The sequence below is a fragment of the Epinephelus moara genome, chromosome 21 (assembly GCF_006386435.1).
Source record: "Epinephelus moara isolate mb chromosome 21, YSFRI_EMoa_1.0, whole genome shotgun sequence".
Taxonomy (NCBI): Eukaryota; Metazoa; Chordata; class Actinopteri; order Perciformes; family Serranidae; genus Epinephelus; species Epinephelus moara.
Window position 1 is genome coordinate 18,338,521 of NC_065526.1, and position 71,633 is coordinate 18,410,153.

General features: G+C 42.0%; 4 protein-coding genes across 5 annotated transcripts; 2 read left to right on the plus strand and 2 right to left on the minus strand.

The window, feature by feature from the left end:
- Positions 1-10,452: 10,452 nt before the first annotated feature.
- On the minus strand, positions 10,453-27,312 carry LOC126383243 (protein zyg-11 homolog). Its single transcript, XM_050033744.1, has 14 exons — positions 27,159-27,312; positions 25,733-25,898; positions 23,709-24,508; positions 23,365-23,505; positions 21,684-21,860; positions 20,635-20,699; positions 20,253-20,352; positions 19,942-19,992; positions 17,818-17,979; positions 17,653-17,700; positions 15,981-16,181; positions 15,836-15,888; positions 15,341-15,438; positions 10,453-13,117 (listed from the first exon to the last, which is right to left on the minus strand). Exons 1-14 carry the CDS (start codon positions 27,159-27,161, stop codon positions 12,936-12,938), a joined length of 2,247 nt encoding a protein of 748 aa, XP_049889701.1. The 5' UTR covers positions 27,162-27,312; the 3' UTR covers positions 10,453-12,935.
- A 5,672-nt stretch (positions 27,313-32,984) lies between these two features.
- Positions 32,985-48,649, plus strand: LOC126382680 (angiopoietin-related protein 1-like). 2 transcript variants are annotated; one of them, XM_050032697.1, is made up of 6 exons: positions 32,985-33,173; positions 37,945-38,030; positions 39,669-40,498; positions 43,271-43,464; positions 44,564-44,834; positions 46,646-48,649. In XM_050032697.1, exons 3-6 carry the CDS (start codon positions 39,706-39,708, stop codon positions 46,831-46,833), a joined length of 1,446 nt encoding a protein of 481 aa, XP_049888654.1. In that variant the 5' UTR covers positions 32,985-33,173; positions 37,945-38,030; positions 39,669-39,705; the 3' UTR covers positions 46,834-48,649. The 2 variants fall into 2 exon arrangements, with proteins under 2 accessions (XP_049888654.1, XP_049888653.1); XM_050032696.1 differs by lacking the exon at positions 37,945-38,030.
- Positions 48,650-59,894: 11,245 nt separating this feature from the next.
- tada1 (transcriptional adaptor 1) lies at positions 59,895-65,672 on the plus strand. The gene is made up of 8 exons (XM_050032356.1): positions 59,895-60,012; positions 60,526-60,617; positions 60,713-60,778; positions 62,186-62,280; positions 62,491-62,703; positions 63,038-63,189; positions 63,315-63,471; positions 64,135-65,672. Exons 1-8 carry the CDS (start codon positions 59,930-59,932, stop codon positions 64,285-64,287), a joined length of 1,011 nt encoding a protein of 336 aa, XP_049888313.1. The 5' UTR covers positions 59,895-59,929; the 3' UTR covers positions 64,288-65,672.
- Positions 65,673-67,783: 2,111 nt separating this feature from the next.
- LOC126382473 (transcription factor Jun-like) lies at positions 67,784-69,837 on the minus strand. The gene has a single exon (XM_050032357.1). The coding sequence runs from the start codon at positions 69,552-69,554 to the stop codon at positions 68,595-68,597; it is 960 nt and encodes a 319-aa protein (XP_049888314.1). The 5' UTR covers positions 69,555-69,837; the 3' UTR covers positions 67,784-68,594.
- Between the last annotated feature and the right edge of the window lie 1,796 nt (positions 69,838-71,633).

Sequence of the window (71,633 nt, forward strand, 5' to 3'; positions counted from 1 at the left end):
ACAACCATTCACACTCACATTCACACCTATGGGCAATTTTTGAGTCCCCAATTGACCTAACGTGCCTGTCTTTGGACTTTGTGAGGAAGCTGGAGGACCCGGAGAAAACCCACACTGTCCCCCTCTTGCAGTAATTAAAATTACTTGACTCATTTGGATGGATTTTGTTTGTTATTAGAATACGTAAACCTGACAACAGACCAAATAATTTCTTTGATTACACAAGGAATTTCCTCCAAACCTGGTGTTTAACGAATCTATATTTTTACAGCAATAAGACAGCTGATGCCGTCAGGTAAAACAGGAAACAGAATCATTTCTGCCCTCAGTGGTAAATATGAACACCTGCTTTGTTTCAGCTTTTGTCTCCAGTTTCAAAAACTTAGCACAGAATGACCACTTCCATATTTTTGCTTATCTGGCTGTACCACTTCATGGACCCTGACAATGACTGTTATGAATTTAGGATGGAGCTTGCTGGACTCGGGAAATAGCTGCTGTGATATGGCGTGCTCGGTATGTGTGCTGTAAATGTAAAATCTGTTGTGTCTCAGAATTATTTTCCTGATCTAAGAACAAAATTGATCTTTTGAGGGACCTGGGAGGAGGGGCATCCTTTCATGATGTTTGGACCAGCTGTTTTTCCCCCCTCATTTTATGCTGTGCAGATTTTACTTTATAAAAGTTTTATTATGAAAGTGTTTGGGTTCAAATCTTTGGATGTATGAAAGTTACTGAATAATGGTGATATATTACAGCTGCGCCATTAAGGCAAGAGGGTATTCTGACATCACAGTGAGAAAAGCACAAACAATTTATCATCATTAATAAAATGAATGATGGCTGAGTTCCATTTAGCTGCTTCAGTTTCAGGGTTTGGGTATCTTGCATGCAGCTACACTATCATGGCTTACTGGGACACATGAATAAAACTGAGCTAATATTGTTACTACAAATTGTGCTTTTTCCACAATGACAAGTTATCTTGGCATTATTCAACTTTTACTTGTTATAAAATGTGGTGAAGACAGAGCGGTTAATCTGCGCTCTGACTCCACACAATCTGTCATCTTTCTGTAATGTGACCTGAAGTACGACTGAGAAACATTTCTTCACACATCTACTGGCACTCCCATGTGCATATTGTTGGGAGCTGGCCAAAATGAACTACAAATACAAAGTTACTGGTTTAGCTAACAGTATAATAGAAGTGCACTCTACAGTATAAACATGCTGGTTATGGATGGCAGTCAAATGCTAAGTATTTTTTTTATCATAGCATGATAAGCACAGATGTAATTAAAAGGGAAACTTCATGTTTTTCAATATGGACCCCATTTTGCCATGTTTTATCTGTCTAACTGACAAAAGTGAACAACAGTTTATGAAAATGCAATGTAATCCCTATGGGCAATTGTGCATCAGCAGTATATTGTTATTAGAAGTGTCTGACAAGATTATGGACCTGTCTGAGAAATGGAATGATTTTCCATACCTCTGTTTGTTATTGCAACCAAGTCGCACTCAATGAGACGTCTCTAGACTTGTTGCATGAAAAACAACAGTGGAAGCGTTCGTGAGAGTTGGAGAGAGTTAATTGTGTTGGGGTACAGAAAGCTTAGCTTAGTGTTAGAAGATTTTCAGCATCATGACTGAATATGTAAATATTCAATATTTAACTAACAATGTGGAAAAGTCTGGGACATGGCTGGACAACAACATAAGTTGAGGGGGTGAAAAGCCCTAGTAGGGCGGGCAGGACTTTCACCCGGGAGGCAGGTGTTCGCTATGAATGTAAAGCCAAACCCTGTTATATTTATCTAAACCTAATCATGTGCGTGTGTTGGCTAAACGTAACCACGTTTGTTGTTGAGGGAAAACAACGTCATTTCACAGTGTTGTATTGACGTTGTGTGTTTATTTTGAAAGACACTGTATTCAAGCTTTACATTTCCTGTGAACATGGAAGTGCATTTTAAAAGAGACACAATGCATGTAACAGGCTGAAGTTTACACAGCATCCCAGAACGTCAACAACAGATGCACCCAGGCTACACGTCAAATGTAGACGTGGAAAGTCCACAAACAAGCTGCAATTTGTTACAAGGTCGGAGTCAAAATGTGTTGAAATTCACAGTGCACAATTGCTAAACCTTTTTTCCATACCTTACGCTAATCCGATCTACTGTTAGTGTGAGTAACAAAGCCTTGCTCAAGGAGAAGTCTCGTTCTGAAACCTTGCAGACTTTTCCACATTGCCGAAATCAGCCAAATGTACAGCCATGACACTGAAAATCTGTTCGTGCTTTCTATACTCCAACACAACAAACTCTTCCTGGCACTTCTTTCCACAACTCTCCCTAACGCTTCCATTGTTGTAATTCCTGCAACAAGTTACCTCTCGCGACATTTCAGAACAAGACTTGGTCACAGTAACAAATAGTCCAGCAAAGGGTAAGGAAAGTACTTTATTTTTCAGTAGGGTCCTTTCCGTAATGTTGTCAAGTCACTTATAATAACAATCTGAGCCTGTCTGTGACAAAAACAAACAGTTTTAGTGAACATAACTTGAGGATGCACAATTGCCCAGTGGGATTACATTGCAGTCTGTTTCGTCACTGTGGCTGTAGCCCTCTCTCTCATTACTGGACCAATTTCAAATACTGTTGTCTCCAATAGTCACTTAGACCCAAAAATCGGGGAAAATTGGGTCCAGGTTGAAAAATAAACAAGTTTCCCTTAAATAATCAAAATGTTGACTGCATTCCATTATGGTGTTCAGGTTTCAGGGCCCTGGTCTCATGCATTATTGATGTTATAAATTTCTGCTTTTCCTGCATTGAAAAGTCAAAATGTTTTGCAGTTAGTGAAAATGTGGTGTTAGAAAAAGGAAGTCTTGGTCCAAGTTTTCCCAATTCCATTTCCACCACTGATAAAAGACAGTCAGGAGTGAATCTTGTGGGTTTGCTTGCACTCCCTCATCATATAAGGGAGTGAGGTTGACTCATGGCAGTATGCATAACTATGCATGTATGAACCTAAACTTACTGGCATGGCATTCGTTACTGGATGCCAACCCAAGATGGTGACCCATGTACTGTACCTGTAAGATGCCCACATTTGGTTGCTCTCACATGGCTTTGGGTGTAATATTTGCATGGGTTCCTTCAGTATATACAAAATGCATTGCATAATGTGCATGTTTATTGAGGTCTGTGTGGTAAACTCATCTATATCTACATACAAAACATGCATATATAGGCTAGTCTCAGCTGTGAGTGTGTATTACATTCTGCCGAGCACGCTGATTAGGCCATGTTATGCCACAGGCAAGGATGAGGCTGGAGCCTGGAAATAGGATAGCTGGTTGCCCTAATACATGTCAGCACAGTGACACAGATGGAATGACAAGTAATAAACATGTACATAGTTGCTGTTCCTGTGTGCGGCACACATGGCAAACACCTGGCTCTGAAAACTCTCAGAATTGACAGTTTCTGCTCTATACTGGCACTCTGAGTTGATGTAAAGCAGCTGAATATGCTGGGCTTCAATAATGTACTAAATGGATGACCTGAATTTCAATATTCTGCACTTTTTACACGCCCACACTGCAAACTCAGACCGTAGCCTATTTAGGCACATGTATGTATGTGCTCAAACACACAGAGACAAAGGCATCAGCTCTGCCTCCATAATCGACTCACGAATCAGCTCTGAGTACTGGGTAGAAGCTTCAAAGAAGTGCTCTGCTCTCACTAACGCTACATTACTGACACTAACTAAAAATCTGAAATTTAAAAGAGACGCTTTGGGAATTTGATACCACTTCCATGTCTGTAGACTGAGGCTACAGCCAGTAGCTTGTTAGCTTAGCTTAGCATAAAGCCTGGAAACATAAATGGTCACCCAACTGTGAGCACATAGATATATTTTGCATCAATTCAATCCCACAATGCAATGTGGGATTGTTAGCACAAAGTAGTGTACATGCCAGAACAGATTTTGTTTGTTTGTTTTTTCCATCTAGTCCTGCCCCACTGTGCTGTGACTGGCTAGTGCTAACCCCAACCATGACCTCTTTGCCAGACAGATGATGAATGGAAATGGATGACAGATCCATTTCACAGTCCCCCAATCCCAAATGGATCCCTTACAGACTCGTTGACTCAAGTCCTAAGCCCTTACAGACCTAGGACCAATTCCATTTCTTCACCTTAGCCCTTGTCTTGGCCCTTCCCCTTGGTTTTGCGCGTTCACGTGAGGGGAAGTGGTGTCCCAATTCTCCATCAGGTTAGCTCTTAACCGGATTACAGTTAAAGCGTAAAACATAGCCTATTCGCCACCTTTTAACACACCTACACTTTGCATAACCTGGTGGATCACAGCCATGCGTAAAATGTAGCCTATACCGGCAACTTCTGATAAAACTAGGCTTAAAGGAGCTATATGTAAGAAATATAAAGCAAATAGTTGTAAAATCATCCTAATGTGTCACAGAGACTAAGGAATAATGTTAATATAACATACTGATCTCACCGACAACAATAGTACAGCCAGAATATTCGCATTTTAAATTTTTTTTTACGGTCGGCAAATCATGTTTATGTTTTGAATTTGTGTTGTGGCCTGTTGCGCCACCCACCGCCGTCTACCAGTCACACAGTCAGTAGAATCTCAGCATCAGTTACAGTTACGACTGAGCTACAGCTGCACAGCAAGCAGCATTAGCAGTGTCCCAGTACATAGCATTAGCAGCCGGCTCCTCCTCAGCTGTATCCCGGCAGCAGCATTAGCAGTGTCCCGGTACATAACATTAGCAGTCTCCTCAGCTGTATCCCGGCAGCAGGCGACGCGGCCCTGCCACGGCAGCCGCCCGTGGGCAAACAAATCAGTCTCCAGCGTGCCGTTGTCCAGCAACCTCGAATCTGTAGGGGAGGGGGGGCAGACACGACTCGCGGCAGTATTTTGAATTTGAGTGCAGTAACCGTTTTGGCCACATTCTTACATACAGCGCCTTTAACCGAGCCTAGTGTATTTGCTCCAAACCGATGGTCACACCGATGGAAATGCATCTAATTCACATTTCTGTTTTTGCAAGATTTCAAAAGTTTGTTTAATATTCCCTTGACTAGAAACATAGCTGATGACAGCAGAACTGTCATGTCTGTGTCCGAAGTCACTCACTTTTACCATATAGTAACTAAATATAGACCACCCTGCCCCATTTTATTTCAGTTTTTGAATTCTGAATGTGTAATTTATAAAACTTATAATGCATGCCCTGCATTTAGCTGGGCAATTGTTAGACCTAGCTATAATGCTAAGCTAAGCTAACAGGCTACTGGCTGTGGTTTCAACATACAGACCTTAGAGTGGCAATAATCTGCTCATTTCAAAAGTGAAAAAGCATTTTTCCTAAAATGTCAAACTATCTCTTTAAGTTGACATACAGTGGTATTAATGGGGATGTTGTTGAGCTTGAGAATGGATTTTTGTTTTCCTCGCATCATTCACCAGCCAGGCCGAGGTAGTGGTCAGGATGTGCTTCAGGACAGAGATGCACTCAGCTTGTTAGGGTCACATCAATAGCACAGCTGTGACTGCGAGCCAGTGCAGCGAGTAGACGAGGAAATGCACACAGCTATTGGACGCAGAATCTCCTGCAGGCGTGTTTCCTGCCCGCGGTTGTTTGCACCATTGTGTGCATCCACTGAGCTGAGGGCAAAGCAGCCACTGTAAAACGCCCGCAGATGGGAGATGTGACATCAAGTAAGAGCGGCTCTAACCGACCGTAATAGCCCTCTGACACATCTACTTACAAACACGCTCACTCACACACAAACACACACAAAACAGGACCAAAATCCTTTAGTCACGGAGCAGTGCTATTACTTACACCAAAGTTAGAAATGTGGGCTATATTTCCAGAGACTGGTGCTTGGAAAATGGGTGCCTGTGTTTCAGTTATTTCAAGAAAATTTCATCATTACTCACTGCCACATATGGATGACAGCACCAAATTACCGTTGGCTAAATCCAACCTCCCCATACCGCTGTGCTGAGCTGGAACATAAAGGAACTGCTGCAACTTATATTAAGTTCAATATATTTCTTATGCTTACAGTTGTAAACATACAGTGTGTGATGAGCGCTCCTGCTTTGTGCTTTCTTTTGCTGTAATTTGTCACTTCAGATTTGGACCTCACTGAAGCACAGACAGAGGGACACAAATGAGTTATCATCACATTATACCAGAAATTATTCATCAGCTGGATTCAACCTAATGAAATGATTGTGTTCCATCCTATGTTATTTTTTCTAATGGACTCGTTAGCTCTGCTCTGCCCTCCTCTGCGACAGTGGCTATTGATTGATGGTGAAGAGTGAGTCCCTGCCTCCACTTGGCAGAGAGGAGGATGGTCCTACTGCTGTTACATATCTGCACACAGGCTCAGGGGCCTGCCAACTCTGTATCCTTCCCCAGCAATAAAAGGTCATTTGAGAGGAGATTGTGTGTCCTTTTGTGCGTCACAGTTCTGCCTGGAGAAGTGTTTTTTGCTTTGTCTTGTTGTTCGACCTCTCCTCCTGCTCTTTAAATGTACTTTTCCCCTCTTTTGCTCTCTGGGTATTTGGAAGGTTTGCGGGTATCTAATTAGCATCCAAGGCAGAGACCTGGACGGTGGCCTTATGGTCTACACTGGGGCTCTGTATGGAAGCAAATAGGAGACAAAAGTATTTGATTTTTTTTTTTTTTTTTTTTTTAAACAGCAACATTTCATATTAAAATTTAAAGTAGCACCAAAAAGCATTAATATATTTTACATAGAAAACCATGGATCTGAATTTAGTTGTTCCGAGTTCACCTCTATGAAATTAAAATATGCAAGTTCTTGATTTGCAATTTAAAAATATCAATTTTAATTCGGGTTTTTTTTTCAGTGTTACAAGTTTAGATACAAAAAATGAAAGTTTTAGATATTCAATAGTCAAATTCAAATCTAAAAATTAAATAAAATCAAATAGAACATCATTCACGAATACACAGACTGCAAAAAAAAAAAAAAAAAAAAAGGGATGTAGCTACCATGATGTCACCCATTAGTTTGTGGACCAACGTTTTGCAGCCTCTAGTTCGGCATTTCAGCTGTTGCCATTTTGTTTTTTGAGCCAGAACTGACCATATTTGGATGAAGGGTGGAGCTTTGGTGAAGGAAGGGAAGGCCCTCAGTAATGCTTAACTTAAAGTCTTAATAAAATGCAAACCGGTGAGTTATATAAAAATCCACCCCCTGTACAGTTGTCATGAATGTTGAAATTAGCTATAGAGACCTAAACTACTTTTTGTACCAGGCTGTAAACATATTTATTTCTGCTGTTAATTTCAGCATTTTAACATGGAGGTCTATGACTCGCTCTTGGAGCCAGCCTCTAGTGGCCATTTGCGGAACTGCAGCTTTAGCACTTGAGAGATGGCTTTGTTTTTTGGCCCCAGAGGCTGCTGCTTGGTCAAATCTGAATCTAAAAATGAAAACAGAACATTCGTCAAATTTAATTGGTCAAACTCAAAATCAGAAACTCAAGTTGGGAATTTTTAAATAGCAAGAACCAGGCTACCCAGGACAGAATAGACAAATACATTCAGAAACTATATCATTATATTTTCACAGTAAAATATTTCACCGCCTTTCAATGCTGCTTTGAATTTCAAAATTAAATTTCGTAGCTGTTAAAGTCTAAATACTTATGTGTCTTGTTTGCTGTCAGAGCTTTGCTAACTCACAGATACAGCTGCACAAATACACACATGCATTGCAAACTCTTCCCCACAAGTGAACTGACACGGGTATACACACTCACAGCTGGATATGTGTTGCATTGTACGCGAGTGTATTCTGGGGTGCCCAGACTGGTTCACGATTATGTTAATCCAATAGAGCTGGCTGCAGAAGTGAGATAACGAGATGCTTACTCACACTAAGCTCCAACTCAAAAGCAGCACAATTATATTTCAAACTGAGACAGGGAATCTGTAAATTGGTCTGGGGGTATTTTTGCACAAACTCTCGTGGAGCATGAAAGGGTCTTTAATTTCCTTTGACTCATTCTGTTCCTCTTATCTCCAGCATGTCTCTCTTTATCCCTCTCATGCTTTATTTATCTCGTCTGGAGATATTTTTGGCCATAAATCCTATTTTTGCACCTGTCAGTTTCCCTTCAGACATCTCTATTTCAATCTTTTTTATATTTTTGCAGGTGCGTATTTGTCTGCTCTCACAATAGAGGAGTCTGGCATTAAGAAAAGTATGTGTATTTGCTTTTTTACCTTGAGTTAAATGAGGAGATTGATGCCACTCTATCGTGTCTGTACGGTAAATATGGAGATGCAGCCAGCAGATTCTGAGCATTAAGACTGGGAAACAGCAAGTTTGGCTTCATCCAAGGCTAAGAAATCCTTTACCAGTACTTCTACATCTCACTGATTAACACAAAATATCTTGTTTGTGTAATCCATATAAAAACTATATTAAACAACAACACAAAAAGGTGCTATTCACCCTTTCACAAGGGGTTGTGTGAGGATTTCCGGGCCAGTAGCAGTGACTTGATGTGTTTATACTGATTTTTATGTGAAGTGAACATGAGATATTAACATGCTGATGCTTTAGAGGTGCTGGTATATGGATTCTGCTACCTTTGGACAGAGCCAGCTTTTCCCCTATATTTACAGTCTAAATACTTCACCCCCAAATGACCATTTCTATGTCAGTTACTTACCCCATGGTGCTTTGAATTTGTGGAGAACTCTGAGTTTTTCTTGCAGGCCTCCATGGTGAACAAAGAATCCAAAATTGGAGAACATTCTTGATGAACTGGAGTAAAAGAGGTCCACGTTTAAAAACAGCAAAACTATCAAAACATTGACAAACTTCAACTCATGCAATTTAATCCATGTCTCATTCATCTAGTCGAATGCTCAGTACTTACCACATAGACGGCCCTTTCTGGCGGGGAACTGACCTGCAAGTGAAACTGAAAACGTGCAACGTCTGTGGCATTGTGTTGTGTGATCAAACTGCAGACTTTAGAGTGGCCTGTTTTTGGGACCATCACAGGGCACACCTGTGCAGTAATCATGCTGTTTAATCAGCATCCTGATGTGCCACACCTGTCAGGTGAATAGATGATCTTGGAAAAGGAAAACGTCTGAGACATTTTGAGTGTAATATAACTGAATGCATTTAATCTGTTGTTCAGTGTAGTTATGCTGCTGTTCAACATGGACCCTTTATGACTTTAATTTATCAAGAATTTTTAACATTTTTTGATTCTTCATTCACTGTGGAGGCATGCGAGAAAAACAAAGTTCATTCATTCATTTTCCGTAACCGCTTATCCTGTTAGAGGTCGCGGGGAGGGTGCTGGAGCCTATCCCAGCTGACATTGGGCGAGAGGCGAGGTACACCCTGGACAGGTCACCAGACTATCACAGGGCTGACACATAGAGACAGACAACCATTCACACTCACGGACAATTTAGAGTCACCAATTAACCTGCATGTCTTTGGACTGTGGGAGGAAGCTGGAGCACCTGCAGAAAAACTCTGACACATCAGAACCACCAGCAACCCTCTTACTGTGTGAGGTGACAATGCTAATCACTGCACTGCCACCAAAAAAATGTGTGTATAATTCGTGAAGAAACTGTTTTCACATATTTAATATATCACAGGGTGAGTAATTGATATACAAATGGTCATTTGGGGGGAGAAGTATAAAAATGTCAACGTGTGGATTTACAGATGGGTTATCTGCTGGAGTATTTCTAGGTTGGGAGCAGCTGCAAGTGACCAGCAGAGATTCCAGGAAGTTTCTGCTCCTGTTGATAAAATATTGTGGCACATAACCTCACAAATTGTGTTTTTTTTTTTTTTTTTTTTTTTGCGTACAGTTAAACGTGTTGAATAGTGAGCTTTAGAGTGGTAGTTTTCAAACTTTTTGTGCCCGAGGCACATCAAAGGGCAAGCCAAAATCTCAAGGCACACCTATATTTATATCTGTGCACAATACTCTATAACATGTGTTATCACTCTTATCATGACATAAGAAAATAAAAATAAGAAAAAATAAGACAGGTAGCTTTTGTGATATTGTCTACTGACAGTTTTTTTTCTCTTATCTTTCAGTGGTAGGTCATCTTCGCTAGTGCTTTGTTATAATTTGCTCTGTACAATTAAAGCAATCCATTGTCCAACTCACTGCTCTCTCCTTTTAAAGGTTATCATCCCTCACTGGCTGCCAATCAGGGCTTTAGATGTGTCACACACTTAAAATTCCCACACGCCCATTGCAGCAAATAGGTTCTCCGTGAAGGTTTTTTATATTAATTTAAATTAAATTACATTTTTTAGCCAGAGCTTGCCTCTTTATTAGGAAATGGGTGCACACAACATACTGATACAGTCAATTAAAAAATCATTCATAATTTTTTGTATAGGCCCAGTTGAATGTTGCAATAATAATGTGTGGTTATCACAAAATCCCACGACATGGGGAGGCATTGGTAGGCGGATTTTGTTACCGCTTGACAGCCAGGCTAGCTGTTTCTTCTGGGTCATCCCCATGTTCCCAGGGTCCTATGTCTCCTGATATAAACTAATGTTGTCAGCAAGTGGTAGGGGCTAGCTTCGCAGTTCAAAATGAAAAAGAAGGGATATGGACGTTTTATGTGCCGTTTGAGTGGTGAAAATCTGCTAAGTCACTTTGGAGACATCAGTGTTTAAGTCAAGAAATCTCTGATACTCACAAATTTAAGGGTGTAGATCTCAAGGAGTATTACATCAGTTAGCTGTAAGATGCTGTGGGTGGGTGATTTCAACATACTGACCCAGGGAAACATACATAGAACATGTGGCCTGGGGAAAATCATTGCTGAGAACATAAAGCCCTTTGAAAGGTCTCTTTCACGAGTCATATTAATAAGATACTGAGCTTAGGGACACAGGACCCTGGGAACATGTGCTCCTGTTTCCAGTCTTTATGCTAAGCTAAGCTAACTGGCTGCTAGTTGTAACTTCATATTTAGCGTACAAACCTGAGAGTGGTATCAATCTACTATTCTAACCCTCTGCAAGAAAAGGAATAAGGGCACGAGCTCTGACAATTCTTTCCTCCTTTGTTTCCTCCTCTGTCTATCTGATACAGTCTTTCAGCCTGTCTCTGTCTCGTGTGTCACTTGAATATTGATAGGCTCTTTGAACCACAAACTTAAGACCTGATTAACGCATTGCACGCCACTATTACCCTTTGGCTCCTCTGTTCGCCTTCGCCCCTCACGTGCAGTCACCATACACGCTACAGAGTAACCTACAGCCCCTGGAGAGCGGTGGCATTTTCCCACATGACTCTCGACTTGAACTTCTCACAGTAACACTACACCATGTTCACTACGGAGCGCGCGACCTCTGATCCCACAGGACTGCGACATTAATGTTTAGGGGTTGAAGCGGTAGTTAAATGCTGATCCTGGATCAGTTTACGCAGCACACACAGCCTACCACTGGCAAGGAGATGACTAACCTGGATGAATCACGAGCACGAAAAGCCATATTCTATTTAGCAGATCCCTTTGAATTTCTCTGGGGGATTTAAAAATGTGAATTAAGGGGATTTGACACTTAAAAGTTGAACACGGTGGTACAACTAAAATATTCACGAGAGGTTGTTAATCCACTTTTCAAAAGGATTTATTAATAGGCCAACTTAGAATAGACTCTGTGGATGCCTACGAGCGGTTCTGTCTTCCAGCTGTGTGTTACATAAAATATAATGAATTCAGCATCTAAGATACCAGAGGGGAGAGGGAGCAGAAGAGGAAGAGGGGGAGAGAGAACTTATTTTCCAGCATGACTGCTTTATAATGAGGCCCTCAGTACAGACACAGGAACATGATCTTGAATCTAAACATCTGATGACTGAATATTTTACACAAACAGACCTTAAAGGCAGAACAGCCCTGAAGCTGCAGTACCAAAGCACCCTCTAGTGACAGGTTCTGAGTCTAGGCATGATTCACAACACAAGCTTAGTCTCTAACTTCTGCAACACTTTAATGAGGTCAGACATTTTCCAACTTGACAGTAATTTGACCTCAGAATAGTGCAAATATGCTTTCACTGCTGCCTGTAAACAGTTTGTATCTCTAAGTGATTTTAAACTAAATCAGCAGATTTAAAGGGCCAGTGTGTAGATTTAGGGGGAAATACTGTCAGATATGGAATATAATGTTATATTTTCTTTAGTGTATAATCAATTGAGAATCAGAATTGTTGCGTTTTCTTAACCTTAGAATAAACCGTTTATGTCTACATAGGGGGCGGGTCCTTGTCCATGGAGCTCGCCAAGCCAAACACTGGCTCCAGATAGGGCCAGTCACATTGTCGTGTCAGCCACTGTTGTTAGCAGCCCATCCACAGCGAGAATCATCGAAAAAATACTTTTTTTTTTTTTTTTTTAGTGAAACTGTTTTATTCAGTGTTTTTAGTAGTTTAAATCATCAGATCTGTCTGTTTTGGAGAGGAGGAGACCTCTGTGGATAATGTGGCTCCTGATTAAAAACCCGAAAAACCAACACTGAAGGAATTATAGCTAGGAAAGTTGGTTGTAATCTGCAATCCTCGCAACTAATTCCACTTCATAAATCCCCCTAAATCTTACACATTGGACCTTTAAACTAGATCATGACAGGAAAACCTTTCACAACCTGTGATCATACTCTCTATATAAAATTAATTCATTCCATTAAACTTTCATTCCCAGATGACTGACATGAACTGTCTGTGCTCCAACACTGTATCTGCAACCTCATGTTTAGCACATTTTAGGCACAGCTCATTTGAAAATAAACGAATGAAATCAATGTCTTTGCACTTCTGTCAAGAGTTTCCAGGCCCCACTTGGTCGTTGGAGGACCCCGAGTGACTCCGGAGTTGCTCTACCATGTGCAAGATGCTGCCTGACAGTCCTTTAATGTCGTCGTGTGTGTCAGCATGTGCAGCCAGAGCCCTCAGAAGTTCAGTCACGCCCTCGTTCTCCATCATGCTGCTGTAATGTGAAGCTGGGGGAACAGAGAGAAGACGTGATAAGAACATGAGAGAGGGATGGAAGCTTCAACTACTACTTGAATATTAATACTCGGGAGTAGTCTACATGAATCTATTCAACATTACATAATGTGGCAATTAATTGAATTTGATTTTAAATCATGATTTTGGCTTCCAATGATTATTAAAACAAGATGATTATTGTGCTGCATTCTTTTTCACAATGATGCTGTAGATTTGTCTTGTGTTATAAATCCAGAGACCCCTTTCCTTTACAGCAGTGTGCTCAGTGTTGCCAACTTGGTGTCGTTCTCGCTTGATTCATTTCTTTTCAGACCCTCTTAGTGACTTCATTTCTTAAAAGCGACCAGCGACAACTTCAGTGACTTATTCAGGCCATCAGGGAAAAAGTGAGAAATAAATTACAACCCATTATGTTTAATTTTTCCCCATGCATGCTGCTAAGAGTTGATGCAGTCCATCAGCCATCCCTGTCATCAGCCATCTCTGCCATTCCTCTCCTCTTGTACCATGTTTATATTTATTTATCCATTTTTTTTGCATTTATATTTTTTGTTTCTTTTTCAACTGAATTACATTTAAAGTTCAAGAAAACCTGCTAGTCCTTTTTACACAGAGACTGCGCTACAGGACCCCTATGAACGTGACACGTAATACATATATAACATGCGCGTCGGCGGCGCTCTATAAGCAATGACAATGGCATAACATGGCAATAACAATCATTTACTGCCCTGTTATACGGCAGTTGATCTCATCTTCTGCACAGATGGTAAAGAGCTCCCGGTTTCCTCAATTTTTGGCTGCTGTTCTTCGTCTTTGAAGTTAGCTGCTAACTTAGCTTTTTAAATCTCCCGCTGTGGGTCACAGTCCTGCCGACTGCTCCTTGGTCCCGATCACACAGAAAGCGTTTTGCAGGTTGCAAAATGTGAGGCGCTCCACACTGCTTTTTTTTCCTTTAAATTGAATGCCACTAGTAAAACACTTGCTGCACTTTTTATTGTTGCCAGGCAGCCACCCCATCACCTCCTTACCCTAACCTTCCTGTGTAATGAGTCAACAGTTTATTTATTTCTCAGTGTCTTGTTCCTAAAATGTTGAGGCAGAGGGTACTTGCTGTAGCTCTGATTGAGGGTGAGAGGCTGTCAGTAAATAGTTTGTTGGTCACAGGGAAACAGATCTGTGTGGGTACATGAGACCCTAAAAAAGAGGGTGGATCATGGGGAGTACCACCAGTTGGTCCAGGAGCTTCGCCTCCATGATGGACATTTCCAGGCATATTTTAAGATGACTCGGGGACAGTTTAACAACCTGCTGTCTCTCGTCGGGCCTATAAATACTAACTACAGGGAGCCCATTGGTCCTGCTAAGCAACTGAGCAACACCAGTTTCTCCGACATTGTTCACCAACTGTAAACATGTGATCGTGACCACCACAGAAGGCCCGCTGCTTCTCAAATCATTCAATTGGACAATGGGGAAAAAGTGGAGACATTCTGCTCTAAGTTGAAGTTTTTCAACTCGCAAAAACAGCGAGCAAAAAGCTTCATTCTCCCTAAAAACAATTACTAAAGGCCGACTCCAGCTGCTAAAACGCTTTCTGTGTGGTCGGGTCCTTATACAGACGTCGATTCGGTGCTGTTGCTACCTCTGCCGCAAGCTTAAAGGTAAGACAACTCCGCCCCCCCACTCCACATTCGTACCTTTTATAAAGAATGTCGAGGTGGAAAAACACCGCAAAATTCCCACCTTGCATAAGCGGTGTGAAAGGGTGTACTGTTAAAAAGACAGTTTCAATAAATGCATGATGTTTCCAAAGACAGTGAGTAATCGCATTAAATAATTGTGAACTGAGGGAGCAACAATCACGCTAAATGTAAAATAACACAAGATAGCATTCAACTCTATTTTATATCAAAATGGGAACTGTATAGGGCTGCAAATAATGATTATATTGAGTACTCTGCACATTATTTCTTTGATTAATTGTTCCATCATAAAATGTAAAAAGAAAAAAAAGAAAAAGTGAGAAATGTTTTCTCAGTCCAAGTCAGTGCCTTCAAAAGTTCTTTGTCCAACCAACAATCCAAAACTCAATCTGTAAACAGCATTTTCTGACATTTCTGCACGAAAAAATTAGCAGCTCTAAAACTGTAATTTACACAGTCTTGACTCACACCCCAATATCCCCCCTGTAGTCTGTTTGTGTGTCTTACTGTTCTGACTGCAGACCAGATGTATGGCCCAGACTGCCCACAGCTGCACTCCTGAGGGCTGCCAAGTCTGAAGCAGAGGACAAAATGGACGGAACGACCTGGAGTGTGAACACAAGGAGACACTCAGATTAAAAACACTGCACTTCTGAGTAATTCTGGGCATTTCTGTTTGGTACTGTGTTGGAAATAACCAGTGAGTCGATTTTCTTTGGTATCAGTGCCATCCAGTAATTTTCAATAGATTAATGATAGATCAATAAACTTAATAGATAAATGCATTCTTGTGATTGTCTGGCCTTTCTCCAGCAGTCCTGGTGGTATTCTGTGTGACAAATCCCTATATGACACTTCAGCAAGTTGATAAAATGTTAGGAAACGGTGGGAGATGACTTTAAGTGTTATATAACATGTAGCTTGCATTTGATGTTGAATTAACAGACAAAAATGACTCCTGTAAAGCTTTATTTCTGTTTGTCAAGTTTGCATTGCTCTCACCTGTATGAGACCATTTCTCTCTCGAGTTGTGTCCATGTCATTATGCATGCATGCTGCAAAGACAGAAAGACACCTCCTGAATGTTACTCTGTGTTAAATGCCGGACGGCAGACCAGCGTCCAAAACTTTTGCCTCTCACACACACCAGCTCCTCCAGTATGGTGCTGCGGAAATCCTCGTCCAGGGTCCAGGCCTCTGATCTGGAGGCAAGCTGTGCCAGAGTGCCCCCTGCAAAGTAACGGACCCCCACGTCCAGCTGGGTGTCCTGCAGCAGGCTGAGGATGTGCTCCAGCAGGTCCTTCTCCATCAGGTCGGCCTGTAACATCTCCACCTCTGCTATGTTGTTCTGCCAGAGGGGATACAGGAACGGTTTATGTCAGATTACCAACAAAGAGATTTTATTCTTATAGGTCAAATCAATTTAGATATTTGGGGAAAAAGCCAACGCTGCCTGATGTCACAACATTAAAACAGGGGTAGGCAGAAGTCTGGCAAGGGCAATAAAAGGGTAGAATTTTAATATACAGCCTCCTCCTATAGCTCTCCCTTCTCTGTCCTAAGCCCCTCCCACTAAACTCCCACCAGATGACCATGGGTATATGCACATGCTTCATACAGTAACCCAGTGTTTCCCCACATTGTATTCAATCCTATTTCATTGAGCAGTGTCACACAGAGCATTCTCTCAACCCTTCCTCTATCGCTGTCTGTTTATAAGGCAACAAATAAGACAAGAATTAGCTAGCTAGCGTTAGCTACCCGACAGTCCCTCTATCTTCCTCCTTGCTGCTGTGGACTGTTTCCCTTAGAGGAGAGCAGGCAGCAACTTAAATAATGGACCTGCCCAGTGTGCATCACAGCGAGCTGGTGGCCAGTGGCAGCAGTTTAACCTGTGTAACAGCAGCAACAGAAAGTTTGCTGATGCAGCAAGAAGATGGGATTCGCGCTGGCTGGATTCGGGCTGCTGCAGCCGCTGATTTGGGGTCTGTGTCTCGAGCTACTGTCCGCTCTTTTCCCGGTGAGGTGCTCTGTAACAGCTGGAGTAAGGCAGTGGATTTAGGGTGATTCAAGGCTCTAGCTAACATTAGCTACATAAACAATTTGAATTAATTAATGTCCCAGCGATGAGCTTTTAGCTCCAGTTAGCAGAAGGCTAAACTATTAGCAACATTTTCTCTCCATCTCTGAAATGCTTCACAAATACTGACATGTTTTGTTTCGTTTATTGTCAGACTCTTTTATAGATAAGTCCAACTTCCTTTTTTGAGTTACTCTGCAGTGTAGGCAGTTGTTGCCAATACTGGAATAGCAGCTTTGTCCGCCACTGACTCAGGCTTTCACCAAAGGGATGTGCGCTTGTATCTGCATTTATAGAACAGCCAACAGGAACACCCAATCTCTGAAATGACCTGTGATTAGCCACAGGCTAGAATTTCTAAAGCCTGAAAACAGAGCCGAGGAGGTGCAGAAGTCTAGTTTTCTCTCAGTCCACCTGAATTACAATTACAAAGTTTATTATGGAATTTGCCAACTGCCTACCCAGGCTATGAGCTCTGAATGTGGGCATGATTGCAAAAAAATAAAAATAAAAATAAGCATAATCTGCAAACACAGATGGATTGTAAATGGATCCAACTACAACATGTTTGTTCAAGTAAAACTTTTTAAATTCTATTTTGGGAGGACATAATCACACAGCTATGGAATATCACTTTTTAGTTTAAACAAACAAAAAACAAGAACATGCAGTTCTGTGGCACATGCTCAAAAAACTGGTTCTCAACCAAAAATGGCACGTATACACACACTGAACCCACCAGGAGGCCAAGAACTTTCTGCTGAATGGAAGGTTCAGTGTAGTAGGTCTGCAACACAAACAAAAGGACAGAATAAGAAAAAGTTTGTGTGTGTGTGTGTGATCCTCTGTGTGGGTGCCTTTCTGTATTAATGTATCCATCAGTGTATTTCTGGGGCTCTTCTACCTCCAAAACTTCCTCGTACAGCTCCAGGCCCTGGCACTCGATAAAATTGAGAGCAGCAGCAGGCATCTCATCTGTCAGGTTCCACAGAGCGCTCAGGGCAAACCTCAGAGTTGAGTCCACCACTCCATCCATGGCTTTCTGCTGCACAATCGCCAGCAGCTGCTGTGAGATGGAGTGAATGAGTGGAGAAAGCATGAGAGGAGGGGAGTGACAGAGAGGAACCATGCAGGAGCCAAAAATGAAAACAAAAAAAAGATAATCAACTTTTGTAAATAAATTTGTGGATATACAGGAGACATCCTTTGGCAGTATTGAATTCAACCGTTGGACAAATGATTTTCATACTGATAACTGGCACCAGACATACAATAAGTGAAAATAACTGAAGCATGGAGAGAAGCTTGATTACATACACAAAGAATGAAATAGAGAAGTGTAATTGAATAATGGAGTGACAGTAAACCGTGAAGGACGAGTGCATGGAGCAATGAGGTGACAGTGAGTAAATGAGTATATATACACACTTAAAAATAAAGGTGCTAACTAGAACCATATAGGGGTCTTCAGCTTGTCCGCAAAAGACAAACCGATTTGGTGTCTTGGAGCTCGGATTATAACAAAAACCATCTGTGAAAGGTTTCACCTAAAACTTCCTAAGAGATGTTCCACTAAGTACCCTTAGTTTAACTGTGATTGTGGGGAGGATAATTGATGGTAGCAGGACACAAAGTCACAGTGGCTCTCTGTTACATGATTATGTTGGGTTTTTTTTACTTGCTTGTTTTAATGACTGGTCTTTCAAAGAACCCTTGAAAAAACCTTGCATCAAAAAAGGATTCTTGGGATTGAAAAGGGGTCTTAATGGAACTCTTAGTCTTACAAAGACCCTTAAAGAACTCTTTCTTTCAAAAAGGGTTCTTTGAATAAAAAGGGTACTTAATGGTACCTTAAGTCTTACAATGGACCCTGGAAGAAACCCTGCTTCAAAGAACCCTTGAAGGAAGAAGTGTTCCTTAGATGAAAAGGGGTCCTTAATGGAACCTTCAGTCTTACAAATCACCCTTAAAGAAACCTTGCTCCAAAAAGAAAGGTTTTCCTGGATTAAATAAGGGTCCTTAATGGAACCTTTAGTCTTACAAAGAACATTGAAGAACTCTTTCTTGCAAAACGGGTTGTTTGGATTAAAAAAGGGTCTTAAATGGAACCTTTAGTTTTAAGGCCCGTTTATGCTGAACGTTAAATACGGATCCGGACGGAGCCCTGTGTCCGTGCTCCGCATTCATTTCGTCCGTATTTCTACACGTTTCCATAAAGCTTACGGATACGGGCCAAATGGAGCAGTACCACCGGAAACCGTGGGGGCAGTGTTGCTGTCACTACCCGATACGTAGCTCTAGTGAGACACGAAGAAGAGATAAGAATCACTCACAGGCGCGCTGTGCGACTTGTGGGGGGCCACCCAGCGAAGCAAGTTATCGAATGCCCCAGCGGACATCCTAAAGTACTGGAAATGACGCTCATCGTCAATTTCTCTCATCGGCAGTACTAGAGAAAAGAATTCTCCGTCCTCCAGTCGCGATGTATTTAACGGCATCACCGACCACCTACAACGCTGCCTCTGTTTTTGTCTTTTATGCAAGAGGTACATTATCAATATCTCCTCCACAGTCGCCATGTTTGTTTTTGAGTTTGTTGTTGTCATAAACTTTTGACTCTGGGCTGGCCCCTGGTGGATATATTGGTTAACATCCATGCCAACGTAAAGGGCGCATGGAAGTATGTGGGCAGTGACGGTAACATCGTTTGAAACGGATGTATACATTTTCGTACGTAAAGGGAGCATAAATGAGCCTTTACCAAGAACCCTTAAATAAACCTTGATTCAAAAAAGCGTTCTTTGGATTAAAAAGCGTCCTTAACAGTTCTTTAGGAGCAAATGGTTCAGGGTAGATCCTCAGCCCTCCACGGAGAACCCTTATTTCTCAGAGTATACACAGTGGGTAATGGAAAATACAGCAGGTGAGAAAGACAGAGAGAGAACTAGAATACACTGATGCATATCAGGTGCTAAGCCGGGGACGTTGTGTAAGTTTGAAACTAAATACCCTGTAAGTGTTAACGTACCTTCATAATAAAGACGTCCTTGCCGAGCTGAGCCGTCTCCTCTGTGGACAACTGCAAATAAAACACACAGATGAGTGCTTCTTTGAATTCCACACATTTTCCTAAATGTCAAACTAGAACAGATTGTACATTTATTTAAAATTGGCTTCATTTAACTGGACTAAATGAAAGCATGAAGCCAGCAGTTGAAACTAGTGTCACAGAGGAGCAGGAGGTGACTGAGGCATGGGGCTCTTAACAGGTGGGACTAACAGATGCCGTGCTATTTTTCTGCAGCAGACTAATGCACAATAAGTGAGCAGTGTCTTGACCTTGGACACCAGAATGGAGATGACAGCCACGGCCATCCTCTGAAGGGTCGGATCCTCGTGGCTGCGTAGCCAGTTAATCACCAGGGTGGCAGCTAAATACCTGAACCATGATCACATTATGGATATAAGGAACACAGTATTACTAAAATAAACCAGTGATGTACAGAGAAACCTTGGGAAAATCTGAGGTCAGGTCTGCACTCTTACATCTGGAGGAACTATTTCTTTTGGCACTTACATTACAAGACAAAATATATTTTAGCTGGATCCCAATTTTGTTTGAAAAACATTACAGTGCCCCTCCATGAGTGCACTGATTATCTTGGCTACTGCGTAACTCTGGGCTCATACATCATATTTTAAGTGCAAGGAATTAACTAACTTGTCAAAGGGGACATCCTGAAGGATGTAGTCACTGCAGAGCGCCAGCAGGCAGTTCTTTTGCACCTGGAGAGATGGAAACAGTTCATGAATGTAAGAACCACATGGGGGTAAGAAAAATTATGGTGTGTGAGAGTGTGTGAGGTATAATGGCATACAAAACACAGCAGGGAGATTTCACAAGAATGGATTGCTGCCACTGAGAGCACTGTGAATTGCACATTACTCAACCTCTATCTGCCCCACCTCAAAGTCTGATTCACGAAAGACATTGCACTAATGATATCACAGGACAAACACACTAATGAAGTTTTGCAGCTGAGTGCAATTTGCCTTTTTTTTTTGGCGTCTGGCGACTTTGTGCAAAGTCGAACAAAGTTGGCAGAACAACTGCAGAAAGAAAAATACAACTAATTTTCAGACCAAAAAGCTGTAGACGCATTCCTCAAAACTTTAGACAAGGAATTTAAACATGACTGTAGGAACAACATTTGTCATTACCATATATAAACATGTAATATTCTGCTTCTTTCTGTGTGTACGGCTTCATTGTACCTGAAGTGAACTGTGTCCTTGGAGAGTTTCATTTGTGTGTGAGAAACATGCTTTGTAGCTGTTCCCATGACAGTTATCAGTAAACCAGAGGCCTCCGTTTTGCTCTCATTTTGCCTCTCTCGTCTGTGAATACCTCTTCCATCAGCTTCAAATCCAAATTGTTGCCATATTGGTGCAGTTTACTCTGCTGTGTCTCATCTGGTCACCCCAAACAGCGCATGAACTTTCTAGTAAACACTCAACATGCGTCACTCTGCCCCTCCCACCCAGCCACAAGAGCACCTTGTGAATCTGCCCCTGAAAGTCCAGAACTACAAATACACACTGAAAGCGGCGGGATGGGAGCTGCAACCAAAAGCAGCACATATGAGGTCAAAATCCGATGAATGAACCAGCTGGTAGCAGCAGAGCTGCTCTGTGCCCCATTTTGCTGTTGTGTAATGACATGATATCATTATGGATCTGTAATCTGAAACACTGAGTACAACCGCTGACCTGTTGGTTGTTGGGGAAGGTCTTCATGGCGTACAGCAGCTGGGTGACGGTGGAGCTAAGCAGGCTGACAGGCATTTCCTCCGCCAGATCCTGAGTGGTCAGGTTGAACACACACGCTGTGGCCACCAGGTGGACGTGCAGGGAGGTGGGGTGGCTCTGCATCCCACTCAGTACCAGCTACAGGAAACAAGAAGTGTGTCTCACAATTACACGTGACTCTGGGTAAGAAACAGTCTGTGTTTGTGACTGATTGTAAACTGTACAGAAAGGCTGGATGTGGGGGATAGAGGGGTGTGATGTGTGCTATGTCTTCATCTCTTCTTTTTCAGCTGCTTCACTGAAGCTTCATCAGTAGAGGACAGTGAAGGGACAGGACATCTCACAGATGTTATTAGTGTGTAACCCTCCCACCTCCTACAACTACTTATCCAGACAGCCGTGAGGTTGCATTGTACTATTTATCTTTACCTCCTCTTTCCAATCACGACTAAATACAGTGATTTTAATGTCAGATCAGAGGACATTTTAGCTTTAGCTCTACAGTTTGTTCAAAATGAACTCGAAAAAACTGGTTTGAAATGCAAGGACAGCACAAATCTCCCTGTACCAGACTGTGGGTGGGGTGTCTTTGATCCATTTTCAACAGGATGCATTTACGAGCAAGGAGCAAAAGTTTGTCAAGCAATCTATAATGATCATGGGAGACTGCTACTTCTTTTGAGGGCAATAGCCCTGGATCCTTTCTTATTGTGGTCCTAAAAATCCCACACAACTCACAAGCTATGGGACTCCAGTATCTAGCATTTAGATTGCACTCCCGAAAGCAGTGGAAGAGTCCCCAGGTCTGTTTTACACTTCCAGCAAATGGGGGAGATAGTTCGAGATATCCTGTGGAGGGTAACAAGAGCTATACTGAGCCTATGTAACATTTTATACTGAATTTCCGCAAGCCTGTTGCAAGTGTAGTCTGATGGTTCTAAACGTTCTGCCAATCTTATTCATGGTATTCATTGCCTAGGTCTACCTCCCAGTTTGTTTTTTTAGATTTTAAAACATTATACTTGAGCATTTTGAACGCTACTTGAACTTGTGTCCTTTACTCTGGGAATGGTTGTTGTGTTGTTGTTAATTTCTGTGTGTTTTTCTGTGCTTACGCTGTATTATTCTTTTGGAGAGGAAATCTTGGTATCAGTGAGACTTCCTGTTTAAATAAAGGATTAACTCGCTGACTAAGCTTCAGCATCCCATCCTGCAGAGAATAAGTGGAGATGTTGTGGAGTAAAACACTGGAGTAAAACATTTAAGTCATAATAAATTTACCATAAAATGCAATTATAAATCATAATGTAATTCTTGTTCCTTACAATCTGATTCCTTCTGTATTAGGTACCATTAGGTATCTATGGTTTAGTACTGGAGAATCTTTTTTTTTTTGGAGGGAAAACCAAAATATTAATCATAGCAGATTTTTAAAAGTATTTTACAATGTGTCTGACTTTATTTTTTGGCACGCCCATTTCATGTGTAAGGAGGGCTCATTAGCAACATTTTAGCTGTCCTCACCTTTCTCTGAAATAAACTGGCTTAGATAATCTGTTCTTAACTGTTGGCTTGTTCACAACCTTTACTTGTTGGATGATGCATTAAAGATATTTTCCCAGCACAACGCTAACCATTGTACCTTTAGCATGTCCGGTTGTGGTTTGTCAATGTCAGTGGTTAGATTGTAGAGATGGACGAGGGCCTCTCGTATGAAGCACTCGCGGTCTCTGTACCTTCTCAGGGCCTCACACACCTGGTTCCCATTAGCCTCTCCAGTTACCTGAGCATACACAGCACATCAGCATCATCAGAGAGACAGGAAATGCAGCGGGCATTTTCAGTGCATTTACAGACAGAGCCTCAAGTCAAAGACAAATGAGAAACGTATGTGAGAGTCAAGCTGATGTGTCTAACCATCACATTCTCTGTCATCTTACAGACCATAGTATGATATCAATTCTGTGTCCAATGCCAGCTCCTTACTTTTAGGTTTTCATGTGAAGACAGGACGTCACAGGAGCTAGCCCCAGTGGCTAGCAGGCCCAGGAAGATCAGTCCACCTCTGGCCTCTACAAACGCTCTGACTGCTGTTTCAGTGATTCTCTTCCTTCCAGAGATATCTAGAGAAACAAGGGATGGAAGGACCTGGGGACTCTCCTCAAGAATCCGCCGCACTGTCTCATCCCCGTCTCTCCCGTCACTGTCATCCACGGCAAAGTGGTCCTCTGAAAAGTCTAGATGCCTGAGAGCGTGAAGTCGGCTGAGGACAGAGAGCAGCCTGACAGGCGACATATCCAACTGCCGCAGCCGATGGACAGTCAAAGATCTCAGTGTGTTTTTGCAATCGAGGAGCGCAGTAAGCTTTGTGACAGCGCTACAGGAGATGTCCAGGCTCTCCAGCTGAGGGAGAGTACAGATATCCTCGAGGACGGCATCAGTGAGGTCTGTGTTTGCGAGGTTGAGCGTCCTCAAGCCCCGCAAGGAGCTGAAGCCAGCATGGGTCCCTCCATCCACCACCAGAGACTGCCAGTCCACATGCAGCCCAGTGAGGGACAACCTCTGCAGGCTGGCTCTGCACTCAGGGTTGGAGGCCAGGCCTGAGACGATGTTCGCCGCAGTGAGGCCGCCAGAGACCCAGGAGGCATCGAGTTCCTGGAGCCGGTGAGGGCAGAGGGCCAGGCGGAAAGCTTCTGCGGACACTGGACAGCAGCGGATGGAGGCTCGGCGCAGGCGGAGCTCTTTGCTGTTTCGGAAAATCCCAACAGTTGTGTCATTCAGGATCTCTTGTGGGGAGAAAGAAACAGAGGGACATTGTAGGAAAAAGCAGCATCAGCCACATTTATGTTTATGTAACAGACTTTTCCCACCATTTCAGCCTGGCATAGTAAACTGAGAACTAAGAAATCATATAATGATAGGATGACATTGCAATTATCTTTTGTTTATACAAGAAGTTTTGTGCCTGAAGAATTAAAGGTCATAGGTAAGTCATATGTGTGGTGGTGTGAGTTCATTTGTCCCTTTTCTTCAACTTGCTGCAGAACAAGTCATAGGCGCAGATTTTGGGGGGACACAGGGGATACGTCCCCGTCTATATACAGTAGACATGCATTTGTCCCCTACCGATAAGAACATAAAACTAGCTACCTCTTTACACAGCCTGTGTAAGGGGGAATGTTGCATCATTATTTCGCCGTTTTGTACAAAATGTACAGGGGACAGAGTTTTCTCCCCTTTTGCCAGCAGTGGAGGTAGTAACAGCTCCAACTTGACGTCTAAAAGGGACAGCCAGCTGGACAGCATTGGTGTGATGTTTTAATGATGCGTTATGTGTGTGACCCACCGTCAGGACGCTTAAAAAGCAGCTACAGGCAGTTAGCAGCTAACTCACATAGGAAGCAATCAAAAATGTCCACATTTGAGCTCCTTACCCTCAAAGCAGAGGGCAAGATCAGCTGGCAGGGACAGTTAATTATTGTTATTGTCAAGTTTTCCCATTGTTATTGTTTAGAAAAAACTGCAGACACATATGGTACTACAGGAGGCCAACACTTTTGTCTTACACGTCACTCCCATCATGCCTCTTCTGGTTCTGGAATGCCGGCTAGCTATCTTAAGCCCAGTTCAGACCAAAGATTCATGATGAGACGAAACTGTTTTAAACATTGCAGAGAAATGTTGTAGCGGTGTGAACTGGCTCGATTGAAGCAGGCTGCAACCTCAAAAGCAACTATTACAATCTGTCATAAAACATAAAGAAGATTAAGCAACTATTTACAGTAAAAGCAGGAAGTACCGTGACATTTCCACCACAAGTTGATGCAGAAAAGGCAGAAAATGGTGCATAAAAATTCACCACAAGGCAGGAAAAAAAGTGTTTGATGCACAAAATTTCTCAGACCCACTGCTTAATATGTGTCTCCCCAGATGTCAAAACAAAACCTACATTCTAGCCCTCAGTTGTTTGTACTGATGCTGTCAGAACCTTTTCTGTCCTCCTGACCTACCTTTAGCTGCCATCTTACGCAGTAGCTGGTCTGCCATCTCCTGTGGGAAGACCGGGGCCCAGCTGAGGCTCATGGAGCCGTCTGCTCGTCTGCTGCACAGGACATCCAGACTGCGACACACCTGAGCCATGCAGAGGTCACACAGGGCCTGGGGGCCCTCAGCATCCTGCAACACATGAGCAGGTAATCAGAACAATCATACAGCTGGGTAATTATACGTCATGGTGTAGGAATAGGCAAAAGTGCATTCATCTAAAAGGGTCAGTTCACCCAAAATAAAGAGAAAACATTAAAGGTCCAGGTTAAAGGTTTTTCTTCCTCTAGATAGTCAAGTTTGATCGTCTTCTCGTGCTCTGACAGGGTGGTGACGGACCCTGGCAGGGCCGATCCAAGGACCTCACTATACCGTGCAATCGGTCGTAGCACCGTGTGTACAAAGGGCAGGGAATTAATAAGTGCGTGCTTATGACCCGTGCTTATTAAGTTATCAAAGAAAAAGGTTCAGCACAGATTAGCAGGTGCTGGGCTAGCGGCCCATCTCCGACATGCCAAACAGCATTGGAGAAACATTGATTTGTAACATGCAACTGCTTTATTCAGTGTTTTTCACAGTTTCAATCAACAGGTTTGTTTGTTTTGGAGAGGAGGAGACCTCTGTGGATGATTCGGCCTCTGGTAAAAACCTCCTGGACCTCTGGATCAGAAATAACGTGTGTACACATTAACTTATCAGAGAGAAAAAGGTGAGCACATGTGCAGGTACTTGGCAAGTAGGCCGTCTGCAATGTGCCAAACAGTGTCAGAGAAATACGTAATTTAACATGAAACCTCTTTATTCGGTGTTTTTGCTGGTTTTAATCACCTGGTCTGTTTGTTCTGGAGAAGAAGAGACCTCTGTGGATAATTCGGCTCGTAAAAACGTCCTGAACAATGAACACTTAAGGAATTCTAACCAGGAGAAGTTTCAGCTGGTTGCAATCTGCAATCCTCGCTGCTAGACACCAAAAGATCCATTTAAATCTTAAACACTGGACCTTTAACTGATATAGGCCTACTAAAAAATATTTAGAGGTAAACCTAAAATAAGAGGGTGCTATTAAAATATAGCCTATATATATATTATTAATTTTGTCCATAGACATCTATCTATGCCCTGACAGTTGTCTCGCAGGCTTACTCCTCGGGGGCTCAACAGCTCCACACTGACACAGGATCTCTTAAACGGCAGGAGTCTAATTTTATCCGCAGCAGATGAAGCACTGACACAAGTAAAGCCCGTTTAAATCACCTAATCCAGCCGCTCTCTGCAGGGCACAGTGGACAAAAGCAACGGGTCATATAGCTCGGTGTATGGGCTAAACATTTGACACTGACACAAAGTTTACGACACTAAAACATTTGAAAGAAGTGAGCGAGTCAAACTTACCATGCCTGGAAAGTAAACAGTCGACAGAAAATAAATAAATAAGAAAAAAAAAAAAGTTACACGTCGTTCAGCTGAATTTTAAATTAACATAAGTCATTATCTTCATCTATGTCTTCCCTTTAAATCAAAGTTGTGAAACCTACTGGTTTGTTTACAGTCGCTGCTGCTGACCGTCGAGTATCAACTGTCACAAGATGACCGCCTCCTATTGGTTCCTGCGCGTGACGTCACCCAGGGCTCGTTGTAAAGTGCATTAGCTTGTTTACTTTATGCCTTAAGATAATTATCTGCAGTGGGGGGAGAAGTAATCAGATCTTTTACTTAAATAAAGATGGTAATGCCACAGTGTAAAATACTTCAAATTTTACTCAAGTACAAGCAAAAAATATTACAATCTAAATATTTTTAAATCATATTTATAGGTACCAAAGGAAAAGCAGGCTATTTATTAAGCAGAATGGCCCATTTCTGAATGATGTGTATTACACTGATGAATTATAAGTGTTTTTATTGAGTCAAAGATGAAATTACACTTATCATGTTCTAGTGTCAGCGCTCGTTTCATTTTACAGAAAAGAGATTTGAAATTATAAGTTCACAGATGCAAGAAAACATGAACATGCACATGTAAATAAGACAAAACATAAGTGTATTAGATGTGCATAAAATAAATAAAGGAGGGAAAATAATACAAATCAACTAAAATGAAAAAAGGGAAACTAAGTCTAGATAAAGGACTTCTATTCCTCACTCATGAACTCATACTCATACTGGAATATTGTAGTAGAGTGGGTTACAACTCAGGAACTGTACTTTGTGCAAGATGTGATATGAGAGGTTGCCAGACTGTGATATATTCTGGGAGTCTGCCCTTTAAGACGTATCTTATCCTTTCCAAATGTAGTGTGCTGGTTAGGTCACATAGCCACATATTGTAGGTTTGAACTGTGTGCTGCACCATTAAAATTATGTGTTCATTATTTTAATGGTGCAGTTGCTAAAGGGGGAGCTCATTTTATTTTATTTTCAATTTTTTTGTGTGTTAATAATCTAAATCTGCAAAGTAACTTATGTCCAATAAATGCAGTGAAGTAAAATGTACAATATTTAATTTTGGCTCCAGAGGCACAGGTTGCCGACCCCTGCCTTAGGATAAACAAAATAGTGAACGTACATTGTTATATTTTAAAGAACTATTTTTCTGTAGCCCCTGATTATGGTTTATATTGACTTTAGTGATGTTATTGTTTATGTATTATGTTTAGACTTTATTTTTTATTTAAATTATTTACTTTTTTATATTTCATCTTATTGATATGTGGGCAGCATGGTGGTACAGTGGTTAGCACTGTCGCCTCACAGCAAGAGGGTTCCTGGTTTGAACCCAGGAGGGAGCTCTTCTGTGCGGAGTTTGCATGTTCTCCCGTGTCATTGTGGGTTTTCTCTGGGTACTCCAGCTTCCTCCCACAGTCCAAAGACATGCAGGTTAATTGGTGACTCTAAATTGTCTGTAGGTGTGAATGTGAGTGTGAATGGTTGTCTGTCTCTATGTGTCAGCCCTGTGATAGTCTGGCGACCTGTCCAGGGTGTACCCTGCCCCTGCCTCTCACCCAATGTCAGCTGGGATAGGCTCCCACGACCCTCAAGAGGATAAGCGGTTACGGAAAATGAATGATTGATATCTACCTTTTTACCTGCTGAATGTCTCTGTTCACAATGTTCAGTGAAGAAAAACTATCTATCTATCCGAGGTGGAAAAATGTACACTTGGTCAATCACCCTTGGTCGAGTCTGTTTAACACTGGAGTCTAAACTACAAGGTCCTCATCTTACTGTGTCTTAACCTTCAGACACCGTGGAGCGTCATCACATGCCTGCATGCAGACAGTAAAGGACTCTAAGGCCAATGATACATGGTTACATTCAAATACTTTCACATTTAATACATTTCCTCAACACTGTCCATCTAGTATCTTCTGTATGTCTTAGCACATCTATAGGAAGTGGAGAAATGTTGCTAGGTACACTGACTCAAGTTCTGTGCTTCAGTACAGATTCAAGGCATTTGTACTTCACTTGAGTATTTCCATTGTATGCAATGTTATATTTCTACCCCACTACATCTCAGAAGCAATTTTTCTACTTTTTACTCCACTGCCTTTGTCTACCAGCTTCAGTTTTAGATTGCAACTTTTCATCTCCTTCCTGTCCAGTAAAAACAATGCAGCCTATCTCCAAATTTGGTGATTTTTAATTTGATTTTTTTCAGATGAACTGAGGGATTAAGTGTCTCTTTTGTGGGCTGAGGAAGTTCTCCTCTTCCTCCTGTTTTTAGATTAAATAAACTATTGAAAACCCTCTTGGATCAGCTGGAAAAAGCATCGTCACAAAGCTGAAAACAGGGCTGTTTTTCTCAGCTCATAAAAAGTTGACTTCTCAAAGACATATGTCTCTCAGGACATCGAGCCTACAAACATTTATAGAATATAATGCATGTGCTTATGTAGATTTAACTACTTACAGCAGTAGAATGCAACACGGACATCAACATTAGGATCTAAATACTTCTTCCACCACTGCTTACAGGTACACTTTTTAGGATTAAGCAAGGGCCATACAGCAGCTGTGGAGGTGAAGGTGGTAATAAACTCATTTAGCCACAAGGAGGGGCTGAGAGTGAGGGAGAGAGGGAGGGAGGGAGGGATATTTTAACTTTAACAGCTTGTGTTAGTTATGGTGAAATGTGGATTTTTGATACTAAACAACTATTCCCTGAATACAAAGGCCATAACTTCATTCTGTACATGAAAAAAGAAATAGCTACCACCAGTGACCTGAACTGACTTTCTAGGGGCAGGGGCAAAAATGAAAAGATGGGCTTCTCATCTGTGTACACTGATATGAAGTGGAGAAGGACCATGCCTTGTTGAAATATTCATCTAAGGGCCTGTGTCCACTTCTGCAGGAAAGCATTGGCAGGGCACTGGGGAGCACTTCATCCCAGCACATCGCTAAAAAAAGCACTGGTGGTGCCTATGACAATAATATCTGAACACTAACATTTCAGTCAGGAGAGACAGAAGAGTGAAGTAAAGATAGTATTTAACACAGAATATGAGTGTACAGATGAACAGATGATTTGTGCCGATTAAGATTTAACAGAAGTTTTTGGCGGGACATCTGAGTGGCTGCAGGATATATCCTCTCATGGAGTCCAGACACAGGTGGTGGTGGCTGCTGAGTCTGAGGCTGCTGAGGCATATGAGGCTGATGAATCCGTGAAGACTAGGTGGTGATGGGGAGGTGGAGAGCGCGCATGACTGAAGCAAGAAAGAACTACGGCAGAGAAAGAACCATATTTAAAATGAGGAGCAGTAAGATGACAGGCTGACAGAGAAGGTGTGTCGCTGTGCTATTGGTTGATTGGGAATCAGCTGATGACTCAATTGATAGACCAAAACAAAAAACACGGGATGCAGCACTTTTTCTCCAGGCAGCGGCAAACTCTCGCTCCTCACTGAGAAGAATTGAAAAAATGTGGACATAGGCCCTCATGTGACATTTGGGCACAAACAGAGCATAGTCCTGTTTAAAGTTGTTTTTGAAAGACACAATCAGCATTTCAGCAAACGGATTATTGCAGATAAAGCTCTGTAGCAAAGTTTGTGCTGCATGTTTTGTTGAGCATGCTAATATTTACAAGTAAAAAACACAATTATAAATTTAGCCACAAGCTAATGTTAGGCTATAAAGAAACTACACCACAGTCACATGACTTCAACATCATCCTCGACAACGAGGCTGTAAAGCCATGTTCACCGTGATGCATTCTTTGGTCTCAGCCTAAATTTTGGAAAACTCTGCCTGCTCCTTATGATCCGCTGACTCTGTGGTTTTTTTTAAAAGCCAGCTAAAGACACACCTGTTTGGACAGGCGTTTGGGTAACTTGTCTGCACCAGAGCTTCTGTGTATTGTTGTTGTGTAGTGTGCATTCTTCTTTTTTCTTATGTGTGTGCAGATAGTTTTGCTAGTTGTGCAGTTTTCATGACGTTCACGTAGCCACTTTGTCTCTGTGATTTCTTTCTTGTTGTATATTGCCATTGTGAAGCACTTTGTGACCTATGTCTGTGAAAAGCGCTATATAAATAAATTTTACTGACTTCCTTCCTTACTTATATCAGACATTTAACTGAAAACCTATTAACTTCAAGACAATTAACTGGTAGTGCTAAAATGCTAATTAATATCCAGGGTTTAGGACTCATTCCTGCACCAGTAAATATTGTACACGATGAAAGATTAAATTTGCTGAGCTGTTTTACACAAAACTAAATGGTACTGTGTAATTCATAGCATAATTCAGATGAGATTAAAAAAATATGTCTTAGTTTAAAAAATGGCAATTCATGGCACTATCCCGACAGGAAACACAGTGATGTCTTGCTAAACATTGCTTATCGTGGTACTATCCTTGCTGGAAACGTACCGTTGTCTCTCGAAAGAACAACCGCTATCCCAGCAGGAAAAGCAGCAATGTCAAAAAGATATTTGTCTCCCGTCTTTGGCTACTGTATATATTTTCCCCATAATAAGGTCCAGTGGGGGAGGCCTGAAACGAAGGGACTTTGCCTCTCTATCCCTAGTGTGTACATGAATTATGAGAATTTCCGCCAAAGACAGATTCTTCTTTGTACCCTTTCATCCCCTTTGGGACCCTCAGATTTATCTTGGGACTCCTTAGGTGGGCCTGACCCCCAGATTGGGAAACACTGATCCAGACTACCAAAGAGCGAGTAAATGTGGTGCAGATAAGGTTTTCAGGCATGGGTTGAATTAGCTCAAAATGTATTTTGTTTAGCTTCTGTCACACACACACACACACACACACATGTTCTCCTATATATAATTTATTTAAATTGGACGACCTCTAATATATACAGCCGACCACCATGGAGACTCTCAATCACGCAAACATATGTTCTCATACATGTATGGGTCACACGCAAGCACCCACCCACACACACACACACACACACACACACACACACACTCCTATATTATGAATGTCCTGCGTTGACTGCTCATGAGCAAATGTGTCCTCCCACACGCCGAAGTATGTCTCCCCACACAGAGGATCCCCATGCATCAAAGCCTGCGCTTCCTCCTCAATCCAAAACATTTAGCTGAGGGGCGTTCTCTTTTGTCTGCAAAGCCCTCTGCGTATTGTCCTCATAACCAAATAAACACAGCTGCCAATAGCACTTGGATTGCCACAAGAGGCATCCCATATAGGGAGCAAACACAAGAGAAATGCTCACATCCAAAAACAGACCTCTCTATTTAACATGCTAAAGCTACTGGATCGCCAGAATCACTCAGTCATTAGATTAGAGCTGATTGGAAACAGCTTTATGAGGAGCTGGTAAGCTTTGAGAAGCTGTAGTTACATGAATGAAGCTGACAGATGTGTGTGTGACAGAAAGAAAAAGTGAGTTTATGTGTGACGTCTACCAGCCTGACAGACAAATAGCCTGCGTGGGAGACAATATGACAATGTAAACAAAACCTTCTGAAAATTACATGATGACAGCTAGACTGATTTTGAGTGTCTTCACCACTCTTGCTGACTCAGAGTCAATCTGATTCATCGCTTAGTGTTTCATTTGTGGTGAAACCTTATATCAGGAGGAGTCTTTCTGTTCTTCCCAAACTTTATGCGACATCAGAGGAGGAGGGCAGGGCCAAGCCTGCCCTCTCTGCTCAAACTACAGAGAGAAATCACACCATCAGCCTCCCTCTTTCTGAGTATGGACCACCCTCTACTGTTCTCCTAGCGGACGGTGTTTGCTTGGGCCATAGCTGCGTGCAGGCCTTCATTCTCAATGAGAGCAAAGGCAGAGGGAGAGTGAGAGGAGGAGAATGGAGAGCATGAACCTGCGTAGGAAACACAACTGAGACACCAACCTGGGTCTTACCTGCACCTCCTGGACGGCTGACTGAACTCACTGACACAGGTAAGATTTTATTTTTTCCAGTTGTGCTTTTATAAGCTTTGGAAAAGTATTCAAACTGCTGAAACATTAGATTCCCCAGTCATCACTACCATTGAAAAATTGTACTTTGATCATAAAAGTAAAGTTAATATGTAGAGCAGTAAAATTTAATATGGAAGCTGGATCCTTTAGACATCCACGACTACTGCTGAAGACCTGTGAGTGACTGTAAAATGCTGAAATTAATGTCAATATTTGCGTTTTTAAGTCATTTATATTCGTTTTTGAATTTCATATTTACATGTGGTGTAAGCCCGTATGATCATATTCACAATGTGCAGTACAAATCCCATGCATCATGTCGTCCCCTCAGCAGACGGACCTAATCTGCGGCACCATCAGAATAAGTTGTGGGCTAATTGGCAGAGTCCTTAAAATCTGCGAGCCCAGAGCAAAAGCCACAACAAACTCAGACTGGAAAACTTTGTGACGTGTAGTATATCCACTGTGTGTGTTGAAATAAAGTTGGAGAGAAACAAGGGGATGCAAATGCGGGGGCTTTTTTAAGGGCTTTAACGTATGATAAAATCTTTGAGTTGGGGAAGCTCACCAGTGGACAGTCAGAGCTCAGTGCTACCACTTAGTGGGCCGATTGGCAGTGCCCTCATGCTCCTCTGGGGTGGGAAAACCAGCCACCGCAAAGTTTGACCCGTCTGGTTGCAAAGCTTGCATTAATATAGATGAGTTGGCTGGATCTGGTCAGGTCTGGTTCTGAGCGAGGAGCTGGAGAAAATCCCCTTTAATAAGTCAACAAAAAAGCACGACTGCTGCGGCCGACTTGATGAAGACCAGCAGGGTGTGAACGACAGAGAGAGACCTGGTGGTAATAAGTAACTGTCGATGAGATTCACAGCCCTGGCCGAGGAGCCTCTGTGTAAACACTGTCACTCCTGTCAGGCCGGGGCCTGAGAGATTCATATTGTGGGGTTGGAGACGTGCAGACGGGCCAATTGCTGAGACGGAGCTATTGAAGGGGATGACCTGTGATTACGGAAAGACAGGAAAAAGTACTCCCCGGGTAATAATAACCGACTGACAGTGCCAAGGTGTTTCTGAGCCCTGACACATGGCCCGTTTTCCTTAAAGTGTCTTTTTCTTTGCCCTCAGATGGTTTATAATCTATGACAAAACAAACTTTGGGTTATTCCATATGTTAAAGCTGAAGTACAGACTTCAGGGCATTTTGTTATGTTGCTGAAATGTTAAGCTATTAAAAATTAATGTTGGCTCAGACACTTTCTTTCCATCCTAGTCGCCAGAATACATGTTGGCATTTTCAGTGTCTGCAAACCACAGATATGTTACATTTGTACATTATTATGTAGATGTTGAATCTTGACATGTCTTTATGCTTTAACAATGCTGTGGTTAATGTGTAGTTAGTTTTAGGCAATAAAAACACTTGGTTACAGTTAGGTTTTGGCTTGGTTTTGGTGGCATGATCCTGGCAAGAAATACAGTAATGTCTTGGTGAAAAACAACCAGTTTTTGTGGAATTATCCTGACAGGAAACGCAGCCATATCTTGATTAAAAAACAACTGATTTTTGTGGTATTGTCCTGATAGGAAATGCAGTGATGCCTCGCTACAGAACAATCGCTTATTGTGGCACTATTTTGGCAGGAAACGCGGCCATGTCTCGGTAAAAAACAATTGCTTTTTGTGGCACTATCCTGGCTTGAAACACAACAATGTCTTGCTAAAGTGCAACCACTTACTGTGGCTCTATCTCAGCAATGTCTCAATAAAAAACTTTCTAAAATCTTTGTGACACTGTCCTGAACACAGAAATTTCTCGCTAACAAACAACCGCCTTTTGAGGCACTATTCAGACAGGTAACACAGCAATGTCTCACCAAAGAACAACCACTTATCGTGGCACTATCCCAGCAGGAAATGCAGCAATGTTTCGGTAAAAATCAATTGCTTTTTGAGGCACTATTCTGGCAGGAAATGCAGCGATGTCTCAGAAAAAAACAATTGCTTTTCATGGCACTATCCCAGGTGGAAATGCAATGATATCTTAGAAAAAACCCCAACCACTTATCGTGGTACTATTCTGGCTGGAAACACAGCACTGTCTCTCTAAAGAGCAACCGCTTATCATGGCACTATCCCAGGTGAAAAGGCAGCGATGTCTCGATAGACAAACAACTGCTTTTTGTGGCACTGTCCTGGCTAAATAAGCAGATATGTCTCACTAATAAACAACCAATTTTCGTGGCACTATCCCAGCAGGAAACACAGCAATGGGCGGTGAAAAAACACTGATGTTTGGTGGCCAAAAAGCTGCTGGAAACATGGCCATGATTCACTCAATAACAACCAGTTAAGAACAGTTTGTTGTTCTTAAACAGTGGTCTGCAACTTGGCAGACATATCGCTTAGGTGTCACGCCATTAACTATCCCCTCCACCTTCTGAAAGTCAAATGAACTCATATACTACATTACCTTCGAGACGTTGATATGATGCCTGTGAAATGTAGTAGCTTAATGATTCCATGCTTTGTAGAAATGCCAACATTTTCCTGTGGCTACTGGGCTGTTCTTTCTCTCAATAAGTCATTGTGCTTTATGAAAACATACAAAACAAACTTGCTGTTATGTTTTTTCCTTTGACAATGATAAAAGTATACTATTCTGCTACCGCAGCAGTTTGAGCTTAGGTAATGCTCTGGGATCTGTCCCATTAACTGTGGTCAGGACTCTTCAGTGCAACTAAACATCAAGCGGCGACCACAGAAATGATTCAAAGCCCCTGCTGTCTCTGCCTTGGACTCATCTAATTCCGCTTCTTTGGCATCTGTTAAAATCCTCAGCAGATTTGTTTTGATGAACGCCGATATGAAGCGGGTGTATGCCTGTCAGAGGTGTTGGATGAAGGTTACTTAACCTCCTTGGCCATATCCACCAGTCTGCCTTCTGGTTGGATTTGGCCCTAAATCAACACGAAGTTGGCTCACCATTAGCTCCACTTCCAGAGCCAAGCCTTGCTATTGAATAGGGAGGGAGGGATCTTTCACTTAGCATGCATTTTTTGAACATCACCCTCCCCTGCTCCATTCGTCGTGCTGTCAAAACCAATATGATCAAAACACAAGCTTTCCGTCCAAAAATAGACTCCAGAAAACATTACTCATAAATCAGGGATTCCTGCTCCCTCTGCTGCTCCTCAAACACATCCAGTTCTTTTATTCCTCACCAAATTCTAATTTATCTCTTTGTACAGCCAGGCAGAAATGGCGGAAGTTAAAATGAGTCAGTGAGGTCAAATCACTACCACCTGCTGACTTCTAGCATTTTTCTCATTACAGATACACGCACTACTGCACCTCATGAATACTGGCAGTGAGCGCTATCTCATTAAAGTGATATATTCACTGTCATCCATGGCCACATTATCTCAATTTTCTACCAAATATATTCACTCTCAGTCACATCTGTTGTCAGATTGAGAGGTTTTTAACATGCTAACTCTGAACACGAGCCGGTGCAGGTACGCTGAAAGACTATAGGGGAGGTGCATGAAGGGTCTGAGCCTGGAGAGCTACAGAAATATGAAAAACAGATCCCAGCGCTTGCCCACACCCAGACACCTGATACAGATGTGGTAAGGGCCGTAATGAAAGAGAACCCGTAAGGGAATGCATTGAAAATCCGAGTTACGATAACAGATTTGTGGTAGGTGGGTGGCACTGCTCTTACTCCACCACAAGAGTACCAGAAGGCAAACTCTGCCAAGGGCAGGACTGAGCTGATACGTGAAACCAGCTGTGTTCCTGCCAGTCTGCACGTTTCCACTTTACATTTTAATGCTCACTTAATTCATAATTAAGCAAGACTCTTGATTGGAAGCTCCCTCCGGTATCATGCCAAGAGATGCACGGTGTGTTGAATTATTTAGGATTAGAGGAGAAAAGAAAACATCTGGTGGGAAATTGTACAAAAGTACAAAATGAGTGGTAACCAAGAGGACACATTGTTGTGAAAACTTGGACCAAGATGACATTCTGTATTTTTCTAATGGCCGAAAAATCCCATTAAAAGACCACAGCGCCAACAATGAATTTATCACTCATACAGCCAAAGCTTGACAGAGCATAATCCTCGGTGCCATACCTCCACTGTTGTCCAAAAACTACTGAAAAAAAACATGAGCGAGCCACAACCATTACACTGAATGACATCTTCCTTTATTACAATGAACATGGACACTGCTATTTATTTGGAATCAATTCTGTTATAATGTTGTCAGCACTCCTAAACCCATCAAATTTTTATTATTCTGTGGCTGAAAGTAGTCCTCAACAATTTGCCTCTCTTTGAGTTACATTTGCTAAAAACTACAGTGCCCAGCTGTATTGGGGGAATTAGTGTGCTTAGATTTTTTTAACAACCCGGTCTCACTCCGAAGTCATCGAAATCCAGCGCTTGGCCAGTGATTTGCTGTGTCAGACACTGACGAAAAATGCCATCCTTTAATATTGGCATTATAAGCGGCTGGTCGCCTTTATAGTTCAACAGTGCTTGGTGGTGTCAGAGGGTTTTTGTTGTTGCTTAAACCTAACCATGTGCGTTAGTTGTTGAAGGAAAAACAACATCAATTTGCGGTGTTGTACCGACGTAGTTCCTTTATTTTGAAAGAGACTGTATGTAAACAGTAAATTTCTTGTAAAAACTGAAGTGTATTTTGAAATAAGACAATGCATGTAACTTGACATTGTGTTCCAGAACATCAACAACCAACGCACCCAGGGTACCTTTCACGTCGTATCTGGACGTGGAAAGTCCATGACCAAACGCTGATATGTGACGAGGTTGGAGTGAGAATGTGTTGTTTTAAAAAAGACAAATTTAAACCAGCTCTGTATCACAAGAATGCGGGTAGTATTTGTAAATGAACCGTGTTAAATTTCTTTCTATCTTGCCAGAGCCCAGATCTCCCTGCTCATTTGTCAGCTAAAATTTTCATTGTTGGGCTGTTGCTTGGACTACAGATTGTACTTCAACATTTTTGTTAAGGAGGTTAAAAAGAGGACATATCATTGGGGTACAACCCATGCAGTAAAATCTGTTCTGCACTTTCCGAAAGCCTCAGTAGCTGGCGCACCGTCTTAGAACATGAGGATGTTTGATTCATTTCACTGAGGCGTCTTCAGTCCGAAATATATTCAAAAAGATATGAGTGAGAATTACAATTCTGTGATTACTGAAAAAGTCTTCAATAAAAGCCCAAAAATAGATGCTGTCTAGATGAAAATGTTATATTGTATCAGCTGCCATCCATTCAGTCGTACCCAAAACGTTCTGTCAAGGCCAGTGCACGCACGGAGAATAAAAAAAGACAAAGGGACACCTGAGCAGACACCATCTCTTTATTTCTAGCATTGTCTGCTGTAACCCTTCAACGTCGCAGTTCCAGTTATATTGCGTACGTGTCATACCCCATAGCTCTCATGGGGTCAAACAGCATGTCCCTGCCTCCTTTGAATAGCCCTGATTTTTGTATGCCCGCTGCCATCACGGACACAAAGAGCAAAGAAGCAGATGGAGAGAGAGGCCATCCCTGTCTCTCTGTTTCTCTCAAACTCAGATCAAACTGTAAAACTAGGCAGTGCTGATCAAATATAAACCAAGATTCTGTTACTGTATTGAGTATTTCTTGAATAAGTTTTGTGGTGGTATAGTGGTACAGTGAGTAGCATTGTTGCCTCACAGCAAGAGGGTTCCTGGTTCGAACCTTGGCTGGGGGATCAAACTCGGGATACTCCGGCTTCCTCCCGCAGTCCAAAGACTTGCAGGTTAATTGGTGACTCTAAATTGGCTGTAGGTGTGAATGTAAGCGTGAATGGTTGTCTGTCTCTATGTGTCAGCCCTGTGAGTGTAGTGACCTGTCCAGGGTGTACCCTGCCTCTCGCCCAATGTCAGCTGGGATAGGCTCCAGCCCCCCACGAACCCTAACAAGATAAGTGGCTACCGAAATTGCATAAATAGATTAATACTGACTTGACGATGCACTAGATGAAATGTCTGGGGATAACCAAAGTCATCATAGTTCATTCTAGGGGGCCCTGACACACCAAGCAGACAGTCAGCTGTTGGTCAAAATCTGTTTTGGTGGTGTATCCCGTACCAATGAGGGACATAAATTTGTGTGCAAAAGTTTACAGATATTTTTTTCTCTGGAGACAAGTGGTGGACCTACTAACATCCATTCGTCGTTGCCATCCTCCCAGCATGGCTAAAATGAAACTATAATTTGTGTTTTAAAGACTCACGTCTTCAGTCAGAACCAGTGGACTTGGGGGGTTTAGTGTCAAAGGCAGGGTAGAGAAGTTAGAAAGTATCGAGAAGTACATTGTTGGTTTTATATGGGCTTTATTGATAATAAGTGTAACATAAAATAGCACCAACCTTTTCCAGTAAAATGGTCTGCATTTCTCTCTCTTTTATAGATCTTTAGCTTGTTTGGTGATAAAGAGAGGAGGAACCATGGGACCTGGAACATGGAGCGTATTTATTCTATTTGGTCTGTCTTTCTGGAGCAACAGCCAAGCCCTCACAAAGCACCCCATCCTCAACCGGATACGAAGGGCTCCAGAGGCCAGCGGAGAAAGCAAGAAGTGCTCCTACACCTTCCTGGTCCCTGAGCAGAAGATCACAGGACCCATCTGTGCCGCCCGCGGCTACTCGACCGACAAGGACCGAGTGACACGCCTGGATGTGGCTGCAGTGCGTGACCTTCTGTCAAAGCAGCGTAGGGAGGTGGAGACTTTGAAGTTGGTGGTGGACGTGGACGGCAACTTGGTGAATGAGATGAAGCTGCTGAGGAAAGAGAGCAGGAACATGAACTCCAGAGTGACCCAGCTCTACATGCAGCTGCTGCACGAGATCATCAGGAAGAGGGATAACTCACTGGAGCTGGCACAGCTGGAGACACGCATCCTCAACGCCACCACAGAGTCTCTGCGCCTGGCTTCCCGGTACAGGGAACTGGAGGCCAAATACGCAGCTCTGTCTGCAGTGGTGAACAACCAGTCAGTGCTGATTGGAGCACTGGAGGAGCGTTGTATGCAGGTGTACAGCCGCAGGCATGACCAGCCACCCATTGGACCTCCACTTGTGCAGGTGGTGCCTGAGAACATTCCTGTTAATGTGCCTCGTTTCACCAATGAGATTCAGAGGGACAACACCCGAGGCTTTGCCCGAGAAAGGGGCTCACGCTCTGGGCCGTCACCCACTAGCGGCACCCTGGAAGTTCCACAAAGAAACTTCAGTGCTGAAGGTGAGTGAGTGAGGAAATGAGTTATTGAGAGGTCTATCCATCCATAAATTATTCTTATTATGATCAATTATTATTCATTCATAGATTCAGTCACAAAAATCCAAACCAGTCATGGTGAAATTTAAAGCAGTCATGACTTTGCAGGCCAAGCATAGCAAAATAATAATCACTGACTTTGAATATAGCTGCAGGTGGGCCGGTGGCCTCATTTCCAAAGGTTAAAGATTTGCAAATTCAGCTGGAACTCTGCTCTCCCACTCTACAGAAAGAACACAAACCAGGATGGAAATAAAAATGTTGTAACGTCTCGATTGAGGCAGGGGACTTAAAGCAAAGCAAAGAAAGGCCTAACCAGCGCGATTTCGCTCATCAACAGAAATTCCTGACACATTTAGATTGCCCTCGTCCAAGAATAATAAAGTGTGTAGGATTTCTGTGCAGCTGTGTATGAAAACGATCCCTTACAAGACTGTTCCATTGCGTGTGAGACATAGACAAAACCCAGGCTGGCATGATAGGCTCCTGCAAACCACGAAGTAGAGGCACTTCTGGTGTACTTCATGAAGTGAATGGACCATATCTTTACATTATTATTGTTGTGTTAGTAGCATGGAGGGGGTTACTTGGGATTCAAATGAACTTGCTGCCACATGTGCTATTAATTAAAAATCTTGTGATGAGAATGTTGAATTAACCTTGAAAAAAGGTTATACAATGGGTTAACACGGTGTCTATTTTGGTTAGTCGACCTCAAATGAAGGCAAGTAATTTCTCATTAAAGTGACTTAATTTGCCCCAAACTCCTCCGCTGTTCTGGGAGGACGTAGTAAACAGCTTTGTGGACCTAGATAAATGTGTTTCGGATTACTCTGTCAGCTGTTGTGATTTTGTTCCTGTTTACTGTTTTTCCCTACTTATTTAGCCCTCTGTCGACATTGACTTCAATGCCTTCTCATTGTGAAAACTCAAAGCACCCATGTTGTTTAACTTAGTGCTCTGGCACCAAATGTGGCTAAAACTGCCCGACAAAGCCAAAATGCAGTAACAATAAACTTGGTCAAAAGACCAGAATCAGACATTTTGATATGTGTTTACCCATGTAAATTGCTAATCCTGCAGAAATGTATTATTTACTGGCTTTTTCCAGCCTGCTTCCTGTAATTGAAATAGTGGTGCTCCAACGTCTTTGTAATTGTGTAATAGAGAGGAAGTAGGTAAATCTTATTATAATGGAAAAAAAGTCCCAGAGGAAAGGAAAATTCAAAATAAGATAGATATTGTTTGTCCAGCCTATTTCTTTTTTAGATATAACTGACTTCCACGTCCCCAGAGCCAGTCTGCAAGGCCAGGGATCAGCATGCTCGGGGCCCCTGCCTGCCATCCAGCACACAATGCACTGGACCCTGATTCCTGTCCCTGCAGGTGGTGGGCCCACAGGGCAGTGGCTCCATGTTAATTATTCAGGAGAGAGTTACTGCTTCAAGCGAAGGAGTTCAAGTATCTCGCACTCTTGTTCTCTGATGAGGGTAAAATGGAGCCTGACACTGATCTGAGGTTTGGTGCTGAATCTGCAGTGATGCGGGCACTTCGCCAGACCGTCATGGTGAAGAGGGAGCTGAGCCGGAAGGCGATGCTTTCAATTTACTGGTTCATCTAGTCCCAACCCTCACCTATGGTCATGAACTTGACATATTGACCAAAAGAATGAGGTTGCGGATACAAGTGGCTGAAATAAGTTTCCTCCGTGGGGTGGCTGGGCTCAGCCTTAGAGATAGGGTAAGGAGCCCGGACATCTGGAGGGAGCTCGGAGTAGAGCTGCTGCTCCTTCGCGTCGAAAGGGGTCAGTTGAGGTGGTTCTGGCATCTGCTCAGGATGCCTCTTGGGCACCACCCGTTAGAGGTGTTCTGGGCATGTCCAACTGGTGGGAGGCCCTGGGGCCTTCTCAACGGACAGCACCACCCTGTCACTCAAAGCTGCCAGAACCTCATTTAATAACATTTGAACAAATGAATTTTATTAAAACATGTTTAACGTGTTTATTTCTGTTGTAAAATTAGGCATTTTAACATGCGGGGTCCTTGAGAGCTGACTCGCTCTCAGAGCCAGCCTCCAGTGGCCATTTAAGGAACTGCACTTACCACCCATTAGAGGTGTTTGGGCACGTCCCACTGGTAGGAGGCCCCGGGTTGGACCCAGAACATGCTGGAGGGATTATATATCTCATCTGGCCTGGGAACGCCTTGGGATCCCCCAGGAGGAGCAGGAAAGTGTTGCTGGGGAGAGGGAGAGGGGGTGCTTTGTTCAGTCTGCTATCCCCACGCCCTGGCCCCAGATAAGCAGATAAAAATAGATGGATAGATGGATGTTGGCCTCCTTTTTCAGCCCAGAAGGCTGTTGCGTTGACGCAAATAAGATGCGCTAAGAAACATTAAACAGCATTCGCTACTGTAGATGTGCAGAGCAGCCATCTCAGATTTTGAGTTCAAGGTTGGTGAGGTTGCTCTGATTTTCCAAGTTGGAAATCAGACTTCAGGTAGCAGCAGTCAAAATTTTCAACTGGGAACTTGGGAATTCCAACTTCACAGTTTAAATGGAACACCTTAGGAGCCCAAACATAGATTGTCCACACAGATTTTTTTCTTTTTGTCTGTGTGTGGCTGTAAAAACACCTTAGGTTAAGGATTTTACAACTATTTGCTGTTACAGACTTCTTCACACACTTCTCCGTCCTTCTCACCACCTGCCTCCCTCTGTTGTTTTTCTTTCCTTCAGGCTCGTTCAGGGACTGTCTCGCGGCGCAGGAAGCTGGCCACAGCACCAGCGGCATGTACCTGATCAGACCAGACGAAGCAGAGAGGCCAGTGCAGGCCTGGTGTGAACAGGATATCGACAACGGGGGCTGGACCGTTATCCAGAGCAGGAGAGACGGATCAGTCAACTTCTTCAGGAACTGGGATAACTACAAGGTGATGACGTGTGACACTTCCCCTACCCTGTCTGTCTTATTTTTCTCTCTCCTTATCCAACTTGAATATTTGGGTCATCCAGAGACAACAGGGGTGCCGTTATATGACCCATCTAGAGGGACCATCTGGGGTCTGTGGGACTGTTGGGCCAGAATCCTTGTGTTTTCATTTAGTGTGAAATATAACGCCCCGTCAGCAGCACTATTTGTCCAAGGTCATTTAGGTTTGAGATTCCCATTATGAAACATTAGATGGCCCTCTAGGTATGTTCCACAGCTCAATCTGCAGGCGTTTCTTTCCAAAACCGCTACTACTATGGTGCCTTCCTGGATGGATGGCTGGTTGGCTTACTGCACCACACCATATAGACCCTCTCATCAAAGCTCTGTGAGAATGAGATGGAGTATATCACTGCTGGCAGCCTCGGCGATCCAGTGTTCCATTGAGCCCGGCCAGGCTTGTGCATGTGTAACTGTAAGCTAAATTGCTCTCTTCAACATTGATTTGCCTCTGCGCTCTCCCACAAAGCCACCACATGTACACACACACACACACACACACACATACAGCACCAGAGAGGAGGCCCTGGACTGAAACCCTACATCATTCATCATCTGCTGGCTCACCCAGCTAATCCACAATCACAAACCTCAACCTCCTCAACCAAGTGAAGTGTTCTGAAGGCACTCGGCCAGACGTAGATTGCTCGCGGTTATTCAACACAAGCGCCCAGGCCAGTTTCGCCATTAGTCGTGATCCAAGTGGGGTTTGAGTGACGAACCGGCATTCTGAAGATGGATGCTTATTTTCCTGCATAAACTCTACAACATGGCTTTGTTAGGAATTTCAAAGACAGGGAGGCATCCTCTTGCCACAGCTTTTTTCTTTTGAAGTCCTGCAGTTAAGTAGAGATCCACGTCCAGAACGTCATCAAAAAGAAAATTCTCATTTGTTCTGTTACAAGCCTCACCACAAGGGGGTTTTATGTTCCCAAACAATTCTCATGTTTCCAAACTCCCCAGGCTACCACATAAAAAACAATGCTCATTATTTTCTGTAATCTCCCTGTAACCTTCCTTTTAATCTTCCTTTGACTCAGAGCGGCTTTGGCAACATAGACGGCGAATACTGGCTCGGTCTGGAAGGCATCTACAACCTGGGGAGGCAGGGGGACTACAAGCTGCTGGTGGAGCTGGAGGACTGGATGAACAAGAAGGTGTACGCTCAGTACAGCAGCTTCCATCTAGAGCCTGAGAGTGAGGGTTACCGTCTGCGACTGGGAACCTACCAGGGGAACGCCGGGGACTCCCTGAGCAGCCACAACGGCAAACAGTTCACAACTCTGGATCGAGACAAGGATGCCTTCTCAGGTAGACGAACACGGGGTCCCATTGCGCTCTCGAAGCATACAGTCTCCTAATTGCATCATGTTTCATTGAAATTTCAAGCCTCTCTTTTAATATTATAATGTTACATACAGTAGATGTCTCTCTGCACGGTCCCAGTTTGGAGAAGCGGCAGGAGTGCAGACACAGAAGCTAAGCAATGTACTGCAGTAGATGAGGGCAGCAGTAAAATGTGTTTTAACCACTTAAAAATCCATAACAGTTTAAGTGTATATTAAGATATTATTAACTAAATTAAGAATATTTTCACCACTCTACCTTTACACCAGACAGCCCGTTCAATCAGGGAAGCCGTTAAGTGCTTCACTTCCCCATCTATGCTTTCGTCAAAGCCACCAGACTCCATTAACAAAAACAGTAATTTAAGCACGCTGAACATGGTGGTTGCTGGTCTACCACTGCCTCAATTAGTTAGTTTGTTTGTGCTATTGTGTGACTTTGGTGAGTCTGAACTAACCCTTTAAAATGCCAAAGTCACACCATAACACAAACAAACTAACTGATTGAGGCAATTATGGACCAGCAGATCCTGTATTCCCTGATGTTAAATCACTGTTGTTTTTTTTCAATGGAGTCTGGCATTGAAGAGACTGTAGATAAGAGCATCCATTTGCTGTTGTAAATTGCTGTCTGATGGTAGGGTAAAGTGGGGAAAATATTCCAAATGTAGCATACTTTTTTGGTCGAACTTTTTTTAGGGAGGCTAAAATGTGTTCTGTTGCTGACCTGTCCACAGCAGTACATTGTTTAGCTTCTGTTCCGGACTCAGGCCTACTTCTCCAAACTGGGAGCATGCTGACTGCCATTTACTGTTTGCAATACAGTACCTTGTACAGCCCCACTTCAAAAGAACTGAGCTATCCCTGTAAGCTTTAAAGTTCTATTTCATTGGTCAAAAACCTGACACCACCATGGTGGTGTTACAAAAGAATCCCATTCTTGAAATGGGACGGGTGCATCGCAGAAAGACCCTTATGTGAAGGCCATCAGGCTGCATCAGTCCTGTGTCATTTTAAATCCCACAATGCCTTGAGGACCAATTCACTTGCATCCCATCGAGCACAAAAAGAGGCGATGACACACTGGAAGCAAACAAATTATGTGTGTGACTTTGTGTCAACAGCACAACCTGTTTTTATATGTAATGTTGGAGATAAGGAACATAACAATTCTCCAATTTCTGGAGGTGTTACATGCTGGGAGCATATCTGTGTACCCCAGCTCAGTATTCTCGTAATATGACACATTAATACCTTTCAAAGGGTTTTATTTTCTCGGCAACCTACACTCTCAGATTTTTGGGCAAGACCGTTTAAACAGTTTAAACATTGATACCTCCCCAGTGCCTGTACAGATTTTTACATTCAAATTGCATTTAAAATGTCCGTCTCGCTTCGTGCTTTTGCAATTTCAACTGTGAAGATAACCCTTACCAATTTCTTACAATGTGAGTTTATATCAAGAGACATGTATAAATATTTGTAAATCACTAGGAACACAGATATTAAGTGTGCCTTATATTAAGAGAATACAAAGCTGGGGAACATAAAGATAAACCCTACATGCTCGAAGGCAAAGTGGCAGAGGTGATGACTCATGATTAGTTTGCTTCCAGTGGGTCTATCTTTAAAAAGGCATAACACAAAGTAATGATTTTCTTGAAAAATTGTGTCACTTTTTAGAGACTCTCTGGAGACAACATCAAATATGTTTCTTTGAATCATTCACACTTTCTCACAGGCGTCATCGTCACTCTTCCTGTTTCCCCTCAACAGGTAACTGTGCCCATTTCCATAAAGGAGGCTGGTGGTACAACGCCTGCGGCCAAACCAATCTAAACGGTGTCTGGTACACTGGCGGCGTCTACCGCAGCAAATTCCAAGATGGGATCTTCTGGGCTGACTATGGCGGAGGCTTCTACTCTATGAAATCTGTCCGTATGTTGATCAGGCCTATAGACTGAGGAGATACTGTAAGCCAGACTGGTCCAGGGGCAGCTACGGAGGCCAGGGCAAACTTGAACCTCATTCTGACTGTATAAGTCATCAGCAACTGGTTTATCCTAGATGAAAGAACCACAGCGATGGAGATGACCAACCATCAGTAGCAACTTGAACTGCCTCTTTTAACAGACACCGACTTTGTGTGAACATTTTTCTTTTTATATTATAACAGATTCAACATATGCCGCGTTTCCACTGCATGGTTCAGCTTGACTCGATTTGACTCTCTGACGGTATCAGGTTTTTTTTCTCTAATTTGTTTTCCACTGCAGAGCAGCACCAGGCTGGGGTGGGATTGAAGCCAGTTTTACATAGTGGCCAAATGTGAAATCACAACTTCTGCGTCTGTCACGTGATGCCGTTGGGTCCAAAAACACCCTTTTCCCCCATAGACTTACACTGCAAAAGAGAGGTCTGTAAATCAGTGTATACATTTTTTTAGTGTCACGACCCCTGTGCAATAAATTATTTTATCACCAGGATTTGATCAATTCGGTCCAATAACTAGTATTTTACTAGTATAACTAAGTATTTTTATCCCATTCAAGTTAGCAGAGGGCTAAACAGGACGATAGCCGCTCAACCAGCATAGGGCTCTAGTGCACTTGCTCTATGGGCTTGATTCATGCGCCACAGAGCAACTTTCATAGGAATGAGTAGGGCCCTGCCTCCAACCCAGTATCCAGTTGTCTTTATAGATACATGGATAATATCCTCTCCATGTAGCCTTGATTCTCAGCTGATTACCAAAGCAACAAAGCGTGGAACTGTCATTACATCATCTTTAATGTGACACTCGCTGGATCCTTTCATTGGCGTCCAAACAGAAGAACAACTGCACCGCGTCCATTGTACTGTTTTGCGGGCTGCCATGTTTTAAAATCTGGGTCAAGTGAATAAAAAATGCAAATGATGGTAGCTTGGCTAAAAATGATTGGTTTGTGCTGGATGTCCCATGTTGCACAGGTTAGGATTATAGTGATGATTCCCTCTGACCAATCAGAGGTCTAGAGTGTTTTAACTCCATCGTCTACAGGCACAAGGTTCTGCCCACAAATTTAGATAATGGAAAACCCAAGCACCAACCTTCAGTCTTGCCAAAAACTGCAGTTCCTCTAATGACCACTTGAGGCTGGCTGCAAGAGTGAATCTGTCCGCATAGACACCCATTTTAAATTGGCCTTCACAGCAGAAATGTTTACGGATTGAGTCCCAATAGCTAATTTCCCCCTCATGACAACTGAATTTTATTTTGTAACTTAACATTTCATTAATGCTTAAAGTTACACATAATTAAGGCCAACTGCCAATAGTGTCCTCATCTTCAGTCAGATCCACCCCTCGCTCCTCCACAGCGTCAGCCTCTCGCCCAAATATGGTCACTTCTGGCTCCAAAAACCACGATGGTGACGGCTGAAATGCCGAATTTGAGGCCTCAAAACAGGAGTCCGCACACCAATGGGTGACGTTACGATTGCTACATCCATTATTTTTACATTCTTTACAGTGCAGGATGTCCTGAAATGACGAGTCACTGACCAGTCAGTGGTCTGCAGTGCTTTGACTCCACCGTCTATTGTCAACTCAGCTTACTTGAAACTGAGGCGATAACAGAAAAAGGCACAAGGTACTACCCACAAATTTAGATAATGGAAAACCCAAGCAGCAACTTCCAGGGCTGAAAAATGAAGCCAGCACAGAAGTGCCAAAAACTGCAGTTCTTTGAAAAGCCACCTGAGGGTGGCTCCAAGAGCGATTCAATCCCCATAGACACCCATTTTAAAATGCCCGACATCACAGAAGAAACAAACATGTTTACAGCTTGGTACAAAAAAACATTTTTTGGTCTCTATAGCTAATTTTCCTATTCACAACAAATGTACAGGGGGTGAATTTTTATATAACTCACTGATTTACATTTTTATTAAGGCTTAATGTTATCCATAATTAAGGGTGGGTCGCTTCAAGTGACAGGCTGTCTGCCCTTGCTACACACAGACACGTCACACAGCCTCTCGCCTAAATATGGTCACCTCTAGCTCCAAAAAACCAAGATGGCGACAACTATTAGGTAGCAACATCCATTTTTTTACAGTCTTTACAGTGCAGGATGTCCTGAAGTGACGATGCTAGTAACGATTCTTCTCTGACCAATCAGTGGTCTGCAGTGTTTTAACTCCACCTTCTGGTATCACATCATCTGGAGCCTCACTTGAGGTGGTAACAACAAAGTACCACCGACTTTTGCTGCTGGGAAACCAAAAAAGAGCGATTCAAGCGGAGCCACGTCGTGCCATGCAGTGGAAATGCAGCATTAAAGGGATTTTTGGGAACCTATTAAAAGTAAGCCATACAGCTCCTTTAACCACCAAATACATAATGATGGTGAAGGGAAATTAAGAATAATTAAGGCAACGTTGCAGCTAAATAATGCAAGCTGTCTATGTGATTAAGAGACCACAGTGCTTTCCTCATTACTGGGTCTCCCCGTGGAGACGAAGCACCACATCTTTACAGAACTTCAATGGTATTGATTTCATTCATAAGCTTTAGCGTCACAGGATCTAAATGCAGCTCTTCCTACCTCGCCAAGATAAACGTGTGGGCAAAATGCTCATGCATGGTATTTTACTTGTGCTATAGTTACTGGGAGCTGGGAAATACATTGTGTTAATACATTTATAGATTTATTTAGACTCTTGATCCTCTTCCAGATCTCAACAGCTAATGGAGTAAGGCAGGTGGTGTAAATACATGTTTTATGTACATTTGATTACACAGAAACAGTACTGGTTTTATTTTTCCTCCCTACACTTAAAATGACCTTAATACTGTATGTTATATACTTTGTCCAAATGACCAGAAACGATAATTTATGTGTACAATTAACTTATCATAACAGTGAAAAGGGGCCAGGTGTCCTGAGGGAACAGTAAACGATCCTAATTTCCTTCACTGTATAAATGACAATCATTCTCAAAGTGTGCTTGCACGTATGGAAATTGCTGTTATATGTTTTTCTCGTTTGGCTGTTGATTAAATTTCAGTATGACTCTGGGAAAAAACGAGCATTGTTGGGGGAAAAAAAACTGATGGAATTATGTTTTGAGTGGTTTTCGAGCACGAGAAATATGCCGACCAAGCGTGTTGAGAGTTATAGACTATGAGACAGACAACGAGAAACACATTGCTGAAAGCCAGACAGGATGAAGAAAGAAAAAGAGCGGAGAGAGGAGGGAGGGGAGTGGGATGAACTGGGATGGAACTGGTCCAAATTTCCAAGTTATTTCCCCCCCTCTTCCTTTTAAATACAGAGAAATTTACATTCTTTCCACACAAAAGTGCTTGAACTGTATGTTTTGGTAAAATATCTTTCATTGACAAAGTCACGGGTGCCTGCACTCTGTAATCACCGGTATGGAAGGAAAGCGGCATCCTTCTGGGGAAACCGTCCCAGAGGAGAGGGGAGCTGGGGGGGTTTTTCTGGTGAGTCTGCTTTGAACAACAGTGCTGCATCCAAGAGCGTTTAGTTTCTGAGCCCAAAATAGAACCTCATATTTTTCTGTTTCTCTTATTGACCACAGTGGCCCTCACACCCATCTCTTTAACAAACTTTTACAAAGCAACAAAACACATAGCCACAATATTGGTCAACCCCAGCTGGACAGGGACACATGTTTATGAACATGTTAAAAAGCAGCGTCCAATAAAAACAGCTTCGTAATGTTAAAATTAAACAGCAGTAAAAGCTGAAGCCAGTAAGTCACAATGGCTGGCAGAGCAATATTACGCAACTAACAGTCAATAAATGGAGAACACTGAGGGTCACTTCAGAGGACATTCTTGTTCTTTCAGATTCAAAGGAATTCCTTTCATGTGCCACGCTGATTTATACTGTTAACCAAGTCCTAATTAGGTTTTTCTTAGGGACCGTTCTTTATTTATTAGACTTCATGTGACTTCATTTTTTTTTTTTTTCATCTTAACCCTCCTCGAAGCTACAAATATTCTTCCTTGAGTGCCTGGGGGAAAATTCATGACCCTCCCTCCCACATAAATAACCATAATTTTTTAAATAGTCACACCAAATGTAAGTGCTGGAGCCAATGCAATTAGCAAGCATCACAGAAGTGAGAGTTATCACCAAAACAAAGAGTTTATTTCTTAAGCAAAATATGAATCCTCCTTATAAATCACCAGCAATATAAACAACACATTCTCATCCCAAATTGTCAATTGCTTTGTCAGTGGACATGAAAAGTCAAAATATGATGCGTTAGATACCCTCCTGCATCTGTTTAGGACGCATTGTATCTTTTCGAAATACACTTCCTTTTTCCATATAGTTTCTGCTCGTTACATCCATGCAGTCTTTTTCATAGAAACTTACAACGTAGCTAGAACACCTTGTTTTTACATTCATTTCCTTGTGCACCAACGGCACGTGGTTAGATTAAGACAAAAAAAACATCATGGTTTGGTTTAAAGTGAGTACAATTGTTACTAACGTTATGTAATGTCACATGACATATGTCACATGCTACACACACTAGCACATGTTTACTGTGTATATACCAGCATCCCGCCGCATATCATGCCGACCGTTAAAGATCGGCTTTGTTCGTTGGTGTCTGACGCCACAAGTCATTGCCTACACATCGGATCTGGATGACTTTGGAGTGAGACCATGTTGTACTTCATGTGACATATGTCACCAGTGTAGCATGCTACACATATTAGCACACTATGTTGTCAATCAAGATAACTCAACTGACTTTTGGTTTCACACTGGAAACAAACAGCAGCTTCCCGGGTGAAAGTCCATTGTTTGTTTGCTTCAGAAATAGCCTAGTTTTGGAGTAAGAACAGGCTGTTATGTTTCCCAATAGAAGCATCTGTCTCATATGATGTGTTCAAGGACTGTCAGCAATTTGAAAATCCAATTATAATTGCTATTTTCATTGTTTCTGGCTGTGATTAATGGTGTAATTTTGGCCTTTTTTAAAGAAAACATTTTGCTCAAACCCGACAGTGGGTGGTAGATGGTATAAAAGTAAATATAGAATACAACCATTTGAAGTTGTATGTCCTGCCACTAAGCCAAAAAAAAGAAAATTATTTGACACACCTCCCCTGTTTTGCACCACTTCCTCCCCTCTCATAAATAATGAACAGTCCCTTCAGATGACACGCACATTCCAAACTCATCCTGTGGGTGTGAGTCATGCGGACTTAAGCAGTTAAGTCTTTACGGAAGGAAACATAATTTCATTTAAAAGTAATAAGAGTTCTTTTACATGTGCATGGCTGTGTGTTGGCGTGAAAAAAGCTGTGAGGAGACGCATGAATACATCTCAAAGACATCTCGTTTTATGTGGTGACACATTACTGTGGATGACTGGGCGAGGGCAAGTCACCAGTTCAAGTCTGGTTCTCAACCTATGTGACTCTTTTTCACTGTCTGTTCTTTTTGTTTCACTGTCAAACAAAGCACATGAATACATTTACACATGATAACCATCAGACTTCTATAAGTTTGTGTCTGTGTTATTTTTGATTTTGAAGAAACAATTATGAAGGACCAGTTTGACATTTGGAAATTAACTTTTTTGTTGAGAGTTTTGAGAAGATTGATGCCACTCTCGTGTTTTTACAGTAAGCTACAGCCAGCGGGCAGTTAGCTTAGTGCAAAAACTAGAAGGGTAATCAAAACACACAGACTAGGGTTGGATTTCTACCCTAAAAGTTTGACATTTTGGAAAATGTGCTCATTTTCGTCTTTGCCAAGAGTACAGTCGGATGATTGATACCACTCTCATTTCGGTAAATGTGAGGCTAGAGCCAGCAGGCGGGTAACTTACGTTAGCATAATGACAAGCACCTCTAAAGCTCCCCAATTAACATTTTATATCTTGTTTGTTTAATTCAAACATCATATGTCACTGCGCCCAGCTGCTGTTAAGCCCAGAAACAGTCCAAATCATAAAACCCCCCAAACCACAACTTGTTATTTCTACAGTTCAGTTTTTATTCAGATGTAACGTGTTAATTAGTGAGCTCTAGAGGTAACAGTTAGTGAATTTTAAAGGGACAGTTCACCCCACAATCAAAAATACATACATTTCCCTCTTACCTGTAGTGCTATTTTGTTAGTCTAGATTGTTTTGGTGTGAGTTGCAGAGTGTTGGAGATATCAGCCGTAGAGATGTCTGCCTTCACTTGAATATAATGGCACCACAAGCTGAGCTGGCACTCAGCTTGTGGTGCTCAAAGCGCCTAAAAAATAAATTTGAAAAACTCAACATCAATGTCTCTTTCCAGAAATCATGTCCTGATAATTTCAAGTAATCAACAGACCTTGTGAGCAGTCATGTATGAAATTCTTTTTTTTTTTTAAACCAAACTACACCCGCCAGCTGTATCACTGTGCAGAAGGAAGCATGCATCTACTGCTAGCTCACCTAGCACCACTGACCTAGCTAACGTCACAGCTCAGCAGAGGAGGACGACATGTCACAAGCATAATCCTCTCATTTATAAGTAGATGCACGCTTCCTTCTGCGCGGTGATACGGTTGGTGAGTGTAGTTTGGTAGAAAGAAAATAGTCACTACATGAAACTGCTCACAACAAGGTCTGTATTTTGAGTAATGATTTCTGGAAAGAAACGTTGCTGTTGAGTTTTTCAAATGTAGTTTTTGGCGCTTTGAGCACCACAAGCTGAGTGACATCTAGTTCAATTATATTGGAGAGAAGGCAGACATCTCTAAGGCCGATATCTCCAACACTCGGCAATTCACACCAAAACAATCTAGATTCATAAATAGCTCTACAGGGAAGAGGAAAAAAAATATTTGGGGGTGAACTGCCTCTTTAAACTTTGAACGGAGCCAGGCTAGCTGTTTCCCCGTTTTTCCCTTATGCAAATGTAAGCTAACTCCCTGCTGGCTCTAGAGTCATATTAAGCATACAGAAATACAAATGCTACTGATCATTTCACCTCACTCTCTGCAGGAACACGAGTAACTACATTTGCCAAAATGTCAAACTATTCCTTCAAGCAGAAATCAAGTTGTGTTTACGATAATAGGTAACTGTGCCCCAAAGTCAAAGGAGCCCTTTTTCGAGGGTATGCACAGCTGAAAAGGTCAACTGCAGGCTCAGACAATCTCTTCAATAGTTGTATTGAACAGTTAGCCACCCAAGCACATTTTTTCCTTAAAGGAATACTTCACCCCTAAGTGACCATTTGTACATCAGTTACTCAGACTGTGTTATGTTGAATTCATAAAGGTTTTTCTTGTAGGCCTCCGGCGAACGAGAAATCCAAAAACGGAGAAAATTCTGTGTATCAAGTCTGTGTTTAGCAGCTGCAAAATGATATCAAAACATCTATTTACAACTCTCACACAGCTCATGCAGTATAATCCAAGTCTCATTTATCCATTTGGATGCTCAGTACTCCCCAACAGAGAAACTGAACTAAAAGTAAAACTTACCTAATCTTTCTTCAAAGCCAGAATCCATTCACAAAAACAGTAATTTTACCTCACTGAACACAGGAGCTGCTGGTCTACAGCTGCTTTGATCGTTTAGTTTGGGTTATTGTGTGACTTTGGTGTTTCAAAGGGTTAGTTCAGGTTCACCGAAGTCACACAACAACGCAAACAAACTAACTGATTGAGGCATTCATAGACCAGCAGCGAGGTGAAATTACTGTTTTGGTCAACTGAGTCTGGCTTTGAGGAGAGCACAGATAAGTTTCACTTTTAGTTCAGTTTCCCATCAGACATGGCTGTCTGAGTATCCAGCTGGAAAAATTAGGCTTGGATTATATGCATGAGTTGTGTGAGAGTTTGTGAACGGATGATTTGATATGGTTTTGCTGTTGCAAAACACAAACCCCCATGACGTCAATTGATCACAAATTTTCTCTGGGGTTGGATTCTTTGTTCACCATAGATGCATGCTGGAAAAATAATGCTTTCCTCACAGGGTTGGTAACTACAAATTCTCATTTAGGGAGTGAAGTATTCCTCTCAATCCAACTCTGTTTTGTGTCATGGCCACTTTCCTGTCACAAGACTGCCTCTCAAACTTCGAGCCTAACCACCCCAGAGACTGCCAGTACGGGACGCTCCATCAGCACAGGAGCTGTAATCCAAGTCTTCCAATAACTCTGCCCACTATACACTGAACCCTCACATTTTAAACAACCTCATGGGGGCATGAATCTGCATGATTAGGCCACAAAAACCAAACTCCTGCACGGTCAGACACTGGAGCAGGGAAGGTGACAATCTTGGCTCTGGCAAGGGGACCACACTCAGGCCCATACCACCTCCACTGAGGATGAACGAGGACTGCTGCAGTGTGGTCCTCTGAGAACCGCTGCAGGTTTCCAAGGTGAAAGCCCTCTTTGTCACGGAGTGAAGCTTCGCTGTCTACGGATTTCACCACCGAGATGGCACCAGGCTCGGAAGATTTGTGGAAGAAGCTGGCTCTGCTGCTGTTTGCTGAAAGACATCTGCTGTTGGGGGAATGTCCGTGAGAGTGACTCATTAGCCCTCCAAAGCTCAGCTAGTGTCAACCAGCAAATCAACAGACAGGATGTGGGGCTGTTTTCTTAGAAAATAAGCACCGTGACTAATTTTTGCCCTAACTGGGACAGTCAAACCACTCCGTAGCTAAGTCAGTTCCTAAGTGCCCTTTTGATTTAAAGCTTAACAGACACTTGTTTAAGATGGATGATCGTTTGGAGGGATCTGGAAAGGCTCAGTGAGCTGCAGGCGGCTGCAGTTTCCACTCTCCCTTATTAGTCTAAAACATACAGTAGAGCGATATTTCATTTAGCTGCGAAGCACACAAGTGGGTGCTGAGATTGCGAAAAGGAGATTTATTTTAATGAGGTTTTTTTGACAGAAAGAAGTCAATCTAAGCACCGATCGCAACCCAGAGATAACAAACAAAGGAACATTTGAGCCATGAGACGTGTGCTACTTGAGTTTCAGCATACCTACCAGCAGATATATAGTCTGTTAAATACATCTATTAGTGAGCAGAAATTCAGATGGTTTTCATTGTTCATGTGGTTGGCATGAAAAGCTTATTTATTCTAGAGTCAAACCTTGAAACCATCTTATCAAATGGATCTCCCTTGTAAAGAACTGCGACCTCAGAACATTGCAGAGTCAGCATTAGTCACTGAACTGGAGGACCCACTAATAGTATGACTGTTGACTGTATGTGTGTCTGGATATACGATTTTGGTTATTGTGATAAATGACGTGAGTCATGGAGGTCTGTTTAAGTTTTCAGGACCGCCTGGGGAGGCAGAGCTGAAGGACCTATCGCCCTGACTACTCAACTGTTTTTACACCATAGTTAAAACACTGAAAAACAAAAGGGCCTCCCAGCCTAAACCGGCTCAAGAGAGGCATGAGCTAAAGAGCCGCAAAGCACAACAGAAGGGACCACAGAAATGTTTTACATCCAGTCCAGTGGAGAATAAAAAAAAAACAGTCTAACAGGAGCGGTAGCACCAATCTGGTATTTTATTTTGGCTGCTGACAATAATTTCTACTTATAATGAAAAAAAGCAGGTTGGCAGCATCAGTTTTATTGATGCTGAAATAAAGAACAGCGGTGTCCCCGGAAATTTTTCATAAGGGGGCCAAACGGGGACACTGAAAATGTTGGGGTGGCACACCAAAACCAAAAGCCACAACTAAATTCCAGGAATTTGCTTTTGCTGTTGACATTTATAGGCTGGTGAAAAACGAAGTCAATATGATTGAATATGATCTGATATTCTTTGGTTTCTTATTTTACAGTTGATCATCTGGTGTGCAGAGACCATTACTGGTGCAGTTAATATTTTGAGTTCCACAACAATCCTGTTTTAATGTGTTATCTATCTGTATATACATGTATTTGGCAGTTGGTACTGGTTGTCCTTTACCTTTAAAAAACAAATATGCAGCTCTAATTTGAAGGAGTACATTGATTGTAAGGAACAAAACATTTGCTTTGAACAAGTCTTCTCAAGTTTAAAACAATACATTCACAGGGTGCCCAGTAGGTCAGTGGGTAGCATGGACATCCCATGTACAAAAGCAACGTCCTTGCCCCAGCAGCCACAGGTTCAGTTCTAGCCCATAGCCCTTTGCTGCATGTCATCCCCTCTCTCTCCCCCTTTCACACTCAAACTGCCCTGTCCAATAAAGGCAAAAGCCAAAAAAAAAATCATCTTTAAAGAAACAATACGTTCTCATTTCCATCTCGTCAAACACAGACACTTCGTCAATGGTCAAAGTATGTTTTGGATGCTCAGAGACTGCTTGTAAACCTTCATTACATGTATTGTGTCTTTCAGAACTTCCGTCACAGGAAATGTACAGTTTCTGTTCATTAAATGCATACACTCCCTTTTCAAAATAAACTCGGACTGTAGGTAAAAAAGTTTGTTTTTATGTTCATTTCTTTAGGTTTAGGCAACAAAAACATGTGGTAAGGATTAAAGAAATACCATGGCATGGCTTAATGATACAGTTGGAAATTTGGAAACTATGCACACACAGAACTGTAGCACTTCTAATGGTCTCACTGCATGTGAGCAAAAACAGCCAATCAGAGCCAAGGAGTCTCTAATGCAACTGTTATGTCAATCACTGCTCATGAACTTCGGTCAAACTGTCACACTAGGCAGCGCTGATCAAATATGAATCAAGAGTCTGTTACTGCATTGCTTATTTCTCTCCTCAGATGCTTTCAGAGGCACATTTTAGTGCACTGTTTAGCTGTAAAATGAGAAAGTTTGTGACCAGGCCACCATGTTGAAAACAGTAAGAGTACTAAGCACTGCCCACCAACCACAGCAAACTCTCAAATACAGCTAAACAGTACACTGAAATATGCTTCTGAAAACATCTGAGAGAGAAATAAGCAATGCCGTTACAGACTCTTCATTCATATTTGATCAGCGCTGCCTAGTTTGACAGTTTGACCGCAGTTCACGAGCAGTGATGGACATGACCGACAGCTGTGTAAGAGACTCCTCTGCTCTGATTGGTTGTTGTTTACTGTGCATTATTAGTTATTAGTTAGTTATTTTATCAAACGTTACCAACTGTATCTTTAAAACTAGTATGTTTGTTTCAAATTAATGTAACATCACATGATATACTGTATGTCAGTAGCGTTGTATGCTACACAAACTAACACACTATGTTGTCACTGAAATAACTTGATTGACTTTTGGTCAGTAAAAGTCCAGAGTTTTATTGACCAATCCACCTCCCCTCTCACCCACCCTATGTGAACTGTCTTGCTCTTCATACCACTGCAGTTGCTCGGACCATCAATAAATGCAGCCACCCAGTGCGTCACTATCTGATGCCGGGGGCCACTGACCAAGGGTCAAAATTTAATGAGTTGAGAGTGAGACTAGGTTGTTTAAAAACGCCACACAGAGGCCGCTGATTATTTTCATTTTCATGAACCATCGATTGTATGGGGGTGGCCATGGCCCCCTCTGGCCACCCCTTAGTGGCACCACTGATGAAGAAATAAAAATCATAAGAATTATATTTTTTAGCCTTAATTTAACAAGGTTTGCCCTTATTGAGATCAAACATCTCATTTGCATGATAGAAAAGAGGAAGATTACATAGCAAATCTCTACATAAATTAAAGAAAGACATTCAGGACTTGACATCTCAAGCTAATTTGAACCCATACAAAGGCATAGTCAGATAAAACTCCTGCTATAGCCAATTCTGGATGTGCTTTAAATGTGATTACTACATTTTTTCCACCAGTTCTGAATTTAACTGGTAACTCTACTTTTATAATAGGACAGGAAATACGCTGTCTGATCTCTTCATTTCGTTAGTTCACATTTTAGCTGCTGCATTCTAAAGTAGCTGCAGATGTGAGGGACGTCTGAATGGGGCAGGAATTTAGTTAAAATTGGATGTGATTTTTTTTAAAATGACAGCTTTCTCCAATTTTTCTTAAAACTCCTCAGATTCTGGCAGCTGGCTTTGTGTTGGACGAGGATCAATGAGATCATTAAAGTAGCATTTCTGGAGTTAGTGGACCAAATAAATCCCCTTTACATGAACTTTACTGAGCAGTGAAGGTTTAAGATAATTGAAAATCAACATTAATGATGCATTGCTAAAGCTGGGAAGCTGGGATTTGCTCTTGCTTTGTTGTAAAATGTTGCAACTAATGTCCATGAGATAATCTCTTCCTCCTCAGAGACATTCTTGGCATTGATCAGACAAGCACATTGACCCCACAGCCACACTTGGATAAACATCTTCTAAAGCTCCAGCGCCTGTGGTCATATCAGTTCATGTTTTGGAACTAAATTCTCAAAAATAATAAGCAACAACACATGCTGAGCTGTAATAGAAGTTGTTCCTGCAGTACTATTTGGGGTTAAAATACACGGCTACTGTGATGTGTGTTGATACTTCGACTAAGCATGTCCAATTTCAAATGTCTAGTTCAATTCCTCGTTTGTTCAGCTGCTCTGCACAAAGATGTGAGTGGTCTGGGCCTAGCAGAATTTAAATGATACTATGATACCATCTAGTGGTTGAGTAGTTTTACTACCTGAACATGCCACTTTTTCTTTTATAAGCATTTCACTCTCACAAACAAATGTGCTCTGATCTGGCCAGAAGAAAGACAAACAAGTTGTTTTGTTTTAAATTGAGATAGTCCAGCTAAAATTAAAATGCATATCTGTTAAGATTTAAGAACATGTCTGCTATGTATTTATTTGCGTTGCTTTAAGATTTGATAGAAATATACATCTATTATTCATCTAATATTATTCTAATATTATTATATTATCGTATTAGTAATATTTAAATATTGTTAAGTAAAGATTGTGATCACATTATTTATGTAAAATTCATTGGCGGCTATTATTTTTCGTCCTGTTTAGGGTGGCGATAATGCGCCTAAAAGCCGACCGCCATTAAACATCAGAAGAAGAGGAAGCAGTTGTCGTCGCCAGATGATGACGTCAGTGTAGGACTTCATGAACGCCATGGCAGCCCATGCTAGCGAGCTTGAGATAGCAAAGAAGAATTTAACGGATGCAATTGGTGATAATGTCAAACAGTGAGTAAAATGTTTTTTGTGTGTGAGTGGTTCAATGTTTGTAATGTTTTCTGTCTCGTTTCTGGGTTTGTCGCGGAAATGTTAAGTCATTTTTACCATTAGCTAGCTATGTGCAGATTAGCATCTTGCTAGCTCTTGCTAATGTTTGCAGCATCTCTCCTCAGCAACAGTTATCAGTGAGCCAATATTTGTGTATTGTTCAGTGTTTATTATGTACATACGGGAGAAATGATACAGATAGCAAACATGAAGTGTGACGTTGCTGGTTACGTTGAATTTAATCTGTTAAATCCATTTTAACGTGTTTGTAGGATGGTGTAAATACAGCTATCTTTATATATTTGGATATGTAAATCGAGTTAGCATTAAACGAAAAGATGATTAAAAAAGAGATAAAAGCTTGAGATGAAAGGCTGCATTATGTCTAGTAAAGGTTTGATTGTGAAATGATAACATTGTGAATGCATCTTATCTCATGCCCTGTATTGATGTTTTGTGTTTGTGTCCATACAGCTACTGGGCGAACCTGAAGCTGTGGTTCAAACAAAAGATCAGCAAAGAGGAGTTTGACATCGAGGCACGTCGTCTGTTAGCACAGGAGAATGGTTAGTAAGCAAGAATAATACTTTATATTGTTGAAAAGTTGATGCTGTCTGAAAAGTGTTGCTGATTTTGTATTTCCCTTCGTCTTCCTGTACAGTCCATGTCCACAATGATTTTCTCCTGGCCATTCTCACACGCTGTCAGATCATCGTCTCCACTCCAGGTAAGATTTTTAAGATAGCTTTTTTCCTCTGAAACTGCACATGAGCTTGCCTTTATCTTAAACTAACATTTTATTCTAACTTTAAGTACCATTATTTGTTGTAAAATAATCATCTTTGTATCTTTGTTTATTATTGTTGTACATGTATTGATGTGATTTTCAGTTTCAGTTAAGTTTATATAAGAGAGGACAGCACAAATTAATAAATACACGTTATAAACATGCCAGAATTAGCCTATTATTCATCTGTAGTCATCATCTTGGCCATGATGTTACAAAAAACAGGGTATACAGTTTAAAATGCTTATTTAAACACATCAATAAGAACAGGACATGCAATTTAAAAACTGGAAAAGGACGTACAATTTTTAAAGGCACTAGAGACAGTAGTGACAAATAGAACACTGCAAAGCAGGACATATAAACAGCAGCAGCAGAGAACAGTTTAGAGCTTACGTTTGTATGCGTTAATCATCCATTGTTTTAATTACTGAAAGATATGTAAGTGTTTAGTTCTCTGATATGAATTGGATTTACATTCCACATTTTATTGTCTTTGGTGTTGGCGCAGTATAGTTTTCAGATACTTTGAAATAAGGATATCCTTGTTAAATTAACTACAGCAGTACCCATTCAAAATATACTTGTTTGGAACGGTCTGATTGCTTCGCCTGTGTTTTTGCTGCTTGCAAGTTTCTCAAGAACTGCGAACAACTCATTGCAAACAACTTCACACTCGATGCTGTGTGTCTTTCACCAGCCATGACATATTAGCATCACACACCCAAGTTGCAGCTACTCACGGTCAGGAAATGCCCTCTGGTTGACGGGAAAAAAACCCAAGGGCCGACTTTATCATCAGGCAAACAGGCAACTGCCCGGGGTCCCAAACAGCTATAGAGTTATAATGTTCAGATCTGAAAAGAATTGTAGGAGTGCACGATTACATCAGCACGTTATCTGTATTGGCCAATGTTGGCTTTAGAATGAACTAACAGAACTGGCCAGCTTTTTCTTTATTTGCATAGTTAATAATATATCTGCTGGTGAGCCATCAGGATAAGAGTATGCATCCCTAAAATATTGGCATATGTTACTATTAGTGGTCATTGTACCCTGGACAAAAGTCCCCAAAGCACTGAAAAAATATGCAACACAACGGTTCACCACTTACTTACTGTGCACTTATACCTCTACTTTAGAGGAAAACATTGTACAACTACATTAAAGCCCACCAGACACAGGTCTACCGCCCAAGACTTTTATTACCCACCCACTGCACACAAGCACGTTGTTTGTGATTTATTTTTCAAGAAAAAATTGTTGGGGAAATAATATTTTAAATGACATCTTCATTAGTGTTTCCTCACTGCATCTTGTGTTATGTGTTCTTCGACTGTCCTCTAGAGGGCGCAGGGCCGTTACAGTGGCAAGGTGGCTCTGCTTCAAAGCCTGGAAAACCAAAAGGGAAGAAGAAATGTTCCTCCAGACAGAAATTTGATGTAAGTATTTATTCTCATATTCATTCATGAAGAAGCTGGGTGAGTTAACAGCAGCTCTGCCAGATTTTCAAACAAGATAATTGCTCAAGTAATGACTGGGTGAAAATGTTTTTTTAGAGGGTAGTGGCAACTAATTAAGCTCAAGGCGCCTGAACAACTGTCTGTCTCTATCATGTTGATGTTTGTCGTATGTCTTGTTTGCACCCTCAGCATCGTTTCCAGCCACAGAACCCTCTGAGCGCCGCCCAGCCTTTTAGTCCGCGGGAGGTCGGAGGTGAAGAGGAGGAACTGCGTCTCAGTGCACACACTCTGCTGTTGCCCACGAGGGGGCAGTTGGAGGCCCGCATGATGGTGACTGCCTTTGAGCTGGGGCTGGATAACATCACAGACGATGCCGTCAGCAGCATGATCCATGCCGTTGAGGTTAGTAGCAACTGGAGGAAAGGCGTGTGTGTGTAACAGATCAGTGGGTCCACAGCTCTTTTAGTAATGCTGAATTCGGTCATACTCTACCTGGATGGTCGAGTACTTTGTACCCCGCACATCACTGGACCAGATAGTATTCTTTTCATTTCCTACATTGCCCAACCCAACATGGACCTGAACCTCTTATTAGCAGTCTATATTTTAACATGCACGCAGAGACTTAAAATGAGCCGAGAGATTTATTTTCTGTACAGCTTAATAAGTATGACTGACAGCTGTGTTTACCCAGGAGACTGAGCAAAGCTTGACTTACTGCCCTGATTTATTTCAGCACCACTTGAAAGACGTCCTGACTGCCGTCATCACCCGGAGGAAGGCGTACAGGTTACGAGATGGTCGCTTCCCCTACGCCTTCGGCAGTGATGTCACGCCGCAGCCTTATCTGAAAAACAGCCTTGCTGCTTATCACAGTGTTACTGAATGGTAGGGACAACTGTGTTAGCTCTTACTAGCTGATAAACATGGTCAGGTTTTATATAAGATCAGGAAGTTAATGTTGGTGTACGTTTTTTCAGTCCATAATCATTTTTACCTTTTCCTCCTTTCAGTCCTCCTCCGAGCGCGTCCCTCGCAGCTGGCCCACCTCCTCAAGTGTCACCAGATGAGGCAGAGCAGCAAGCCGTTCACTTATTGGCTTGCTCTGCTGACAGTCTACCTGCACCCCTCCCTCCGATCAGCATGTTCGACCTTTTGGAAGCTTTACAGGTATAGGTACAGACACACCAAACTGTCATCAAAGAACTGGTGGCGATGAAGGCCAACTGTTGCGTCTCCTCACATGGCCTGTGTCTCGCTAAGTCGCACTACACTACCAGCACGTATATGTTCTCCATACCAGCAGGCGGCGGTAGTCTGTATATGTCATTAACAAATGGAAACCAGAAGACTGTCTGGGTAAATTCAAGATGCTAGAGTCACTTAGCACATTGATAACACAACGTTAGCAAACAATAACACAAATGGTTTCTGAACAGTTTCTGCTCAAGAGCTCAGTGGCTAAAAAAACTCTTGTCTAATATAATAAGTTTGTTTCAGTCTCACGCCCTCTTGACTTCAGTATTTTGTTAGCTTTCCTCATTTCCGTTTCTCGTCTCGGCGCGGAGTTGAGTGATTTTTCTAATAGACCGGCTCCGATGCAAACTCCCTGCTGCTGTCAAGGGGTGACTAGTGCCAATGAAGTAAATATTTAAACAATATAAGTGCATACTTTCTTGTCAATATTCTAAAATGTTTTAATTCATGTCATTAACTGTGCTTGGACCGCTATGATTACTGAATCTGTCCACATTAGTAATCCTGGCCTGCCCTCATGAAACCATCAGAGGTTTGTATTCTTAAATGTCTCCCTGTGACATTTGTCTGATTTAGGTTCACCACGGTGTGATGCCCTCCCACACTATGTACGCCCTAAACATGGAGCGCATCCTGTCACGGCTCTGGCACCCGAGCCACGAAGAACTAGAGCAGGACCACGTACACCGGCAGCGCCTCGCTGCAAAAGAAGGCGTGCTCGTCAGCTGAGAGCCACTGACGCAGGACTTTATATGGACTGCAGATATCATCGGGAACAAACACAGAAGTAATCCCCACATGGAAACAGATGAGAGGAACAGTGTGTCCAGCTGGCTAATTATTTTAGTCTTTGCCACCAAGACATTTTGGCAGAAGACTAAACATCATTTGGTGGTAAAATAATGGAAGAATTTAATCTTAGGATACACCAGCAGCTACAAGCACCTGACAGGAACATAAGGTCCTGGGCCAGAGGTGTTAATTTTTCGGTGTCAGATATGCACCAAAACTGTTAAAGGGACAGTTCACCCCAAAATCTAAAACACATTTTTCCTCTTACCTGTAGAGCTATTTACCAGTAAAGATTGTTTTGGTGTGAGTTTCAGAGTGTTGGAGATATCGGTCGTAGAGATGTCTGCCTTCTCTCCAGTATAATGGAACTAGATGGCACTCAGCTTGTGGTGCTTCCAGAAATCATGACCCGGTTACTCAAGATAATCCACAGACCTTGTTGGGAGCAGTTTCATGTAGGAACTATTAGGTAGTAACTGCCGTACTAGCGTGCAGAAGGACGCAGGCATCTACACATAGACGAGAGGCTCATTACATTGTGAGATGTAGAAAATTAATCTCCATATCTCCAACACTCAGCAACTCACACAAAAACAATCTAGACTGATAAATAGCTCTACAGGCAAGAGGAAAGAATATGTATTTTTGATTTTGTGGTGGACTGTCTCTTTAAAATATGTCCCAATAACACAGATCAATCAGTATCTAATCATGTAGCATTGTGTACATCACCAGGTCACAACATACTGCATATAGTCTTTAGGGCCCTGTTCTTGTTCCTGGCTTCGTCTCGTCAGGTGCAGCGCTATGATGAGAATTATTTCATCTACAAGGAAGAATGATAAAGTTGGAAATCATCCCGCTCCAACAGGTACAACAGAAATGTCAATACAGCGCTGTCAGCACAGGATCCTGACAGGGGTCTAATCAAACATCAAGTGAAAGCACCTGTGTGTGTTTGCTGTGGGTGTGTAGGGTCCTTTAAAATGTGCCAGGCAGCTGTGTCCTGTGTCATCACGCCCGTCGTGAACTTGCCATCAAGTTGTCTGCGAAGTAATCCTGAAACATTTACTGGTGTCTGGTTTAAAGGCCAGCGAGCGTCCCTCAGTGTTGGTGGTCCTCCATGTGTGTACAGATTAAGCTAAAAGTTTTTTTAACGTCTCAGTGCACTTGAATTTCATCTGTTTGCCATGTTTGTGTGCAGCATTTAGTTCAGGTTGAAATGTGTATAAATTTGTACATTTTTTTTACACAAAACTTTGTAAATTTGTAACTACAGACAGTAGTTTAGAAAATAAATAAAATGCATTTTTTACAAGTTACACACTCAAGTGCTGTACAAATTTGATGTACTTGTAATTTAATATTTTCTCCTCAGGCTGCTTTCTACTTCTATTCCACTACATCTCAGGGGTAAGTATTGTAGTTTTTACTTCTCTAGCTTTTAGTTATAATCCATCCTGTCAAACCTACTGTGACCGACAGAGATCAGCTGATGTGTTCAGTAGTCGAGTGGTAAGGTGGTTGATCTGAAATACAAAGGTTAAGAGTTTAAACACTGCTTTTGCCGTCCTGCAGGTGTCTGAATATTTGCATTTTGCAGGATAACTTAAGACACTTCTCACATAATAGGACTGTTAGTGTACAAATTAACAGACATGGGATGCATTCCACATTTTGAACTAAATAAAAATTCAACATGGTTTCACAGGAGGTTATAAGCCACATCAGATGTTTCTCAAAGTAGATTTATATACATCAGTAGAGCAACAGCATAAAGTAATGACGACCTAGAATAATTTTAAGGAAACATTTGTTAAAGAATTTTGCGTCTTGAAACAAGAAACAAAAACAAGCATTTAAATATGTGCTGTCTGCTTGGACCCTGTTAAATGCTGCGTGTGGCTTTAATTGATTTAATTTGGTTTAACTTCAAACGTACTTTTAAAAAAAAAAAAAAAATTACAATTAACTAATAACAATAACATAAAGTGAATAGTAATCCTAAAAAAATTCAGAAAACAAATTCTCAAACAAAATAAATGAGCATTATTAAATACATGTGCGAAAGGAGAAGGAAAAAGTATACACTATACAAAAAGTATACACTATACAAAAAGTATACAAACAATTTCTATTTTGTTATCGAACAATAATAGTAAAAACAAGTATTAATTTTTTTGGTAGTAGTAGTAGTAGTAGTATTGATAATAATAATAATATAGCATGACAGTCACAGGGGAAATTATTTTGAGTATTTTTACTTTCAATAATGTAAGTATGCTCCTGACTAACTTGTAACATGGTATTTGGGTGGCATTTGTACTTAAAAAAAAAAAGGAATAAATAATTAGAAGAAATAGTAAAAATAAATAATAAAAATTGTTAATTGATGTTATTGTCAATAATGATAACAAATGACTAAATAAATATTGGTTGATAAAAAATGTAAATTTTATTTTTATGATCATTAACGACAACAATAAGAAGAAATACTGATAACAGTCACGGGACATTATGTTGAGTAATTTTACTTTTAATACTGTAATTACTTTCCTTGTAATAAAGTATATTTTTACAGGGTGGCATTTGTACTTTTTAAAAATAATAATAGTAATAATTAGATATAAATGAAAATGGTTAATTGTGTCATTAGCAATAATAGGCCTAATAATACTAATATTTTATAAATAATGAATGAATTAATAATAATTGTACATTGTATATTTGTTACCATTAATGACAACAAAAATATTAATAATATAGCATAACAGTCACAGGGGAAATTATTTTGAGTAATTTTACTCTTAACTGAGAATTTTTTTATTGTGCTTGATTGTACTTAAAAAATAAAAATAATAATAATAAATGATTTAAAAAAATACATAAAACAACAACAGCAATAATATAAAATAACAGTCACAGGGAACATTATTTTGAGTAATTTTACTTTTAATACTGTACGTTCCTGATTATATTTACATACTTAGGTTAAACTTTCAATAGGCTACAGGACTTTACTTGTAACCGAGTATTTTTAGTTTTAGTTTTTTTTTTCTAAAGTAAAAGGTCTATACTTCCTCAACACAGTCCTAAAGTGTGTAAACAAATCTGCTATGCCTCCTTGGTCTCCTCTTTGAGTCACCAGCTGTAGTGGGGGGACGGTGATTCATACACACACACACACACACACACACACACACAGCCGTCCCACTGCGCATCGGAGACCTCTTGCCTTATTTGGCTACCTGCTGCTCACTTCCGACACCTCGCTGTCCAATGAGCGGCCGCGGAGCCTCACCAACCATGACACGCGCAACACGCTGCACTGGTGACTCAATATCCCGTCCGCCCCAGTTCCGTCAATAACAAACACTTGATGTAAAAGCTCTGTGAGACTGTATCGATGATTAATTATTCAGCAGACACAAAATTACTCACACGTCACGCGTGTCCAACAATTTTATTTCGTCATATTTACAGTCTGAAGTGCTCAAAATAAACAGCGTACAAATATTACAAAGTGTTATTTCAGGTCTAACATCAGTTACACCTTTATCACAAAGTTGTATGAACATAAGGGGTTAAGAAATAAGGCCGTTTCTTTGTCAGTAAACGCTACACACACACCAATAAGAGTCCTTGCGTAAAGGTGTGAAACTTATTTTGTTAGTGTTACTCTGTACATACTGTAAAGTCGCTGGTGGGATACTCAGTGCTGGACTCAAGTCTAAATGCACACACACTGCTACTTGACATAGTGGGAGATCTGCAGGGCAACGCCTCGTTCACATTGTGTTTCTGTCCATTTGCAATATGATCCCACGCAGGCTCTGGGTGTCTGTCAGGGCGCAGGGCTGCATGGGACTTAATCAATTTAAAATTAGCTGAAGGTGTGGATACATGCCATGCTACCTTGGCTCGACTCAATACACATTTCTTGTAGTTTCTGAGTGGAAAATAAACAAAGATAAAATTGACAGAAATATCTAACAAGTCCCATCAGAGGGGGTTTCCTCTGAGCTTTGTCCGTCTGTGCAATAGTTTGGTGGCCTCTGCTCTGTTCATTCATCATCACAAGTCCTTTTCAGTCTCCTTTCTTTGCTCTTTGTCTGCAGAAACTTAGTGGACACAGCCTGAGAGGATGATTTGGTGGAAAAGTCACGCAGGGATTCCCCCACATGGCTGAACAGGCCACTGTAAGCTGCATTTGGTCCCCAAGAAATGTCCCTTGGTTCTTGTCCCTAGTAAGCTTGGAGCTGCTGCGTCAAAATGAGCTGGCAGCCGCTGTTAACGTGGTCCATGACCTTTTGCTTGAGCAGAGCCAGCTCGTCCCGGAGGACGTTGGCGGAGGAAACCAACTCCGTGTTTTGGCTCTTCAGGTTTTTGACCCTGTCCTCCAGCCGGGAGATCCTCTCCAGCTTCCTTTTCCGGCACTTGGACGCGGCCACCCTGTTCCTCATGCGCTTCCTTTCCGCTTTGATGCGCTCCTGGTTCTCCATGTTGATGGGGGAGAGAGGCGGGGTGTCGCCGGACATCTCGGGCACCGTCTGCGGCTCCTCCTTGAGCGCGTGTAGCCGCGGGTGCTGCGCCGCGGCCGCCAGGTCCATGTGGGACGGCGGAGGGGCGGCTGGGTAACTCATAGGTGGGTGCCTGTCGCTGGCAGGTGCAGACGCAGAGCCCACAGCCCGGCTGAAAGCCCCCAAGTTTGTGTACTCCGGTGGGTCGGCGCGCACCGTGCAGCTGTAGGGAATCCCGCCGCTCTCAGACGCAGCAGAGCCGGATGCCATGCTGGTGGCCGCGCCGGTCTGTGCGTCAGGGTGGACGGCGGGTGTCTGCTGGTGATAGTGCAGCTCCGCCAGTGCCCTCACAAACCCCTCCGCGAACCCCTCCTGCTCGTCGGTGATGTTCTTGGGACACACGAACTGGGTCGGGGTGGGAGTCGTCAGCCCGCTGCAGGACTGGATGATCAACCTCTCCAGTTCAGGCGAGGCCAGCTTCAGCAAGCCGACATCAGGGGACGTCAGGATGTCCAGGGCCTTGGCGCTCAGCTGGGGCTTGAAGTTTTTCGGGTCGTTTAGGTTTAGCGTCATGGTCTGTTTGAGGGTTTTGGGGTTGAAGCCATACACTGTCGGCCCGTCATGCTGAGAGCTGGAGGCATTCACGGCTTCGTCGTAGAAGGTCGCTTCCATTTTTCTGGACATAAAGTTTTTTATTATCAGGCTCTTATTATCACCTTCAATAAAGTCTGTTCTCCTTTTCTAGATATAAAAAGTCCAGAATCAAGTGTTTACATGTGTCCTGTGACTCCCTGTCTCTCGACTGTCTTGTGATAGAGTCCGCCTATTGTTGAAGTTCAACTCACTTGACAACTTCGTGTCCTGAGAAAACTTTTCTCTCGTCAACCGCGCGATCATCCAACAAAAAGCCCCGGTTGTTCCGCCGCCGCTGAGCCTCCGTGTCTCCTCACCTCAAGTATCCGCTTTGATTGATCCTCCTCCCCCCAAAAAAAGCAGAAACAGTGCCTGGACGGGGATAATACTTTCTATCACTTCCAACGTGGAGACGAACTTTATCCACCTCTAAGCTGCAGCTCTACTGAAAATAACAATGATGTCATTTCTACGGCCTCTGATTGGCCCGGGGTGATTTAGTGGGTGGGGTATGTCTAATGACATGCAGGTTGCTCTGACAACTGGCCATATCCCCGCCCCCCCGCGATGGTTTATGGGATTAGGTAATGCAGACGGTGGAGCAATGTACTCTGGGATTACGTAGTGTTTTTGAATATTTAGTTACCCGCTCAATTATTAGTTACCCATCCTGAGGAGAGGGCTGCTCCAGATGGCCTGTGCGGTTTCACCTTGATAAAGACAAATAAATGATATTTTAATAAGATGTTTCTGGTAAGGAACATTTATATAAAGTTACACAGATCACCAAATTAGAGCACATTAAAATGATAACTTTCTATCAACATGAAATTAGCTTTATAAATCTGGTTATAAATTCAGAAGGTCAGAGCTGATGGCTGGTGAAGGAGTTAAGGGTTAAAGACAGAAGACAGAAAATGAGGTCACACCTGCAGCCAGAGCTCTTTTGTTGTAAACACCAGGGGCCGGTTGCACAAAACACCTTAAGTTAAGATTTTCCTTAAAGTCCTAGTTAAGGTGTCCTCAAATTGCACAGAACTTGAGTCTTCTCCTTAAGGTTTACTTAAATGCTCACCTAAGTATTTATGTTTTTCTCCTCATCTTATCTTGTCTCATACTTAAGGAGAACCGAGACCAGGGGTGTCAAACTCATCGTAGTTCAGGGGCCACATACAGCCCAGTTTGATCTCCAGTGGGCCAGACCAGTAAAACCACCTCATTTTAACCTATAAATATCAACCCCTTCAGATTTTTCCCTTGTCTTAAATGTAACAAACTTCATTCTGTCAACATTCATCCATTTACAGAACAGATAAAGAACAGCTCGGATATCCTCCGAAAAATATGAGCAAATTTAACAGTATGTCTCAGTTTTTCAACATTCAGTCAGTCTACTATTCACTTTCATTATGTAGGCTATTAAGTCTGAGACAGATTCTTCTGCACTGAAACTGCTGGTTGACAATCTTTTGCACAATGTTCAGTATATTTAAATATGACCACACTAAGTGTTCATTGTTATTTTAGAAAGCTGTGTTCTGGTCAGGGTGAAAAGCCTCTGAAGCAGCATTGTACATTTTACATTGAGTATCTACTCACTGTTTAAACCTGACACCTCTTAGCCTTCATATGTGCATCAACATCAGGTGTATGAAGTCATACAGTGGGCCAGACTGGACCCTTTGGCGGGCCGGTTCTGCCCCCGGGCTGTATGTTTGACCCCTAACTTAAGGTACCTCTGACATTATCTTAACTGCAACATGACCGAGTTTATGGTGATAAATGAAAAAACTAACACACCCTGAGAAGAGTGTTCTGCGACCAGGAGAACCCAACGGATACACTTCTGATGTTGATGAATTCTCATTGCAATTTCTTCCTACAATCGTTTTCTGTTATCTGTTATTTGTAGTTTGTGCTTTCTATGACTGCATTCCTCCAGAAGTATAATCTTTTCCTCCTCTGACCAGTACGGTTTTGTTGTCATCTTTTCTTCTGCCATTTTTTCACTATCTAACTATCAGCCAACTTTGTGAGACGATAACAGGCGTCACAAGTGTGAGTCCAAGCAAACAAACAATCTCCATGGAAACTTTTACTGTTGTAAAATCCCTTTCAATACAATAAATG

Bases quoted from the DNA above. Each gene is read 5' to 3' on its own strand.
- LOC126383243 (XM_050033744.1), bottom strand. The intron at 19,993-20,252 runs GTCAAGACACTG...TTTTATTTGCAG, and splicing joins TCTCCATTCTGGTGTCCAAG to TTGTCCACAGAGGAGACGGC. The intron at 15,439-15,835 runs GTGAGAGCAATG...TTCACACTCCAG, and splicing joins AGAGAAATGGTCTCATACAG to GTCGTTCCGTCCATTTTGTC.
- LOC126382680 (XM_050032697.1), top strand. From the start codon at position 39,706: ATGGGACCTGGAACATGGAGCGTATTTATTCTATTTGGTCTGTCTTTC. The intron at 40,499-43,270 runs GTGAGTGAGTGA...TCTTTCCTTCAG, and splicing joins AAGAAACTTCAGTGCTGAAG to GCTCGTTCAGGGACTGTCTC. The intron at 44,835-46,645 runs GTAGACGAACAC...TCCCCTCAACAG, and splicing joins AGACAAGGATGCCTTCTCAG to GTAACTGTGCCCATTTCCAT.
- tada1 (XM_050032356.1), top strand. From the start codon at position 59,930: ATGAACGCCATGGCAGCCCATGCTAGCGAGCTTGAGATAGCAAAGAAG. The intron at 62,704-63,037 runs GTTAGTAGCAAC...GATTTATTTCAG, and splicing joins GCATGATCCATGCCGTTGAG to CACCACTTGAAAGACGTCCT. The intron at 63,472-64,134 runs GTATAGGTACAG...TGTCTGATTTAG, and splicing joins ACCTTTTGGAAGCTTTACAG to GTTCACCACGGTGTGATGCC.
- LOC126382473 (XM_050032357.1), bottom strand. From the start codon at position 69,554: ATGTCCAGAAAAATGGAAGCGACCTTCTACGACGAAGCCGTGAATGCC.